This window comes from Ixodes scapularis, unplaced genomic scaffold, assembly GCF_016920785.2.
Source record: "Ixodes scapularis isolate PalLabHiFi unplaced genomic scaffold, ASM1692078v2 PGA_scaffold12__126_contigs__length_90152505, whole genome shotgun sequence".
NCBI lineage: Eukaryota > Metazoa > Arthropoda > Arachnida > Ixodida > Ixodidae > Ixodes > Ixodes scapularis.
In genome coordinates this window covers 17181703-17253035 of record NW_024609838.1, presented here as the reverse complement: position 1 = coordinate 17253035, position 71333 = coordinate 17181703, and the positions used below count along the sequence as shown (strand labels likewise).

Sequence of the window (71333 nt, the reverse complement as noted above, 5' to 3'; positions counted from 1 at the left end):
AATCTAATTGTGTATGAATTGCGGCGCGTCACAACTATTGAATCAGTCGTAACAAATGGAAATAAACCAACCATAATTATCTGATATAAAAGGCGATTTTGATTTGAGACTATAGGTTTCACTTGCAGCATTCAAATAGGCATTCAAATAACTAAAAACCGTGTTATTTCTCTCACTTTTCTAACGTTTTATTCAAAGGCTTTCTTTTTCTTCTATGTTCGGACGAAAAAGATTTTGTTTGTTCAACCACATATTTTTTTTTTTATTTCGGAAAAAGAGAGCAAAACAAACCCACTTCTTCAGAGAGGTCTTCAGAGCCTGTTGTAATCTTTGACTCCAGTTCTGATCAAAACCACACACTTATCTAAATGTTAAATCCCCGTCTGCTCTCAAAAAAAAAAACAATTAAAAAAGAGAAGAAAACAGCCATTTCTTTTGCACTTTCAACGACACATTTAAAAATTTAGCGTGGAGCCCGTCATCAACCAAACTTACAAAAATTAGCCTCAGACTACCTCAGACTACCAGACTACCTAATTCGACGACAAACTCACACCACGTGAAAGTTCCTCGAGCAGGGAGGTTCGCCATCCACCATCAACTAGGCAACGATCCCACGAAGCGAGGTCTTTTCTCATAAAAGCCAGGACTCCAGGGCCTTCCATCAAGCTCGGGCATAGTAGCAGCGGCATACTCAGTCGGCCGAGGAAGCGCACGGCAGACCCCCTTGAAGTCATTCAGGAGCAAGCGCGCATCTTTCACCATTATGGCTGCAGCACTAAAACGTTTTCACTCTTTAGAAAACTTTCCTAGCCGCCCCACCAAAGCAAACAAACAAGAAAGAAATGGAAGAGGATCCGTTTGAATTAACCTCGGGTCGCGAGACATTAAACTGTGTGCGGAAGAGTCTCAGACCCACCAGATGCACGACCTGCTGAGGAAAAAGAGAGCAGGTCTTCGCGAACGGACACAGTGAATACGAAGAGTAACTGTGCGAGAGGACGTCAGGGCACCGGGCTCTCATTGGAAGGATTAGTGGGTAGTTCTAAAGGCGTTCTAACGCGAGACACTGTACACACATACATACATATATTATTATTCCTTGCCCCAGAACGGTTCAAGTCTTGATGTGGGGCACATACGTCCGCACAATGTGAACAACCTATATATAGGAAAACAACAGAACTATGAGGTGAAAATCAATGCTTCTAGCTCACGTTTAAAGGCCCAGAGTCTATAAAAGCATACACAGAAGTATTTGATGATATGGCATTAAAAGACAGTTAAATACGTGAGATCGGAAAAAGTTTCTCCTGGGCGCCAGGACAAAAAAGACTGGCGTGTTTGCTGGGACGTAGTGACACGTGAAAGTCAAGACAACACAGCAAGCTGCTGTCTATTTGACCATGAATTATTCTGTGTAACAGTACTAAGTCGCGCCCCACTCTTTTACTTGATAGAATTTGTAAGCCGAGAGTCTCAACTATGTAGGCGTACTCATAAAAACATCTCCGTTTAAAACTAACGATCATAAACGATTCGAGTGGCCTCTTCTGAATTTTTTCAACTTGAAATGCATCGGTTGCTCTGATAGAATTCCACACAACACTCGCGCACTCAAGCCGGGAACGAATTAGACTGCAAAACAATCTAATTAAACACAATGAATAAAGAAGTCTTTGGTCAAACGAGAAATCAAGCCCAGCAATCTTACAGCTGATGCGACAATTTAAGAGACATGGTAGGAAAAAGAAAGATGGTCATCAAAATAAACGCCAAAGTCGAGAACCATAGACACGTGCAAAATGGTAGTGGAACCAAGAACATAGGTATTTAAAATCGACTCCCTCTTTCTGCACATTGATAGCACTTTGGTTTCATCAGGATTGATATGGATTAACACAAAACTTTCCGAGCACCACATAAACATGTGTGACACATTTTATTACAAAAGTGCACAGTCATTGAGTGACCGAATGAAAGAGTTGATAAAAATTCGCTTTTCTGAGCATATGATACCGTAATTCCTTGAAACACCAACCGGGATGTTCGGAAGGGCTCTTGCAGGTTTGGGTATAAAGACATCAATACCATTTTGCAATAGATGTAAAACTTTCAGTCGCGGTATCAACACAGTACGAGGAGCAGACGACGCTCTTGTCCGCTCTTATTGTAGAAAGAAAGTGTGAGAGTAGTAGTAGTAGTAGTAGTAATAGTAGTAGTAAGCGTTAGGTGAAGTAGGGGGAAAGTGAGAGGCAATCGTGCACGAGCGCTGGGCGTATTTGTCACTGACCACGTCATTGACTCAGTGGGAAAGACGGAGGCAGCTAGCCTTTGCGTCTGCCCACTATTCCGTCCAATCAGAGCTCGGCGATCTGACGCGCCCTCCTCTCCCCTCGTTTCCCTCCGCATACTACAACGCGTTGTTTGCAAACAAGTGCGAGTTTGCAACACACAACAGTTGTGGGCGGTGCGCGCGCGCAGAAGCCAGACTCGTGAAAAGTAAAAGCGTCTCTGCGCACGCGCAGTGACGACAACAGCGCCACCATAGCGGCGTGACGTCAGAACCGCTTGTTGGTTCTACACACTGCAGCGTCAAGCAAACGTCAGCACGTGAAAGATGGCGCCGACGTACAACGGTACTTCTGTATATAAAAGGCAGGTGGAGGATCGAGAGGGCTGCCTGTGGCTCTTCCTTTGAGCCATTGTTCCTCTTGAGATCGCCATGGAATCTCGAGCGTAGGTAACGCTGTCGTTGAGCGTGTACCGAACGTTTATGTTTTGTTTCGTTTTGGTTTGTTTCTTGCGCTCTGACTTGGTGTCCCTGTTTTTTTCTGTCTCGCTCTTGTGTTGCCGTTCTTGTTGTTGTTGTTGTCGGTCCGGCGAGAACAACGCAGCGGCAGGTGTAATGAGACCGGAAACAAGAGACTTCCCTCTTTACAAATAAATAAATAAAAGTCACGAGGGCTAAAAGAACCGTTGGAATTTCCGGTTCCGCCTTTCGAATCGTGGGGTGTTCTCCGCGTTCACTTCCGCCATCCATCCTGTCGTAACTTAAAAGCACACATCCGAAACGACTCGTCTGTATTTGTTCAAGAAAACACACACACACACACACACACACACACACACACACACACACACACACACACACGCACACACACACGTGCCAGCGCGTCAAGCTAGACAAGTGACAGCAGCAGTTAACCTTTTACAATGCTAGAGTCACAGACAATTTAAGGAAACGTAGGGCGTCGTCAGTTACTGAGCACCTTGTAATCGCTCCACAGCCAATCAGATTGTAGCAATGCCCGATAAGAACACTGAAGAACCAGTCGCGATGCAAGGGGCATGAGCAGAATAAGCCGAACCCTGCATTTTTTTGTCTGCCAGTGCGACTATAACTTGGGAGGTTTGACCTTCCAGAAATATACGCGTATCATTGACCATTACAAGACGTTACAACAGTTCCACAAACGAAAGTAACGGGTATCATCTAGACTAAACTATTCAATACAATGGCAAAGACGAGCTTTATTTATCTTTTTTATACTGGGTGTTCTTTTTCTCTTTAATCTTAACAGATTTGTTTAAAAAGAGCCGTAAAAGCTACACGTATCCGGTTTGTGCAGGTAAGTTATGCGGCCAGGGTGACATAGTATAGGGGGGCTAATCGTAACGATCAATCGGATAATTAGGTCAAATTTGTTAATTAACTTTTTAATTAGTTAAAATAGACATGTGGTTCCAAATAAAAACTTGCTCAGCGTCATCGGAGGCCACCAAATCAGTAATTTTTAGAAAACCATTGAGCGCGTGAGAAGCTCTGTAGCGGGCTAAATTTACCCCTCGAGCAGCAGGCACATGACTGGCCCGCGCGATTCTTCCGTCTCTTATTGTTATAGCCCCAGCCTTGTACCTGTTGCAGGAGTGGTACAATTTAGAGTGCCTTCATGTGCTTTTTGCTTAGGCGGATGACATCTGACCATTTGGTTCCGAGCGCTTATTTTATGTTTTGTTCCAAAGCGCGTAAAAGAGCGTGTCCCTGCACGCACTCGTGGCGCTGACTGTGCTACGACGACATTTTGTTTTCGACGATTTCTTTGTATTTTTCCCGTGAGCACCCGCTGTCGGCATTGAACGCTACAAGAGATGGCATCACCTTGGACAGAAGGTCGTTGAGGCACCCTAGTACCCTTAGCGCACTACTATACGGTTTCCACGCGCTCAAAGTATTTCTAAAAATTATCCATTTAGTGGGTTTCGGTGACTTTCAGCAAGTTTCTAATTGAAACGATATGTCCATTTCACTAATTAAAAAGTTAATTAACAAGTTTTACTCAATTAGCTAATTGATCGTTACGATTAGCCCCTATTCTATGTCCCCCTGGCCGTATAACAAACCTGAACAAACCTCATAAGTGTAACTTTCCCGGCATTTCTAAAACAAATCTGTTTCGCTTAAAAAAAAAAAGATACACCCTGTATATATAATATAAGCAGCACCTTGAGTGCGTGTTCAGCTTGCCAAGTTGGAGCATAACGAATATAGAACGTGTACCATCATAAAAACAGCAAAAAAAAAAACAAAAAAACGCAGCTTATGCGTTTAATGTTTAAACATTCTTGAGATATCGACTTCGAAACCATCTGGAAAATGAGCCGCTAAAGGTTTTCAGTTGCGCAAACGACACACGCATACAAAAGGAAGGTATCTGGCGAATGCTTATCTACCGACTCGTTATTTATCCGGGGGGGTGGGGGGGGGGGGGGGATATTGCAATCCTTTCGCAGAAAGAACGCCAAGCTGGCCAAGCATCCAGCGTGCCTCAACTACCGAGAGATTCTCCCCACGGGGACGTCTGAAAAGCCACGTCCACACACACCGCGGAATCGCCGAGAATCGCAATCATCCGTGGCTTTTTTAACGACATATAAAAGTAGTGCACCCAGATGTCAGAGTGCCTCGTTCGCAAGCGTCTGCGTCTCTGCACCCGTTTTCCTCTTTGCCACGTGAAAACGCTGCAGCGCATGCGCAACTTGCGACCCATCTGCTAAGAGGAGAACGCCATTAAATTGCGTTGATTCCTCTCCTAAATCTAGGCTTTCTACATTAAAAAAAAGGTTGTTTCCTGAAGGGCGGGGGCCCGGCTATAGCGAAAAGAATTTTCTCAATGTCGAACATCTCTGGAGGTGTCCATTAATTGGTAAAGCCGACATTATACGGAAATTTTTTTATCTGTATTTTTGCAATAAGAAACAGCGAGTAATAACTTTTTTTTCGAACTCAATAAAAAATAAATTAATATATAAAGAGCGCGAATTAAAAAAAAATAACAAAAAAAACTCATTAAACTTGGATGGCGGAAGCTCCTCTTTAAAAAAAATACCCATCGCGGATTTTCTTCTCTGTTATGAAACTTTCGTTTTTCCGATCATCGTTCGCGGGATTATACGGGTGAAAATAAAAGGATCCGGTGGAAAGAGTACAAAAGTGCCAAATCCACAAATTGATTATGGTTTGCCCGCTTTCTTCGATTAATAAGAAAACCTTCATTTGTAAAACTGAAGCGCATCATATGCAGAAATAATAATAAAAAAAATCCGTTCTCGGCAGCAACTAGATTATCTCTTTCGCGTGCGCAGATGTACCCCCCCCCCCCCCCCCCCCCCCCCCCCCCAGCAAAAAAAAGACTTCGAGGAACTTAATTTAATTCAAGAATCTGTAGTCGCCGATAATTTAAGAAACGCAAAACGTGGCTAGTGCTTACGCTCCTTGTCTTGCGATTTAATTCTTCCTCCTAGCGCAATCTCATTAATTAAGGAGCAATGATAAGATGGTCGATAGTTGCCATGCTCTTCGTTTCAGAAACTGTTAGTGCCTCACTGCAAGAAAAAAAACAAAAAAAAAAACCCTTAAATTTAGTCAATTTAATTCAGGTATCTGGGACGAACAGAAAATGGCAATCTTTATAAAATATACGGGTCAGCGGTGAATGCGATTTAACATGACGGTAGACGAAAGATTTTATCGCGTCCTCCTCCTCCCCCCTTTGGAGATCAAGATAGTGTATGTGTTGCATCGACATTGTTTATGTGTAACGCCTAACGTGCGGGCTGATATGTAGGCCGAGTGTAATGCTTAGAGATCTGGAAGAACCGCACGCGTATATGTACAAAAGTGTCCAATTGATTTAGTCTTGGAAACATCCCGTCACCTTCTTTAGCGCAACGCCGCGAAGACCTGCGTGAAGCATTCACATAACTTGCTGCAGGGTGGTGCAAAACCAAAAGCAAAGACTTTGTAGGGTTCCAAAAAAATTCATTTAGATAATCATCCACTATACCAAAAATGTCTGTAGCAAAAGGCTGTCTCTAAACTAAAATAATTAAAAAAAAAAAACGCAACGTGAGGAAAGTGATGTATTTTGGCATTAGAAAGTCTTCGTCTAAAAACAAAATAATCTCTCAAAACGTGTTTCCAGATGCGTAAATCTAGTTCAGTTTGTGACGTCAATACAAGCTTTCCTGCAACGGGGGGAAAAAACACTATATCGCAATAAAAAACAGGCGTTTTTGAAAAAAAAAAAGAAAAGACGTGTTTTTTGGTTCGAGTAAATGAATGCGCACGCTACACGTGTTTGCATGCAGGAGGCAACAGTCGGGGTGCCATGCTTTCGATTGTCTATAGACCGACACGCTGTTTACAAACAAGCCCACGTTTGCCCACACCATGTGTGGGCACTGCGCGTGCGCAGAAACCAAATTTGGAAGGAGTGAAGCGTCCGCGCATGCGCAGTGCCGTCGACAGCGCCACCGCAGCTGCGTGACGTCAGGGCCGCGTGTTGGTCTATAGAAGAGTGTCTGCTCGGTTCCATGGGTGCCGCCATGTTCGTCTATGCTGACGCCATGACACAGCAATATTCCGCTTTCTTAGAACCCTTCGCACATATCGTAGTGAAAGAACGTCAGATATGCATGGTCACAAAGCTCCAAGAACAATACCGACGCCAGGAGTGCTGTAAAAAGCAAAACTTTTGTTTCATGAGCAGCCCCTCTCTTCACAAGAGCCTGCGTTAGAGATTATTCTTTCCCATTTTTATCGGTGGGTGCTAGGATTTCGGACACTGGTCTATAGAACGCGAAAGTTTGAGTACACATTGTTCCCTGTATCAGTGATGTGATCGGTCTGAGTCATTTTGGAGCAGCTCTTGGAGTAAGCCAAAAGTAACTTTCGGAGCAGCAGAAGGACTTACTTTCTGGAACATGAGCGCACATTTCATTTTCATTCGTACCACTGCAAATATTATGTGAAGAATATTGTATCGGCCTGTCCAACTAAAAGGACATGTCTTCTTTGCCTTTTCACTTACGTGAGAAGCATCAGTTGCACAGCAGGAGCGATTCCCTCAAATACAAAACTAGAGTTTAGTTGCATCGAGAAGAAGCAGACACGGTACCAAAATGATGACTGATGAGGGGCAGTACGAACTGCTGTGAATGGTTATTTTAGGTAATGAATCCCACTTAAATAATATTACGATACAACAATTTTGTAATAAACTGCAATCTATAATTCACATAAAAAAGAAAGCACTTGTTTTTTTCTTTTTGTTTTGTGAGCGTCAGTTGCATTTTATATACAGAACTTTCTAACAAAAATGAACCTGTGAACGATCAGTATGCCTTCTTAGAAACAATCCCGCTAATGTTCCTCCCAAGCTTCTATCCACCTCTCCTATCCATTTAGCTATAATTTGTAACACATATATAAAAGGAATAACTTAACAAAACGAGTAGGCATAAAAATAAACATACGAAAGAGTGCGGATAAATATCCTTGCAAATTTGAAATACAGAAGTAACCTCGCTAAATTTCGATTTGGAAAGAGACAGCGCCAGGCAATCGCAGTCTATCATGCAAGCCTGTTTCGCGTCTCGCTCTGGACAATCCCCGCCCCTGCTCGTTTCGATCTGGATGAGCACCGCACCGGCGTGCGGTCGTGTATCACTACTGCGTGATGAGCGTTAAAGACCCCAGGCTAGCGGTTGTACTGCACTGGCTAAGTTGCTCATCTACAGCGAGTGACTCGTCGGAACTTCGAAATGGCTGACCAACTACGCGCTGTAGAAATACCCACACAACCCCAACTGTTTTCTTCGCTCTGGACAAGGGTTTTCCCCTTAGCACGCGGGTACGCTGCAGCGAAGCAAGACATTCAAAATCGCGATGCCAACTTTGTGGTTGTCCCTTTTCTGCAATACACTAGTGCGCGTTGAGAAGCGCACTCAACGAAACCAACCCCTCCCCCGAAAAGATCACTAACACGAGCATCATTGCGAAACTTCCGAGTGCTGTGTCAGTCCCTGATGCGAAATGCAATCGAATAGTGCGTTAATGATTTGAGACGATAATCAAGGTTTCTGAAAACTCGCATAAGTATACCATGACAATCCGGCCGGATAGCGAGGCCTACTACCATATGTTCAGTGTTATTAAAGTGAAATTACGTTTTTGCACTTTTGGCGCAGTGTTGGCGCAAATAGTTCACATTTTGGTAAAAGGAAGCAGGTTGTAGGCAAGGTGAGCATTTTGGCACAGTTTGGCGCGAATGACGCAGCAATCATATCACCGCTGCATTAAGAAAGATAAATCAGAAAGACAAATGTTCTTCGTGAGCCGACGCCTCCACCTTAGCCTAACTGTACATGTTGGTGCGCGAGTTTAAGAAAACTGCGCAAAGACTTGCACAGTATTTTTCCAATCAATTACACCTCGCTTTATACACTGTTTTACCAAAACTACCGTCATAAATCATCACGTAGAAACACACTTCCTATTTCTTATGTTGTTGCTCTTGTTGGTTGTGTTTTCAAGGTTATCCAACAGTTGTAAGATAAACCTATATACACATCCGCCACCTTTTTATACACCAGTGACAACAGTATAAGGTTTCCGCAGCTTACGAGACATATATAATTACAAAGTGATAAGCGAATACTTCGAATTTTTATGGGACCACTGCTAAATATCATGTCCCATATTTTTCTTACCATTGTAAAGATAATTATATGAATATATCCAATAAAATATAAGAAAATATCAGAACATATTAGAGCTCATATATTCCTTATATAATATTGATATGGTTAACTCAATCAACATTAACATTTTATTTCCACTAGGATACTTTTTTGTTTTAAATCCCCCTTTTTTCTTGGTGAGTGTTTTACTTTTCGTTACTTATTGCAACTTTCCCCAATCCACCCCTCGTGATATTCCCTATCCCACGGCGTTTGATTTACCAATAGATAAATACCAATATAACTGCTCAATTTATCTCTTCGAATAGCAACACGGTATGAAAAAAGGCTCGAACGACTGGCACTCTATTTTGTTATATCCGAGAGAAAGAAAATATATATATATATATATCGCGGGCTTAACATTACAAAACTTCTTCGGAGTAGAGGAAAGAAAACTACTTAAAAATAAAACAAACAACTCTAATTCAATCCGCGAGAACGAAGACAAAAACGGGCGCACTCCGCGTATTACAGGAAAGTAAATCTACCGGAGTTAGTTTCTATGCTTTTTCTTTTTTTTTTTTGTGAGTTAAGGAAGAGTAGGGTACCACACCTGGAGCTCCATCACTCACGTGACCTGAAGCGCCAACTCCCCTATTGCGGCGCCCCACAGAAGAAAAAAAACAACGAAACAAAACAGAAACAAAAAAACGCATTCCTGGGCCACTTCCAATCGGGCCCGCAAGTCTTCACAGCCCCGGGGCGGAATAAAACCAGTTCCCGGTGACTCTCAAAAACCGCGGTGGATCCTCCATTCCTTCACCCCTAAGCTGACAGTGCTATGAAAGCTACGCGCCCGCCGGACCAATCAGCGACCTCCCTTTCCATCACCCGACCCCGCAAATCTCTTATATCACGTGATTACGGTGGCGCTGCCGTCGGCACTGCACATGCGCAGACGATTCTCTTCGTGATCGAACGCGGGCTTGTTTGTAAAGGGAGCGTTGCTGGGGGTCACGTGACAAACTAAAAAGAGTATGATTGGTCCAACGAACACGTAGCTTCCACCGTACTCTCAGCTTAGGGGCGAGCGGAATGTAATGTGTTAACCTACAGCCACAAAAAAAAAAAAAAAAAAAAGTAACCGGGCGACCCATCTTGGCTCTAGTGGCAGACGCCGGGAGTCAAGCTCGCCTCGTGTTGTAATCACCACCGCGTCGTTTACTATATCATCGCAATTTCCCGGATTATATAACATCGATATTCTTTAATGTAACGTTCTTAAATATGGGATTCGAAGCTCTTCCGAGAAACCGGGCGATCGCCTCGCAAGCCTAGATTCCCGGCTAACCACACCGGTCGCAGCGCGCGTCTGCGCGCGCGTTACACTGGGATTTTATGGTAACGGTTTCGAGGGAACTCGAATACATCCCGGCGTTTATTCTTAAGGGTGTCAGAGAAGGGAACCGCTCGGGCCGCGAAGTCGGTCACTCGATTGGGCAGCGTGCTGTTTATTGGTGTCACGTGTTGTTGTTGATTCGGTGCATATAGACGCTTCACAGACGCGCGAGATTAGAGCCGCCATTGCTGACCTTCTCTCGTCTCACCCTGATACCGAGCCACTGAAATGGGCCTTGACGAGCCTCCACAAAGGCCAAGGCTGGGGAGAAGGACGCACTAGAATAAAACGTTGCAATAATCTATAGTTTGCAATGGTAATGATGATGTTCACTAATCGCAATAAGAGGAAACTAAAACTGAAGGTCGGTTATGGCGGCGCCCATAAGTAGCTGCTGAAAAGCGCATATATATCTAGCGGGTTTGTGGCACTGGGTACGCTAACTGGATTCGTTCCCTAGATGATGCCGGAGATTCTTTTCCGATTTTCAATATAAAATATTGTTTAAAAAAACGCCTATATTTATGATTTTTTTTAAATTTTATGAAGTACGGCGAGAGCAGTTATATGCGTTGTAAAAATGATATGGCGGACAAACGGATATGGGAAATTGGTGAATATACGGATATAGCGAACATGCGGTTATAACGAAGCGTAGTTGAGGTACGCTTTTAATACTGGTACAGGTATTTGAGAGACTTATATGCTAAATATACTAATATTTTAGGAATATTATTTCGTGATGAGAGCTATTACAGTATAGATGGGTTCTAACGTATAAAATCTGAAAATGAAGTCTAAGCGTTTCTCTCGGGCGTAATTAATAGTCTGTTTCCCTCAAGTGGCTTTTTTCTTTTTCTTTTTGAAGACACGGATTTATGACGGCGATACTTAATAAACTGAAGGAATATTTCTACATAATTCTGCATGAAGTGTATTAACTAAATCTTATTCATTGCATAAGTTGATAGGTAACAACGCTTTAGAAATTCATATTCATTTAGCCTTACATTGTACAACCCGCATTACTGAACGCGCATGTTACCACCTTGACGAGTCAGTCGAGTTGTTACAAAAATAGAAAATGCCTTTATATTGATGGAGCAAAATGCAATCTCAGAAATAATTTTGAACATTAACGAGCAATACATTGTTTTTATAAAAAGCACAAATGTACGAGCACGCCACCGCCTACCAAACTCGAACAACTTTTTACGGTGCGCAGACAGCTGGCAAAATTCAAACAAAAGCGAAAACAATATAAATCAAAATGCAGACGTTAGGTGCAAACAACACCGGGCGATAGAAATGTGAAAACACGCGGGAACAATTAACTTGTCAAGTGTTAAGAGTCGCTACTATAATATGCTACCCTCCATGAATCAAAGCAGAGCAAACTCTGGTTTTTGCGTAATCGTAGCCCATCATGTTGAGGCATACACACGGTGCATGCAGTGACCACACGTATTCCTGTCGTCGACGTGTAAACGATCGGTCATTAGGTCGGAGTGATTCGACTTCGAAATGAGACGCACGTGACGAATATGCAGTCATTGACCCAGTTCCGTTGCATAACAAATGATAACGAGTCAACGACTAGGCACGACGTTAAAAAATCGTCCACTCGGAGTAAAAAAAAAAATAAAAAGAAAGAACTTACGTCGCTTTGGGGCGTTGTTCACACGTTCATCACACTGAAAGCAGGTTATTTTCTTCCCTTTTTTTTTTTGTCTGTTTTCTAACAACGTTCGCAGGCTTCTGTAATTTGTGTGTGTGTGTGTTTTACGATATTTCTTTTTTATGTATAGAATTGTGGATGCATTCGAGTGATGAGGAAAAGTTGACGGAAAGTTTCGAATTCTCCCCTTCTCGTTGTTACTCTCATAGACGCGGGCGATGGCACGTGTCACGTGGTAGACATCTCGTCATCGTTTTTTTTTTTTTTTAAGTTACTGTTTCATAAAGTATTTTTAACGCGGGAAATTCCCGTGGTACACTAAATACAGAAGAAAAAAACGCGAATTACTCAGGGAATTTTGTGTGCCGAAGGCATAGATAATTTCTTGTTTTCGTTACACAAAGGGTGTGGAATGTTCGGGAACTTACGTTTTTCCTGACACGTTCGCGTTCTAATAATAATAAAAAAAGGTTCCGAGATCAGTTAGAATTTTCTTACCAGTTTTTTGTTACTGTTTTGTTACCCAACAAGTTTTAAACGAGGCAATTAAAAGAAATATATATAAAAAAATTAACCTGTGGTCTTAAAAACATCATTAAATATATATAATAGGTAATGATATCACCCCTTTGAAACAAGTTAAACAAGTTTAAAGACTGCGTAGTAAAAGGAATTCATAATAATGCGCCTGACATTGCACGGGAATTCCAACATAAAGTCGCGGCTAAAAAGGGCATCTTGGCAGTCGTGTGCATAGCAATGTTCGGTTACAATTTATGATGCTTGCCAGGTAGAATCGCCGGGCTTATCGTGGTATACGTGCACGAGTTTCATTTTTGACGCCACCGCTGTAAACTCATTAGACAACATTTTAAGCTAACATCTTCCCTGAAAGCGATGCCTGATATTAAGCGCAAACTTCTAGTTCATCACAGTTAAACATACAATTTTACGAGCCTAATCATTATTATTCAAATCAAGTTTACTTCAAAGTTCAATCAGCGTATCGGTTCACTCTTTTGCGAGCGTGTATTTTTTATAATAATTCCCCCTCCCTCCTCTTTTTATTGCAAATCATAACTGGAAAACATACGAGATTATGTATACAGACACTCAAAACGTGATTTGATAGATTTGATTTGAAATTGAGGGGAATCGGTAATTAGAAAACTTTGCACGTGTCGTAAAACCGACTGCATAAACACGGCCGCTCGATCCCCTGAGAGGGGATTTAGGGGCCGTGACGTGATATAAATCTGGAGATGTTTGCGCATTCTGGGGGTGCGCAAACATCTCTGGGGGGGGGGGGGGGGGGGGGGGGGTACATTCATTTTCTTGTTATTTTTAATATTGGGTTTCCCTTAAAAATATATTTCATAGTTTGTTTGTAATCTTCAGTCCAGCGGTTGCTAAACACGAGGTGTCTTTTATTTGCAGCCCAAACCCAAAGTTCGCATAGCCTGAAGTTATAAATAACCGAATACGTACCACGAGAATTTAGCATCACTGTTATTCAAATAAAAAAAAAATTACGAGTCAGTTTTGACTTATTTTTAATCACGTCTAGCTTTCGTTGTAAATAACGTTCTGTTCCCAAGACTTCGACGTGGCGGGCACCTCAAAAATGCGACCGCGTTTCCTCATGACTGAATGCCACCCTTTTTAGGTCCTTAAGGGTCTTTTATTTTTTTGCTTCGCGATGACTGTATATTTTTTTTTCACTTCCTTCATCGGAACTTTAAAACTTCATTAAAAAAAACCAAGTCACCCCCGACCTCTTTCTGCTAATCTAACATAACCTCTGCTACTTTTTTTTTTCTTCTTTCCAGCCATACTCAAAAAACCTCACGCCCACTTCAGGATTACGAGGCATCTGGCCTAGATAGGAAGGCGTATTTTTTTTACGTGCGAGCTTCTCCTCTCAATAAATACGAGGCTATAATAGCCCCTTACTCCAAACAGTGGCCCCTTCTGAACCACCCAGCACCCTGGCTGACGCGCTAGAGAAAATACCACCGCTTGACAAATGTTTGCCCACGATCTCCGCAGCTATATGACGCCCCTCAACCGCTTCTTCCGTATGCGCCGTCACACGAGCCTGAGGCACATACAGAATAGCGGCGCGCCGCAATATTTTGTCTTACTCGAGATGAAAAAAAAAAAGGTTGAGGGTTTCTGAGGCATACACTCGCTCCCGAGTATTTATTCTGGTGAAAACCCGTGAAGTCTGACTGAACAAAAAAAAGAAGATGATACCCTCGCGATCATATAAAAAAAAAAAAAAAATAGGGGGCTGAGGGAATATGGAAAAGAAAACCAAGCTGAAGTCAAAAGCACAAGGTGTGCGAGGCTCCAAGGAAAAAAAAAATTAACTATTTCTTAGAATACACATTACACGTTAATGGAGCCCGGAACAGGTGTACGCGCAACGGTTATACAAAGATGCGTTTGTGAAGTTTGGGTATCTTTTATGGATTCAGACTGACCGGCAAAACGTTTTTTTGAGATGGGCTGAGAATCTTCCTCGCCCCTACCTTCACTCACCTTTCCCCCGCTGGTCACGTGACAGCGTTGACCCCTTTAGCGCTGACTTTCCGGGAAGGGTTTAATGACTGAAAAGCATTGTCGCCTCTAACGTCTACAGTTGTGGTATGAGCTCCACGAGAAAGGGTAAGTAGGGAAGGATTATTTCTGGATCATTCTCCTTGTCGGGCTCGTTGGCGGTAAAACGTGACGAAAACTACGGGAGTATTAAAACTGGCTGGAACAGCAAGAAGCACTGCAGCTAATAGACCGTTTTCAATGCTCAATAAAGAAACACTGGAAGCCACATTGTATTGTGGTAAAAGAAATTTGGATAACACAAAGGGAGATGAGGAAAAAGGGGGAGTAAATTTTTCATCCTAGGTGGCGCAAGCTACCGCCTTTTATAAAGTGTACAGTTATTACCCGACTGTCCATCCATCCATGTACATCGCTTCTGGCTGGAAGCGTGTGATTGTATCCGAGTTCACGCCGAGCGCCGACGCAGCGCTCGTATCCAATGTATGCTCGAAGTGGGCGCCCAAAATATCGCGACCTCAAGCAGCTACTGCAGGGCGTGCACTTTTGAAAAAGGTCTGTTGCCACTTTTGTCTCGTGCACGTCACACGCAGGACTCAATGACGTCATAAAAATATATCGCAAACTGGAGAGAAGTTAACTGGTCACTTGCCGACAACTTCTCTTTTTTTTATATTTTTTTAATTTTTTGTAATTCTTTTTTACTCACAACCTATTCCAAAAAAAACAAACGACGAAGAGAAACAAAATAACTGAACATATAAAAAGAACGTAATTATCAGAAGAAGAAAAAAAGGCCTAAATCGACCGTGTCCCGCGTCTTCGCCCTCGGAAGACAGCTGCAAGACGTGGAGTGGTACAAGTAACTCGGCGAGACGGAACTAACCACATCGCCGCACGAAGCTGCCTTGACCTTGCTGTACGGCCTTTTGGCGTCCCTCCTTGCATCTCCTCCTCGTATTCGAGAGAAAAGGTGTGGAGAAACCTTGACCAGAACACACACACACCGAGTCTTCGACAAGAACCACGCCTCTCGCGATCCGCAGAGGGACCATACATCACGGTACGTTGGCAGGCGACGAAACGAAAAATAACCAGACACCTCTGTGCGCAGGCACGCTACCTTCGCAACGCTGTGTTTGTGGATCGAGTTCTGTCAACGTGAAAGTTCGTTTGTTTGTACTTCGTTTCGATGATCGAAACTTCGAAAGCAAACGAACCCGAAAGACCATTAGTCTTCGCCAGCTCGTCTTCTCCTCGTTTCGAGGTCTTGCCTATACCAGGACACGTCATGAAGCGCTATGGTTCATCGCGTTTGGAACAATCAGTCTTCAGTGCAGCTTTTTCGGCACAGCTTGGTGAAGAACGGCAGCTACGGCTCGTGTGAGCCAATCAGAACGAAAGGACTTAAGCACGTAACAATTCTTCGCAAGAGTACGGCACTTTGGCGGAACGTTACGTCGTGCTTTAATATGATGTACTGAGCGGCTGGTCGGGGCCGTTGCTTTCGCCGTTTGCCAGGTTAAGCTATGGTACAGCTGACGATAGGCTAAGAACAAGAGCTAGAGCTACTAAGGGAGAGGCACCTTGTGTTGTGTTCTTGTCGCACAAAGTCGTCCTCGTGTGAGAGTGAAGAGTGTTTGCGATATATTTTCCCGATAAAGGGAAACGACACGTCGCAAAAGTCACTAAAAAAACCATGGTCTTCCCTTAGAAGAAAATATAAAATAAAACTACGTAGTTCTTAGCTAGCTCATCCTAAGCTACTCAATCCAGGGTAATAGCTGGTCCTACATGCGTGACACCGACGGCAGGAAACCGACACGGCACTGACAAAACACAACAAGTTCACCTACGAGACAAAAGGAGTTTTTATTGACGAGTCGGCTAATTTTCCGCAGTACCGCTTATCGCTCACAAGCTTTTGTAACTGACTGCTTGACGCAGAACTGCTAACAATGCGCGTATTTGACGCTACTGCAAACAATATTCTTTCGTCCGTGGCTCTGCTGGGAACGAAGATCGGGCCTGCGACCCAGCAACCATTCCCATTGCGTTTTTTTGAGGAATAGCCCAGCCTTACGAGGACACATATGCATTCCAGGACATGCAAACCGACAGACACCCATCTATCCGGCAAGGCAAACTGGGCAAAAGGTAGCCACCCACTTTCCTCTCACCCTTTGCATGTACCCTCTCTCTTCGTCACTCGTTCAATCGCTCTCTCTCTCTCTCTCTCTCTTTCTCTTTTTGGTTTCCCTTCTCTTGCCGCTTATCATTTAGGCGCCCAGATTTTCGTTATGTTTTGATCGGCGCGCGCTTACTTCGGCAATCCGGTATCACGCATAAGAAGGACAACTCAGGTCAGTGATTTAGGAACAAATTTCTAGGTTAAGCACTCTCTTCTTGTTTCTGCTTGTTTTTTGTTTGTATATCTTTTAGTTGTTTGTTCTGTTTATGTTATCCCCTTTTTTGATTTGACTGCCGAGCTTGCCCGTAATGTCGTGAGCACGCGGCGACTCATTTATTTTCTTTTACATTTTTTGGTGTTTTCTTTTTTTTTTTTTTTTTTTACGTGCGGAGGTATACGGGGTGTACGCCCCGTCAGGACATTCTTCCAGCTCCAAACAAACGTTCCGGGAAGTAAAAAAAAAACGAGCGACGGAGGAATGACTTCTGAATGTCTGTCATTACGAGCGATTGCAGAAAGAGGTGCCGCAAGGCGGCGAAAAACAAAGGTAATCACTCTATCGCTGCCATAAAGCAGGTGCAAAAATACGAATTAAGGTGCGCAATTGCCAAAAGCGGCTACGCGCTCTAAGATCAAGAAACATTCAGAGTTTTGAAATCAACTTTGTAGAAATAAATACTGCGCTCGTAATTGATACGATGTAGAAACACGTTTTAATGAGGACGCTGACATTAGCGTGGAAAAACCGTGATTAAGTAAGGTTGAAATTTGTTTTACGGCGATAGGTCTCGCAGCGCGTCCCGCGTGTGTTTCGCGTACGTCGTGGCCAGCTAAGTTTAGCGGTAAATATTTCTTCGCTAAATTTAGTGGGGAATCGGTGTTGTACCTGGAATGTCACAGTGTCAAATGACGTCGTTTCATGACGTTACATTGTTTGACTAAATTTAGTGGAAACATTTCTATACAAGATTTAGTGGGAACTTTTTCCCCCTACATTTAGCGGTGATTTAGCGATAATTTGATGTCGCGTAATGCCGTGGTACCATGTGACGTTACCCCTTTCACGTAACACTGCGGCGTCTTTTTTTTTTTTTTAATGTATCGCACATTTAGGTTTGCACCACGTTTTTCTATTCACTCGCATATTTACATGGCTGTGTTAGAAATGGTGAATTTGTCGACATTGAGGTGTCTGTTTTCACGGGAAGCTGACTGTGCGCTTTACTGGTGAAAGTGTAGTCAACACAAAGCCGTCCGCAACAAAAATCACCCTCTCTTTAAAATGCACCATTGCTTCGATTGAGTCAACACACGCTTTTTTTCTAAATTATTATTATTCTGTGGTTAAAAAAGAACATTTGTTTCTTGCTATTATGGACGTGACATATAAAGCTCTAACTTATATGGGCTATTATTAATAGCCAATAAACTTCAACATTCGTATGTCACGAGCTTCAATTTATACACTGCTTGTTTAGCAGGCACACTAAGACTAAAACAGAATAACATTTTCGATGTGTATATCTTAAACAAGCTATCCCTCTATGTGCCTCATGTTTTAAACGAGTACACGTATTGTTTTTCGAGATTTTAATGCTGGGATTAAGACCCAACAGCACTTTGTTTTTTTCAACTGCAAATCGATAATTAGATGAGTTGGTATTTCTATTTTGTTTAGTGACCGCAACTTTATCTTAACTAAACAAGTATTACGTGCCAAAGATATTCAATGAGTTACCCGAAGACATCCTTAAAACAAAACCTCCTTAAAAATCGTAAAGATGTCCACGAAAATATAGATAATCAAAAGAAGAAGAAAGAAAGAAAAAAAACATACTAGGGAATAACTTATTTCAAGGAACTTCACGAAATTGTGTTTCTTAGCCGGATCAAAAACAGTGCCGATACAAACCGATATGGTTTTACAAACTCTTTAGTATGCGCAGGTCCAGGTGTACTACTTTCCCTGCTTTAGTTGTTGCGAATAGTGGCAACAACATAATATATTACTAATATATATATATTTTTTTTTTGTTCAACATCTAAGATGTGTTTTCGTTATATTACTTCTTTTTTTCCCTGCATCGCTAAACGCCGCATTTTACATACAAGCCCTCTTCACTCATGTGAGATTGAGTGAAAATGTAAAAAAGTAATATATTTTATTGTATTGCATTACTTGTTTATTCTCCTGGTTGTTCCTTCTCTCACACACTCTCTCTTTTCCTCTGGCACCCTAATTCAAAAACGTTCTGAAACTGTAGTGTTTTCACACTTGAAGAAGGGAAGTCTCTTCCCGAAATTACGAGTCTCCGTTATTATTTCAATCTCTCGACGTGTACAATTTTTATTAAGATTTAACTGCGACAAGTTACTCCTCTGCGGGTACTTTTCCAGTGTGTCCAGCAAGATGACTCAAAATTAAAGAAGCCTGAAGAAGGAAACCCTTCCACACCCTCATTACCGCCAGCCACTGTTCCTCCGCGATAAGCAAATAGTCCGCTCCCAAGGCTCATATCGCGCTGACTTCGCATACCAATTGCCACGTCTTTGGCTACTGCCTTTCCCGGTTGGCACGCGGAGCGATCCAATGCCGTGGTTGGTACGTGGTGGTGTTTATTTTGACGCCGTCTTAACTTATATTCGACCATAGTACACCTCCTACAAGTACAATCAGTTTGTAGATGCTGAGACCAGAGCCACTAAGCAAGCTATAGGCTTATCAGGGTGTCGGCAATACATTCCCTGATCATCTTGTGAGTGGCGCCATCTTGGTGCCTAGCCGCGAAGCGAACGCAAATATTGATCATTACTATTCAAAAATTCGACTAGCTGAGCTTTAGATAGGGCGTCAGGATGCTCAGGAGATGTTGTTTTGCACTGACGCGTAGTGTTTCAACCTTCCTGGAGGGCGATAAACCGTTTCAAGCTCCACGATGGCTAAGTGTCGTTACTTTGATGCGTAGCTTATTTAATGGCAAAAGTTGACACCAAAAGTCTACATCGCATAAATAAACAAAATTCTTTTGATTTTTTTTTACTAGTCTTGCACGGAGTACATCTACCATATACACTCTAAAGAAAAAGGGTGTAGGCGTTACACCCCATGTCACATATACGACACCCCAAAACTTCAGTTCGACGTACAGCGCGCTGACGTCAAACTGACTGCCCCAACTTTTGCGAGAGGGTTGATGACGGTGCGATATGACATATTAAGCAGCTAAAGTACGTACCAGAGTCTACTGAAGAAAAAAAAACACACAGGTTTCGCAGTTGAGCCTAGAAAACCCCGATAACTTTTTTTGCAGTCAGTCACACTTAAATTAACTACTTTAATGAGTTGTACAACTCGGCTATCAAGCCGCTCGTGAAATTTGGTAGCGTCGGTACAACGTCAGTGCGCTGTACATCCAACGGAAGTTTTGGGGTGTCGTATATGTGACAAGGGGTGTAACGTCTACACCCCCCTTTTTTTAGAGTGTATTTTTATTGAGTTCTACCGTTACGTCCACTCCTTCGTTACACCTATCCTTGGCCAATGACCCTCAAACGCTAGCCAGAACCCAGCAGGCTGAAAAATAACATAAAAGCCCTCAACAATAAAGCGTTCTGCAGGAAGACGGATCACCGCGAGGCGACTTCCATTTCAAATCCCTTCCCATAAAGAGCGTTCGAAGCAGGAACCGTGGCCGCTCGGGCATGGTACGTACACCCAAAAGTGTCTGTCCACATTTTAGGCGCTCTGTCGACGCGGATGTTTAACCACGCGTCGACATGCTCCCGAGAGCCGCCCAAAACGCCAACGCCCGCTCAGAATGCCGAGAGCCGGTGAGGAAGCTCTGGTGTATCAACGAGGAAATGTACTCCTATTCCTCAACCGACACACCGTTTTTCTTTTTGTGGTGCTGCCAAGATTTTGAAGCGCTGAGGCGGCTAGGCATTTTTAATATAGTTTTATTGGCGAAAATAAGCACTTTCCCTATGTAAAAGAAAACAAAATTCATATACGATTTGTCCATTAAGCCGCTTATAAGTTCTCATGTTATCGTATGGTTCTCATATGTTTATTAAACACATCCACACGGGTTTATTGTTTTCATTAGGGTTCCTAAATAACCAATGACGAGGTGGATGTCATGTCTAATCAGTTACCATAAATTAGATTCGGGAGTGGAATGCTGAATTTTTATCTCGGTCGAGAGGATAGTTGTTGCCGTTGTATCGTTCTGTGGTAAAGGCGGGTCAAAAAAAAAAAAAAAGTACAAAGGCGGAAAGGGAGAACGTCTTGTACACTTCATGTTATTTTTTCACGTAAATGTCATACTAGTAAAAAGTTTAGTTTAGAGTTTGTTTTTTGTGTAGGAATCAAAGAAAATCCTTTCCCCCGCTTGCTTTTAAAAGGTCCTTTCTAGAATACCTGATAGCACACAAACACACACACACACGCACACAAACGTTTCTAAACTTTTTTGGAACCCTCCCCTGCAGTCGAGCATGTCGTTGGTTTCAACGACCTTGCATTTCTCGGAAACAACGCTTTCTGACTAGATCCAGTCTTCGGAACTTCAATCGTCTGACAGAAAGGCACCAGACATCCCAATCCTATCCGGTTACAAGGTATCTGGAAAGAGGGCCGTTTTCGGAACATGGCGGCTATCAAAGTCCCCAATCTGAAACGGACCGTGTTCAAGAGCGAGCACCTCAGGCCGTCCGCCGGCGCCAGTGTCTGTGAAAACGGTCGATGCCGTGGTTCCTTCTCCCGTGCACACCCAAAGTTGTCGCTGTAATTGCTTGTCGTCGTCCGATTGGGGACACTTGTGGGCATACGAACACAGCCGTTTCACGCCGTTCATAGCGAGTTATTGGTCTTTTTATTTTTTTCCTCTCTTACGATCCACTTCGTGTATGGCCCTGACGGTTTTCCTCTTTATGCTTGGCGGCTGTAATTACGCCGTTTATTCGTGGTGCTGGGTTAACGGTGACTAAAGAACATGGAATGTTTGGTGCGGTTTTCTTATAATGAGTTTTTCAGCTCGCGTAGCGTGTATTTTCTTTTTGTCGCCGATTGCTTATTATTATTTCTTTTGTTGTGGTGTATAGATGTCTCGGTTGTTAGTCGCCCCAATTCACGCGAAATTGTACACCACGAGACATGATTAGCACGAACACGATATCGCCGTTTTGTCACACAAGGTAATGCCAAACAACCGATTGTACGGTAGACAGTTGGAGCTGAACGAAGGCGCATTTCGCCACAGAACCAGATTTTATGACGGCACTTTAACTGCAAGAAAACCCCACAAATCTGAATAAAAGTTGACGATCGCGTGTCGGCTCCAATTGTGTCGTAATAAAGTCGCGTTTTTTTGTTGTTGTCTTTATTTTTTATTTTGCTATGGCAACTGTTTCTCTGGGAGGCATATATGTGCCAAATATTTTACCTACGCGTAATGGTTTCGTGTTAATGTGCCTCTCGCACTTGTCTGTCTGTCACACGTAAATCAAGGAAACTTATTGCAGGTTCTGAGAAATACCATACAGCAAAAACACTCTGTGAGCCTTGAAGCCTGTCAAAAAAAAATCTACCATAGTACCAATTCGCACCCCAATTAAATGTCCACTTGATTGGAGGAAAGCAGACATGACTGAAATAGGTTGAGCTCTTTTACTCGGGCAACGCCCTTACAAAAATATGTATGGACACTTCTTGGACGTTCTATAGAGCAGCGTCCATAGGCAGAACAAAAGGCGTCTATAGGCAGACCACGACCTCTGTTGCCTCCGTGAAGTCGTCCTATGGCTGCCCTATAGAATATTGGCCAACGGACGTTCTATGGACGTCCTATTCTATGGATGATGTGTGGTCATCCTATACGCTCTCTATGGTAAGGCGCCATATAGAGTCCATAGGGACTCTATAGGGTGTCTACACAGCGTCTTTACGGTGTCTATAGGGTGCCTGCAGAAAACCCATACAAAGACTACAAGGAGTCGCCAGGGAGTCCACAGGGAAGCCATACAAGGTCTACACAGGGTCCTCATGGGGTCTGCAGAGAAGCCATACGAGGTCTACAGGGAGTCCCTACAGGGTCCGTAGAGAAGCCACTCAGTTTGCAGGGGGTCGGCTACGGGGTCCGCACCGACCAGCGGTTCTAGAGCAAGTCAGTTGGGAAACGCTAAAGAGCTTGCTCTGAAAAAGCGGCACCCGATCTGTACTCGAAAACCGAACTAATTGCGATCGCAACGCCACCATTCCACCCGCAGCGGCCACCCGGATAACTGCACGACCGCGTCTGCTGATTTGGGACTATCGATATTCGACAGCATGTAACTGTTCTGCTTTGGCTTTAATCGGCCACTTTGGCGTCGAAACATATACGGTAGAAGAGGGGTTTCAGGGATGCCAACCCTCATCTCCCAGGCGGACGCGCCGCGAATTGCAACCGAAGTTAGGACGCACCCAAGTCAAAACGCGCTACCTGAATTCGCCGGTGAGGCATGGCTGTAAAAAGAAATATTAATTGTGCCACAAAACCCTGTAAGCTAAAAGTGTAAGCAAACATCACGCCCTTGTCATTTTGTACTATCTCCAATAAAAGTTTCTACAAAAAGAGCTTTTTCCCATTTGTTTTTACGCAAAAACGTGCTCTGTAAAAATAATTTTAAAGAGTGTAGGGTCCTTAGGGGTCTGCAAAGAAGCCATACAAGGTCTATAGGGAGTACGTACGGGGTTCACAGGGAAGCCATACAGGGTCCACAGGAAAGACATACAGGGTCTACAGGGGCTCCTTATGGAGTCTGCAGAGAAGCCATACAGGGTCTGGATGGAGTCCCTAAGGGGTCCATAGAGAAGCCACTTTAACCGATGGTGGTACCGCGATGTGAGAATCGCACTCCCTAGCTCCTGGATGATTGGCCTCATAATAAAATGGATTGCCTACACTCTCCTGACGTGAAAAAAAAAACAAAAAAACAAAGTAAGGTTTTGATACTGCGCGTATACAGCATAACTAGAATTACTTGCGCGTCGCGCGCAGACCCAGCCTAGTATACCGCTTTTTAACGACGATCATCCAGATGACCGCAATTTCGATAGGCACCAGTGCGCCCCCTATGGGTTTCGAAAGTTGCGAATATCTACGGGGGCCGCAGGGACCCACATATATCTACCTCCCACTGAGAAAGTAAAAACATTATTCCGGCACATACTAAACACTTCCATCTCTACAATGAATATACCCTGAGGTTGGATACGCCTCCAGACATCAATGTAACATATTGATACCCGGAACTTAATTAACAACTCTTTAACTCGGACACCTCGCTACACCTAAAGAAAACGTCTACCCGGCATCACTTTATTAATGCACCAATATATAGATCACACCATAGAGAGGCAATAGGATGTCCATAGACTCACCGGGACCATAGAACGGAAATAGGAAGGTATGAAAAACTTTGTCTTTCGCGAAGATCTCTATAGCGTTGTTGTGTCCATTCTGTGGCAAACCAGTGGTACATAGACGGTCTAAGAACTGTCTACAGGAATCCATAGGATGGACAAAGGGGTAATAGAACGGCAAAAGTATGGACATAGGACGTCCATACATATTTTTGTAGGGGCGGCTTCCGCCGCCTAATCAATCTACTCTGTATACCTTCTATATACTTCTATACACATGCTATACTTCGTTTCAGCTTCGGTCCAGACGCAGCCGATGCTACAAGCGCGAGCATGTGGCCCAGAACAGTGCTTGCGCTGCACGAGCGCGCGTGCTTGGCAGGGACGCTGAAAGCCCGGAGCTCGCGCTTGTAGCTTTGGCTGCGTCTGGACCGAAGCTGAAACGAAGTATAAAAGCGAAAATCACTGGGCCTTTTTTGTGTATGATTGGTTTGGCGATGATAGGACACGTAGGGAAACAGGAAGGAACACCATGACGTCGCGTTTTTGACGCCGTTTGATTGATCCCTTCGGCTTCTGGTGTCGGCTTTGTCCGGACCTAAACTGAAATGAAGTATAACCGTCCTCGGTTTCTCCATCCCCTAGCCAGATGGTGAATTCCCTCGTAGTGGAAGTACGCCCCTCACCCGGCTATTTTTCCCCCCTCTGAACGGCGAAATAAGAAACAAACGAGCCCCGGCATTTAAAGGGATTGTCTGGTAAATTTGTGTCTTTCAGAAAACAATAAAGTTATACTGTCATTGCTTTTAGGAATGTCATCGGCGGAATATCCGAATTTTTAATCCTCCGCCGCACTAGTAATTCAATTAGAGCCCAACTGGTCAGATTGCAGCCGCAAAACACACGACGTTTTCGTTCGTCGGCGACGGCGGAAGCTCTGACGTAACATCAGACAAAGAGAGCCACCTAAGCTTTTGACTGCTGTCTCAGTCAAATAACTTCGTTTTAAGATAGATTTACGGCGTTGGGAGTAACTCAATTCTTCGACGATGATATTTTGTACTCACCTTCGGCCATGTTGATCAAAACCGGAAATAAGTCAACGCCTGCGAGTTTGACGTTACCGTGCCTGATGTGACGTCACGACACGACCAGCCATGCATACATGCAAAATTTTGTGTGAAGTTTCGTATTGATGGTCATAATTGATTTAACGAATATTGGGGCGTCTTGTAATGAAGTATATAACGCATATCACTATATTTAGGTATTCGCTACGTGACAAGCACAAACAACTTTGCAATTTCCGTATACCACCGGACAATCCCTTTAACAACCGATGAAACAGACGAAACATAAAATGTAAATATAAAAAAAAAAACTGCTGACGCGCGAACAAAAAAAAACACAAAAAGACACGAGGTTTTACGTTGGTTCAAACTTTCTGACTCTTGGATCAGAATATAGGCAGACGTCACTACAAAACTAGGTTCTTATCTACGGAAATGCGAGAACAAACTTACAGCCGCACAACCGATGATGTTCTCCCTAAGTTTTGGAAAGAGCCGTGCGAAGACTCTGAAAAGGCTATTGTTACTCGAGAACGCAAGAACAACAAAAACAAAAAAAACAACCTAGAAAGCTTTTACGCTGTTCCTCATTAATAAGCACTTATGCCAGCTTCACACGTTCCTCTCATTACTGCCATTATAAACACAAGCGCGGCACCTTCGCTGTTCCGAAACCCCTCACGCCTTAAATGCGTGGCTCGTGGCTGCGCGAGTCACGAAGTTCCACGATCGCGCGCGCCAATCCAAGCCGATCCAAATCAATGGCAATCAGCAACCTTTTTATTACTGATTACAAACCTCTTGCCCGTGTACGAACCTGCGTGCGGTTCATTTAACTCTCCGAAAAATCAACCTCGCAGCAAGCTCCCAAATTAATCTCTCGAGATAGTCCACCCCATTGGCCGAGCGGTTTCCTCCTGATGGCGTTATAGGAACACCCATTTCGGTTATTGGTTCTTTTCTTTATATTTTGCTTTTGTATTTGGTGCACCCTGTACTACCATGGTTGAGATGAATGGTGGCCGAGCTGTCCCACGCCCCCTTGTCGAATGTTCCAGAAAAGATCGATGCCGCACCTGATAAAGACGCGTCTTCGTCTTCTTCATCTTCTCCGCGGGGTCCGCTTCGTAGATTACGCTATAAAAAAGCCTCCGGGCACGCGCACAAGATACCGCGGGAGGCGTGGTCGGTTTCATCCGCGGCTGTCCCCCCCGTTTTCAAACGAAGTGACCTAGATGGTGCGGTGAAATGCACAGCTTGCCGTCATACATCGTCCTCTTGACCGGCCTTACCACGAGGGATATAGCGTATCTGGATCAACAGAGTCTTTGACTTTGCCCACCGCCGACGCCGCCGCACCTGCTGGCATCGAAGTGCGTGCCTCCGCGCTTTTTGATGTTGACGGAGTGAACGGTCCACGCGATGTTTAACTGGTCTTCTGTTAGTCGAACCGATTTGAGTGGTCAAGTGGCGCGGCCATTTTTTTTTCTGATTTTGTTTTATTTGTTCCGATTCTGTTACTATCTTGGGATATAATAAAGGGATAGTTTGTTTCGGTTCTTCGGGCTTTAGACAATCGATGGAAAATATAGCTTTCGTTTGTTGTTTGTATTTTTTTTTTCTTTTTGGCTTTGTGATAATGGGTATTCGTGGCTATGGCTATAAGGGTATTCGTGGTTAACGGATTGGCCCGAACAGCTCAGCGAATCTATAAGAACGATGTAGGCTGCACCTCGACCCAACTCGCTCGGAATCGAACAATTGGCTAAGGCGGGGTCTAAATTGAGAGTGTCTCGGAACCCAATTCTGCCTCTTTTAGAGGCGCTCGTTTTGTTTAGGAGCGCCACAAACCGGTAATGTGTAGCGAGCTGGCAGCGGCGAAGTGCTTCGGGTAATTTCTTGTACACAAAACACCGATCACTATACTTCCGGGATACTATAAGGAACGCCAATTTGAGGCAGAGCGGATATAGATTATCGAAGGCGTGCCGAAGCGCACTCCCGCAAATATAAAAAAGGTGTAATAAAAAAGGTAGGTTAACTTATTTCTTACGTATTCGTTTATGAGGCTCGTATACAATCAACGAGAGCTTAAGTATACACAACGCGTGTCGAGTGTTCTGCATCCCATTCTCGCTCCACATTCAATGGGCAAACGGCAAATTCCGCTGGTAGATTTGGAACGGTCAGGGAGCACTTTTTTCTTGCTATCTTTACGCGCGTGTCAGCGCGAGCTATACACTCCGTGTAATGCGACCGGCGCGCCGCCGCGCGGCCGTTACCGAAGGTAGGCAGTGAGAGCCCCAGCGAAACGAAACCACGCCGCGTACATTGGTACGCATTGAAGTCAGAGCGGCGTGGTGGCGATGGGTTGACAGCATGAACTGCTGCGTCGTTAAGTGCTCCAATAGTTATGCGTCGTATCCCGTGGGGACGAAGTTTCACAGTTTTTCACCTCGCCGATGTTTTGTGGGACAGCGACAACGATGGACCCGTGCCGTACGACGCGAAAAATTTGGTCGCCCGATCATGTCTGCCACTGTGTCGGTACGGCTGACATATTCTGCACTGCCGCTTTGCGCTCTGCGTTTGTTTTCGTACCAGTAACGCCTCCATATGTTCGAGCCGATGGGACAAACTCAAAAGCCCTCCCACACTCGCAGGTATGCTGTGCCAATTTCGTTTGGAGGAATGCCCTCCAAAGGTTCGTCCCCGTCGTACGTGTCGATGATATTTCCGGACCAGTATGGCACGCAGTCTGTACTTCATGAAGAAAGATTCGGACGGTACAAAAAGTGACAAATATGAATCTAAGGAAAACTACAATAAAACTTGGAAACACTCGACAATCGATGTTTGAGTACGGAAGTTTATGTGGTCTGCTTTCTTTTTTGATCAGCCTCCTTCTGGATGTGGAAACGCTGACACACCAAGTCTTCTAGACAACAATCTTTTTTCTGTATCGTATTTTTCAAGTATCGTCGACTAGTCCTTCCCAACTGTAAAGTGTGCACCTCCCATGATGAGTGGTATTCTCTTGACAGCCTTTGACGGTCAAAACCAGACCTCATTTAGTTACGCCACCCAAAAATGTTTCCACCTGGTTAAACTATGCCACCTCTTTTAGGTATAGTAAGTGTTTTTTCAAGTTACGGTTGTCAAAGTACCTGTGTGCCGAAAATCAGCACCTCGCACAACCAGATTACTACACAACAGCTGACCGCAAATGCCTTTGACGGCCAAACCGTGTTTGGTTTTTGGTTTCTTGGTTTGGTTTTTTCGGCTTTGAAACCACCTTTCGTAACGTTGTTTCAATTGGAAGTACAGTGCACTAGTCCCTTCCTACCTGTAAAGTCACCATCTCCCACTACGAGTGGTATTCCCTTGAGAGCCCTTTCACGGTCAGAACCGTTTCCCATTCAGTTACGCCGCCCAAACCAAATTTCCACTTGGTTTCCCTATGCCACCTATTTTTGGTATTATAACTGTTGTGTCAAGTTACGGCCATGTCCAAGAACCTGTGCGTCTAAGTCTGCACTTCGCACAGCCCGGTTATAACACAAAATTTTGGGTCTAATATTGGATATTCCTGACAGCTTTATTCCTTTATTCGTTCGAATTATAACTTTCACAGCTGCTGTTTTAATAATAAAACGTGGCCCACTCAGTGCACAAACTTAGTGAACATCTCACTCGTCTAAAAAAATCATCGTCCCATCAGTCCTACCTTTACAGCGACGAGCGGAACAAATTTCCCACTGAGAGCAATTATGGTGGCGGCCGTCTTGCCTTTCGAAAAATTGCTCAAACCCTTTTTTCGACCGCAACTAAAGAAATTACCCCTAATAACGACTCAAACTCTATATAAGAAGCGGAGAACAGATAAATGCCCTTCTTAAATCTGCCCCAGCACTCATGCAACGTCACCCTCAACTTATCGGCTCAAAAAGCAAAAGTTCCGTCCGTGCGCGCTTCCGCCGCCACAGCTTCGCGGCCGAAAAGGCGCCGCAGGCTGCTGAGCGCGCCTCACTGTCGAACGCCAGCTCCTCCGCTAGCGGCGCTGCGCGCGTTTTTCAAAGCGCCCCCTATAGTTCCCGCACGGAGCGTATAGCACATTCGCTGCTCTAAACGCGCGTTTGCATGGAGCGCGGTTTCGAATCGCTTCAAATCTACCAGCGGAATTTGCCATTATAGATTTCGGCATTAAGCGCCGCAGCTACACTGCTCGTGTATACATCATGCAAAAGAAAGAAAAAAACAATGCCACGCCCCCTTGCTTTTTCTTTGAGTTGTCAGTGATGACAGTATAAGGTAATAAGAGTGCCCCTTAGCGCTTACTGTCTCCAGGTAACGCGCACCGCTCTCACCACCGAAAACCAAGCCCGAAAGCGAACTCGAAATCTCGAAACCATAACGTTCGCAAAATATTAATATTAAAAACGAAACGTAAAGCACAACCCCATTCAACCGCTCTAACGGGCAACTCTTTCGTTATTAATAATCACCGAGGCTCATCTTCTCCGTCGCAAGCAGTATAATCTCGGCAACATCCATCATCATCTTTTCTGCACCCAGCTTCTCAGGAGCACGGTCCACCTCCAACGGCATTTTTGTTATTAATAAACGTTCTCCCCTTCTGCTGTCGGCAGACCGACATCCTCCTCCTCCTCGTTCTCCTCCTATTTCTTATTGCTTTAAGGCCAGCCGGCACAGTTGCGTATCTATGTCACGGGCCCGAGACATCCATCGCCCGACCAACGCCGCCGACTCGCCGCGATGTTAAGAGTTATTATTGGCCGCGTACATACACGACCTCCGTCGGTTCAAATCCCCGCCATAATTTGAAAGGTTGCCCAGTAGAACCCTCTTCCCTTTTACGCCATAGCCTCCTCTCTTTCTCCTTCTACACTGCGTTTCGTGATCTTTCTTCGTCTGTCGTGTCCAGTCCCCCGCAAAATAAGAAAGAAAGAAGGTTCGGGCCTTCCTGGTTAGGTACACTGGAGGAGGTACAATCCTCGAGGCATCTGGTAATTGTACCTCTCAACCTCAAGTTCAGAGTTCATCCAGGCGGTGCAACCGAGCAGGCCATCAAACTGTAGTAATGTAGTCATGCCTCGTTAATACGAACCCCGTTAATACGAATACCCCGCTATATCGACCCGATTTTCGGAGAGGAACTGAGTGAAGAACGTGCGGTTTTGTCTCGTTATTGTAAACAATTCACATTAAGAAGGATTTTTTTTGTGTGTGTGTGAAACAGAGGTGTCCTTATTAACGAGACACGGCTGCACAATAAATTAAAAAGAATCGATACGATACTCCCGCCTTTCCGTATAACTGGCTCTATATATGGTCGGTTTATTTTTATTTATTTATTTGTCAGTTATAGTCATTGCTATCCAAAACAAACCAAGCGTAACGACGAAGGGAGTCTCTTCCTCGACGACGCGGTGTCCTGGTATACGATCTTCAAACGATCCGCAGAGATGCCTTGATTCGCGTACGAGTCTAGGATTGTGAATAGACGCATTAAACGAATAGGAAACCCAGTCGTCTTCATACAGTGCCCCTACAACTTCTTTGTGCCTATATAGTTAAAGATACTTTCGTGTGTTTTTTTTTTTCGTTTTTATTTTGTTTATTGATGTTGCTACACAAGCGTGTACACTGCACCGGCCAGCACGCCAGGAAAAGGGTGGTATTCGGTGCCGTGGTACAATATGGCTGGCAAGCGAACTTCGTGTGCGTGTTTGTGTATTCGCGCGAACGCGCGGGTGTGTGTGTGTGTGTGTACGTGTGTCTGGCACGTAGGCTTGTCGGTACACTTACATTTTCTTGCCTTTTTTTATTTCCTTTCTTGTGAACGTTGTTGGGCAAATGGCGGGTGCATTACGCCGGCGTTATTTATAGAAGCGCGTTTTTATTTTTGATTCTTTTCCTTGTTTGAGGAAGAAAAATGCCCACGTGCGCGCTTGCCGCTTCTGAAATGATGTGGACACGGGTGCCAGCGGCGGAGTCGGCAGCTTTCTCGAGAGAAGGTATATATATTTTTAATGTGGTTGTTGTTTTTGTTGTTTGGCCTGAATGACGAGGGTGGCTCTTTTCGGCACGAAAGTGATAGTTCGATTAAAATAGACGGGGACCGTATATGGGTTGTATGACTCCATGCGCCGGATCGCAGACTGAAACCGTATATCTCTTTGTGCAAGAACATTGCACGGTCAGTGCTCTGATCGGGGGGTAGCGATAAAAAAAAAGAAATCGGCTTCTTTACATTTAGCTCGGTGCTTTTATGTAGGGGTTAAAACGTACGCTCAATAAAGTCATGTTTTTTGCGCGAGCGACTAAAGCATCCTGTGTCAGGTTTCGATAAAATGTATGACCTTCCACGATATTTCTGAATGTGCATTTTTTTTTTAAGCGTGGAACTCTTTTTAATCTTACCCACAATCCATAATTTTTCTTCGTCCGTCCATTGTCCGTGCAAGTTTAGCGGGGAAATAAGACGTCACGTGACGTTACCTGACGTAACGTGACTTATACGCCTTTAGTAAATTAACGGCACGTGACCTATATACGTCGACTCTGTTTCCCCGTCAAATTCAGCGGGAAAATTCACGTCTTGTGGCCAAAACAGAAATTCAGTGGGGAGCTACGTGTTTTGGGGGATGACACGACGCCCGCGACGGAAGGTTTTCGGTCGTCCCCCTGAGGGAGTCTCTTCCCGTAGATGCGATATGGAACGGACGTGTTCGTACTCCTTCTTTGCTCGCTCCAGTGGTGCGCACGTTTCTCCAAAACAGAAACGAAAGCTCGCTCTTCGTTCCTTCTGAATCTGGGAACGAGCTCCCTTTACAAGTTTCAAAGTTTTGAAATAAATGCGTATCCGCTATGTTTCCGAGATTGAAGCGCGTCGTTACATTAACGTCATCACAATAAATATTTTGCTTTATAATCCGTAGATACAAATAAAGCGAGCGAGCAAAAATATCGACACGGAACTACGTGTCGAGGTCCGAGGACCACATTCGTTCCAGTTCTTTGCTTTCCACAATACTTCGGACACTTCCCAATCCCTTAAAGTCAAAAGCTGATATAGTTCATTATAAAAAAAACAAAACAAAAACAGAAAAACTTCAATGCCTACTGAATTGGGGTACAAATGGAGATAAATAGGAAAAAAAAAAGAAAGGAACACCGTTCCTCCTGCCGTTTCTTCGAAAACGTAACGAGTTTTTGTTTCATTTCCACCGATGCAAGATGGAACGGAGGCGTTCGTTCCCCTCTAAAAGTAACCCGTTCCAGAAACGTCGTTTGCTCGGAATCCGTTCGGTACAACACTGGCTCGCTTTGAACTGCGCTCTCGGGAAGGCGTTGACAGTGTGAACCAGTAGATATCTGTCTTTGTCGGCACGGGGCGCTAGGAACTGTGTGTCTGGGTGTTCTGATAAACGCCTTTGGACCCGGTCCTATTGTGGTTCGTACTTCCCGTCTTTAGAGAAGCGATCATCTGTGCGTCTGACGATCAGACCCCCCCATGGCGGTCTTCTCGAAAAGCAGCTGAGTGGTGTGAGAGTAGGCTTGGTGCCCCCTGATAGGAGACTGCCCCTGAAGCCTTAGTTTACTACCACGAGTGACCATCCCACAGTGTGAACTGGCCTTGAGGATTTTGCATGCTGATAGAACCAGCCAACAAATGTCTAAAGCGTCCACTTCATTCTGAAAAAAAATTATAATCAGAGCTGCCATCGTAATTGGTATAGACTATAGATTTTCTTCGGTGCACATGATCTTCTTGGAGGGAAATATAAGTTTAGTCTTAATTGACTTATTATCTATATTTCCCGATTTAATACCATAAAACTTGGGGGATTACAGTTGATAGTTTAGTGTAAGATTCAACACGAAGGCTATGAGATACGAAACTCGCGCTAAATATCCCTCTAGAACAAAAAAACAAACAAAACAAAACAGGTGCAGTTCGAATATTTTGATAGATTTTAAACCAGGTAATCAGATCATCTCGTCTAGTTCTAGGAAATTGTTTGCAAGTCAGATCGCTTCTAAAAAAATAACATTAATAAATGAGACACATACTAAACACCACATTTCACTTGCACAATTATAAAAAGTATAATTTCTAAAACAAAAAATATTACAGTTTATTACAATGGTGCTCACCTTTCGTCAAACATTCATAAAATGGTCTACTGCACGACATTTGCCACCCAGTGTGCACTGATGTTTTCTACATTTGCAATTCCACAATAATCATTTCAATTCAATATAAATATACAAAAATTCATTACAAATATATTTAATCATAAAAAGAACTTTCCGAGGAGATTACAAAAGAATGTTAACGGGTAAATCACACACAAGGTGTAATACAAACGCCCAAATGCGTAAATGTGGGACCAAAACTGATAAGTTCATCTATTTGCACGACTGTTTCACTGCTAAAGCGAAAAAGAAACACATAAAACGCTTAATCTGACAAATTTTGATATCTGTTTTTTTAACTTAAAATACCCCTTGTGGTGTTCAACACTATTCTACTTTTCCGTCGTTTTTAGCGCTTTTTCATCTGCCCTAGTCTGTGGAGATAACAGCTGTGATATATGTGCTACTTATAATATGCACAAATCACATTATTAGTCACAAAAATAAAGAGTCCTCCAGCAGGAATTTTACTCGTATGAGACTCGCCCAGTACCGGGCAGTCTCCGATAATTGTTTTTGTTAAGCGCGCTTGTAGTGGAACTCTACAACGCTCCAAATCAAAGCTTCCGGAAACACTGATATTATCCCCTCACAACAAAATTATAGGACGAGCTCAATTGTACGAAACAGGTTCAGCCGTCGCCACCGGATTCAACTGCCGATATCAGTGCGCCGTTAATTCCCAGGGTAGAAGCAGGTTTTCAAGTGGTTCTCTTGCTCAATCGGCACAGTGGAGAGAGGTTTTTTCTTTTTTTTCTCAGGCGTTTCAGGAAATTCTTTGGAAGGGAAAGTGCAGAAAAAGCCCGTAAACCAAAGGGGGTGTAGCTCAGATGGGAGAGCGCTCGCTTAGCATGCGAGAGGTACTGGGATCGATACCCAGCACCTCCACTTCTTTTGCCGTCCTCCGTACGGTCCATTCCTATGGAGAAAATATCTTTTCTCCAGACCTCACGTGGCAAAATGTGGAGAAATTGTTCTGAATTCTCCACAAACCAAGGGGGTGTAGCTCAGATGGGAGAGCGCTCGCTTAGCATGCGAGAGGTACTGGGATCGATACCCAGCACCTCCACTTCTTTTGCCGTCCTCCATACGGTCCAATCCTATGGAGAAAATATCTTTTCTCCAGACCTCACGTGGCAAAATGTGGAGAAATTGTTCTGAATTCTCCACAAACCAAGGGGGTGTAGCTCAGATGGGAGAGCGCTCGCTTAGCATGCGAGAGGTACTGGGATCGATACCCAGCACCTCCACTTCTTTTGCCGTCCTCCATATGGTCCAATCCTATGGAGGAAATATCTTTTCTCCAGACCTCACGAGGCAAAATGTGGAGAAATTGTTCTGAATTCTCCACAAACCAAGGGGGTGTAGCTCAGATGGGAGAGCGCTCGCTTAGCATGCGAGAGGTACTGGGATCGATACCCAGCACCTCCACTTCTTTTGCCGTCCTCCATAAGGTCCAATCCCATGGAGGAAATATCTTTTCTCCAGACCTCACGAGGCAAAATGTGGAGAAATTGTTCTGAATTCTCCACAAACCAAGGGGGTGTAGCTCAGATGGGAGAGCGCTCGCTTAGCATGCGAGAGGTACTGGGATCGATACCCAGCACCTCCACTTCTTTTGCCGTCCTCCATATGGTCCATTCCTATCGAGGAAATATCTTTTCTTCAGACCTCACAAGGCAAAATTTGGAGAAATTGTTCTGAATTCTCCACAAACCAAGGGGGTGTAGCTCAGATGGGAGAGCGCTCGCTTAGCATGCGAGAGGTACTGGGATCGATACCCAGCACCTCCACTTCTTTTGCCGTCCTCCATACGGTCCAATCCTATGGAGGAAATATCTTTTCTCCAGACCTCACGAGGCAAAATGTGGAGAAATTGTTCTGAATTCTCCACAAACCAAGGGGGTGTAGCTCAGATGGGAGAGCGCTCGCTTAGCATGCGAGAGGTACTGGGATCGATACCCAGCACCTCCACTTCTTTTGCCGTCCTCCATACGGTCCAATCCTATGGAGGAAATATCTTTTCTCCAGACCTCACGAGGCAAAATGTGGAGAAATTGTTCTGAATTCTCCACAAACCAAGGGGGTGTAGCTCAGATGGGAGAGCGCTCGCTTAGCATGCGAGAGGTACTGGGATCGATACCCAGCACCTCCACTTCTTTTGCCGTCCTCCATACGGTCCAATCCTATGGAGGAAATATCTTTTCTCCAGACCTCACGAGGCAAAATGTGGAGAAATTGTTCTGAATTCTCCACAAACCAAGGGGGTGTAGCTCAGATGGGAGAGCGCTCGCTTAGCATGCGAGAGGTACTGGGATCGATACCCAGCACCTCCACTTCTTTTGGCGTCCTCCATACGGTCCAATCCTATGGAGGAAATATCTTTTCTCCAGACCTCACGAGGCAAAATGTGGAGAAATTGTTCTGAATTCTCCACAAACCAAGGGGGTGTAGCTCAGATGGGAGAGCGCTCGCTTAGCATGCGAGAGGTACTGGGATCGATACCCAGCACCTCCACTTCTTTTGCCGTCCTCCATATGGTCCATTCCTATGGAGGAAATATCTTTTCTTCAGACCTCACGAGGCAAAATGTGGAGAAATTGTTCTGAATTCTCCACAAACCAAGGGGGTGTAGCTCAGATGGGAGAGCGCTCGCTTAGCATGCGAGAGGTACTGGGATCGATACCCAGCACCTCCACTTCTTTTGCCGTCCTCCGTACGGTCCATTCCTATGGAGGAAATATCTTTTCTCCAGACCTCACGAGGCAAAATGTGGAGAAATTGTTCTGAATTCTCCACAAACCAAGGGGGTGTAGCTCAGATGGGAGAGCGCTCGCTTAGCATGCGAGAGGTACTGGGATCGATACCCAGCACCTCCACTTCTTTTGCCGTCCTCCATATGGTCCATTCCTATGGAGGAAATATCTTTTCTTCAAACCTCACGAGGCAAAATGTGGAGAAATTGCTCTGAATTCTCCACAAACCAAGGGGGTGTAGCTCAGATGGGAGAGCGCTCGCTTAGCATGCGAGAGGTACTGGGATCGATACCCAGCACCTCCACTTCTTTTGCCGTCCTCCATATGGTCCATTCCTATGGAGGAAATATCTTTTCTTCAGACCTCACGAGGCAAAATGTGGAGAAATTGTTCTGAATTCTCCACAAACCAAGGGGGTGTAGCTCAGATGGGAGAGCGCTCGCTTAGCATGCGAGAGGTACTGGGATCGATACCCAGCACCTCCATTTCTTTTTACTCTTTTTACGTGATGAACTTTTATTGATGACGTGAATTTTTCATACCCCGTATTACAAAAGTTAGAGAAATTGCTTGAAGTTTTCTTGATACCATAAGATTGTAGGTCAGATGAAAGAGCACTCGTCGAGCATGCACTCGGATTGATACCTATCACCTCCACTTGTTTTTGTTTTTGTTCTTCTCCACATAAAAACTTCTGGGGACTCAAGAAGGTGAATTCTTTGCAAACCTTTATTTATTTATTTATTTATTTATTTACACTAAAACCCTTCTTGGCATTACATAGGGGGAGGGGGAGGCAATTCTAGATGAAGATAGTGCGCTTAGTGACAAAAAGATGATGATGTTGGCACAATATATAATAACAGAAAAAAATGCATACAGAAAACTAGGTAAGTACAAACGACAAATATTCTTATACATTGGTTAGGGCGTTGGTAAGCATCTGGGTTGAGGTGATCGACACAATATCGCAGGGTAAGCTTTTCCAATCGGAGACAGTGAGGAGGAGAGGGGAGTTTTTGAATATGTTGGGGCGTACTAAAACTGGGGCGTACTTTGAAGGGGTAATCTACGCGGGATGAGACATGATGAGGAAGCTGGATGCATGAATCTCTGAAAGCAGATGAACCATGATATAGCTTGTGGAAGAAGGACATGCGGGCAATATGTCTTCGGCAATGAAGTGGCGAAATATTGAGGGAATGTTTTATGTTAGTCACACTTGAAAACCGGGAGTAATCCTCAGCTATGAACCTGGCGGCTTTATTTTGAACTGCCTCAATATTATTGGTTATATACATCTGATGGGGGTACCAAATGATAGACGCGTCCTCCAACTGTGATCTCACGAGAGAGGTATACCGTGTAGGGTTCGGAGTTTTCGGTTTAAACCGATAAAAACCGATAAAAGTACGCCGAATCCATTTTCCGAAATTTGGTTTTAACCAAAAAATGTCAGTTTTCAGGTTTGGCGTTTTCAGTTTAGACCGATAAAAGTACGCCAAATCTATTTTTTAAAATTCTGTTTTAACTGAAAATTATCAGTTTGTTATGGCCGCGTCGAGATGGGCGGGGGAGGGGGGGAGGGGAGAGGTGTTGCAAGGTTCGACATTGTGTGACCGCTTCTTGATTGCCCTCTTCCAAGGCTCAACATGCAACAAGAGAGGTCTTGGGTTGTCTTTCGCGGGACATCTGTGTCCTTTCTGTGATCGGGCTGAGCGTGGCAAGTTCCTGGTCCTAAAAAAAAAAAAGGTTCGGGTGTCGGCTAGTATAAGGTTTTTGCTTCATGCAAGATCTGCAGCCAGAGTACACAAACTATGTTGTGCTTCAAAACGTCGCACCGTGTCTCTTTTGGTGGTCGCATTTCGTTGATCGGCCGATTTTGGCTCAGGCAGTGCTTCATGTCCTCAGCCTGCCAGTGTCCAGGGCCAACGTTGAGAGGGCATTCTCGAAGCGCAGGGTCATTAACAGAAAATAATAAGCGTGGATCAACGAGGAGAGCCTGGGAAAGTGTATGTGTGTTTACTATTATAAGATCATGTAATCCTGATGCACAGGAGATAAAGTTCCATGTTTTTGGGCACTGACTTGTTTGTACTTCTGTGTATCTTTTTTAGTGTCACACATTTTCCAAATAAAGTGTCGATGTTTTTTTCAATGTATCTCTGCCGTTATTCTTTGAGTGATTACAAATATCAGAGCTACAAATATCATCTGATCTGGTGTCCCAGAGTGGTTCTTTAATATTCACCGAAAAACACCGGCAAACGTTTGTGGGCATAAATATACACCGAAAAAAGCCGAAAATTGAATTTTAAAATAAACACCGAAAAAGTACGCCGAATTTTGAAAAAAATAAAAAAATAAAACGCGGAACCCTAGGTATACGCAAGAAGTTTAGTTGCTTTATTGACCTGGTACAATGAACGTTTAAGAAATTTTAGAGTTTTAGACGCTTTGCTCATGGTAAGATCAGTATGAAGGTTCCATGATAGGTTAGCTGAAAGGTGGACGCCGAGATATTTGATTGATGGGACATTTTCAACCTGGTTCTCTCCAATTGCGTACGCGTGGCGATCAACATTTAATTTTGTGGTGACAGTTACACACTTTGTTTTTGTAATGTTGAGTTGCCTCAACCAAGCAATGGACCTTTGGCTGATTATTTCAAGGTCGCCTTGGTGTATGCACACATCTAGAGGAGTAGATATGGGGTGATAAATGACACAGTCATCCGCGAAAAGGCGTATAGTCGACTGAATGTTAGCGGGAAGGTCATTTATATAGAGAAGGAACAATACCGGATCATGAACTGAACCTTGTGGGACGCCAGACTTTACCGGTGTGGGAGAGGAGACATGTTTATTAATCACGACAGATTGTGACCGATTTGATAAAAAGCTCGCTATCTATTCAATAATTAGTTCCTTTATATTAATATTACCCAATTTATATATCAATCTGTTTTGGGGGACCTGGTCGGGAGCTTCGCGAAATCAATAAACACAGCATCAATGGGACGTGAGGAATGAACAGAAATATGAAGGTCATGAAATAATTCGAACAGATGGGTCTCAGAAGAATGCTCGCGTTAGAAGCCATGCTGGTTCGGAAAGATAAGGTTGTTACTGGATAGATGAGTCATAATCTGGGATGAAAGTGTATGTTCCATGAGTTTGCATGCCACGCAAGTTAGCGAAATAGGAAATAGGCGTGTAGTTGTTGAAAGAATTCTTATCACCGGACTTAAAAATGGGGATGACGTGGGCAAGTTTCCAGTCGTCAGGTATTTTTGCCAAAGAAGAGGGATTGTTGAAACAGCCTACCCGGTAGAACCCCAGATAGGTTTGGTTGATTTGAAGAGTTAAATTTGGTTGATATTCCATCAGGGCCCGGGCTGGAGTTAGCGTTCAAACGATCAATGGCACGCTTGACCCCGTGACTGGTTATAATAATGTCCTGCATAAAACATTCAGCATGAAATGGCAAAGCGACTGGCTGAAGGAAGTCATCCTCCTGAGGGAAAACGCTGCTAAACAAGGTGTTAAACCCAGTGGCCAATTAGCGTGGGCTTAAAAAAGACCTGTCATCATAAGAAACGCTTGGAAACACTGGTGAAGGTTTAATGATTAATTACTTTCCAAATTTTGTTTTTTTTTTTGTATCAGTTCTAACCATGTTAGAGACATCCTCGTCATAAAATATTTGTTTGGCGGTTTTTATTTCTTTTTTACATATCACTTAATAAACATGATAAACGGTCCAGGCACGTTCCGAGTCTGAGTGAAGGGCATGCCTGTACAGTCGTTTCTTTTTTCTTTTTAATAGATATTTTAATAGTTGTTGTAAACCAGGACTTGTGCAAGCTTGGAGCGATTTTTAAGTGGGAACACATACGAATTGAACCTCCAATAGTTTTTTTCTGGAAGAGGGCCCAATTTTCATTCACCAGACCGTTCGTTCTCTGCAATATTCATAGACAGATCGTTCTCTGCAGCATTCACAGACATATTATCTGCAAAAAGATACAAAGACATCTTTTCGTTATAGCCTTCTGTATGAGATGGACGCTTTAAAGTGATTTAATGTGCTTTGCCTAAATACATTACTTTCAGTCTTAAATATTGCCCCTCAGATATCTACAAAATGATCACCTAAAATGTTTTGCGTATATCGCTTAAGTAAGCAAGCCATCCGTTTCCTATGACGTTCCATGCAAATGGGAAACAGTTGACTTATCCTGTTTTCGTCTTGAAACACACGCCAGATTTGAAAATTGAACTGTTAACATTCTTGCTTTTGTTTAAAATTCTTGTTATGCGGAGCGCAAGTTCGTCTGCTTCTTTTTCAGGGGTCGTGGTGATGTCAAAACGGCGAGCTCTCATTGGCTCTGAATGAAGGATAGTGGGTAGACCTCAAGGCAGCTTGCTTTGAGGTCTATTCTTTATTCAGAGCTAATTAGAGCTCAGCGTTTGGACGACAACCGAACCCCTGCAAAAGAAGCAGACGAACTCGGGCTACGTATATACCTCGTTAAAAAAAAAAACGTGCTACCAGAAAAAGTTTTAAGATGTTTAACTTGCAGGTTTCAAGAAAAGAAAATCGTAAATTAAAAGAAGGTTGGTCATTTTAAGCTTTTTTTTTTCTTATTTTTCTTTACTTAGTTTGTGCCGGCTTTGTTCTACATCAAAAAGAACGTCTCTTACTACCTAGGATACTCGAAGTAGAAAGATCTTAGTCATATTGTTGATTCTCCCCTCTTGAATTGTACTTATGTGTTTGTTTAGAGTTAGTCAGCCCTAACGGGCGTTTGGCGTCTCCGGCAGTCGATGAGAAATTTCGCCAGTGTCGTCCCTGGAAACGATGCGAAAAACTCTCACAGCACCAATCTCTTCCATCCCGCACCAAAGCCACTTCGGTTCAAGGTCCTCTTACGACCTGTCCTACCCCAACCACAACGGCCGACCCTCCCACACAAGTAGCACGCGCTTCATCTCTAATTTTATTATGATCATTATTATTCTTTTATTATTTTAGAAAGGACACCCACCAAAAACGCCGGCGTTTTCCTGTCGAACTGGGTTAACGAAGAGCGCGCGAAAAAGTCATTACCTGCCTCCACGCCCGTGAAGTCGCACTGCCCCGATGTATCGCCATCTTCGATCTCTAACGAACCCGAAATGGTTGGTCGTTAGAGCGTGCCGTGCCCTGGGGCTGCGGCGTCGACAAGATTATGCCGAAATCAGGCAGGGGTAGGGAGTAAAGGGGGGAGGGGAGGTCCCGAGGCCTGGATTCGCCTGGAAGCTAATTAGAGCGTCTGCAGAGCTGTAGAAACGAGGTTACGAACGAGGCGCGCACGCGCTCCCGTCTAAGAGTTACGCAGAAGAACTATTGCTCTCATTCAAGTAATCGTTCCAAGGACTCTGTCGTCGTCGTCCTCCGAGTCGTGGCCGTGTCCTTCCTCGAGGCTGTTTTGGTGGAAGGGATGGTTCGAGTGTCGCCGGGAGCCCGCGTCGCTGGTAACGGATGCCTTAATTTGGGGGCTTCTTGCGTTTGTTGAACTTTTTTTTTTTCTAGTTTTCTCGTCACTTGGTACGTGGTGGACGTGCAAACTTTGGGTCGAAGGGTGCGTGCGACGCAATGATGATTGAGAATTCCTTCGGATTGGTGAAGGTGCTGTGCCTGCTTGTCCTGGATTCGTGATCTTGCGTCCAGTTTCTCTTTAATCGGCTCCTGGTGTAAGTGCGAACTTGAGATCGAAGGGTGTGTGTGACGCAATGGTGATTGAAAAACCCTTCAGGAAGGCGAAGGTCTTTTTGCGCCTACTCCCGGCTTTCTGAAGGATGCAAGTTTTGTGGGTCGTAACTGCTGTGATATACAGGGACCCAAGCGAATCTAGTTCTTCCCTGTGCAAGTTTATTTCGGGATTGTTGGTGGGGTACGACTCGTGACCAGGTGGTGAGATAGGGGCCTGTAGGGTGCTGTACTACGGGCGGAGCGGTTACCTAGCACAACAATATTATTATACTACTATAATATTTTAAGTCTGAGGCACATTTTTGTCTTCAAGTTAGTACACAAAGGCAAACGTGGAAACATAACTAAAAGCAAAAATAACAAAAAATACTGCGTAAGCAAGAAATAAAAAAGTGTCTTCGGTGTCGAAACTCACACTCGAATTAAAGAGCCATCTATACAAAAATTAATTAGTACAGGTAGGCTCAAATTTATTGTAATCAAGTTGCAGTGGGTCATCTGTTTTATGACTCGGATGAATAAAGCACCGAGTGAACACGGGTAAACATTTTCTGGAACGCGCAAATACAAAATGTCACAAAACACAATTTACAGGTTTCCTTTTCTTTTTGTAGCAAAAATAAACTGCATTGAAGAACGCTCATTCTCCGCCCAAAAGGTAGCGCTAGAGTTCACAACCAGATGCCGAAGTTTCAGCCCGAACGGACACCTTATACAAAAGTTATAAGTGATTTTCTGAAAATTTCAATGGGAAAATGAATTCCATTTTTGCCCGTTTTCGGTTTCTGTTGCCATAGAGCCCCATGTATTCGAAAAATCCGTCGGCCGCCATTTTCCCATTGAAATTTAAAAAAAAATACAACTTTTAAATAAAATGTCCGTTAAGGCTGCAACTTTGGCATCTGGTTTTGACTTCTAGCGCTACCTTTGGACGGAGAATGAACGTTCGGCGATGCCTAGTTTATTTTTGCGGTAGAAAAAAACTGTCATTTTTTATTTTGTTGCGAAGCTGTACAGTTATTTAACTTGCGATCATTAATGTTCGACCAAAGTTCGTGAGATCCCCACTCAAAATACGCGGGCCCATTTAACCGTCTTCCCAACTGTCGCGGAAGCAGGCATTGAAGCTGTGAGGGCTTGGTCGTGAAATCTCATTCCTTTACAGCGTACGATGAATCCCGATCCCCGTCTGTTTCTTGCACCTACGTGGCTCGAATGTGTGGTAACTTCAAGCTCCCCTCTACAATAAAATACAATACAATATGTTTTAGAGCGCAGCTCTTAGGGGCCCGTTCCCGGCTTGAGCGGCGTCGGCGTCGCCGTCGGCGTCGCCGTTGGCGTCGCCGTCGGCGTCGGCGTAACCAAGGTCATCCCAAGGTCACGTGGCCCCCCAAGGTCATCCCAAGGTCACCCCAAGGTCACGTGACCCCCAAGGTCACGTGACACCCAAAGTCACGTGACCCCCGTGAACTCACGTGACCCCCCGAAGTCACGTGACCTGGGGGTGTCACGTGACTTCGGGGGGGCATCCGGATCGTCATCGTCATAATCACAGATGACGTCATCAGTGACGTCACTGATGACGTCACCGACATCCGTATCGTCATCGTCATCATCGCTGATGACGTCATCGGAGTCCGCATCGTCATTGTCTCTGATGACGTCATCAGTGACGTCACTGATGACATCATCGGCATCGTCACGTGACCCCCCAAGGTTACGTGACCCCCCCAAGTCACTTCACCCCCTAGTACCCTTCCCTCCTCCTCCTCAAGAGCTGCGCTCTAATTCGGTGTTACAGGGAGTTGTAGACGGCTTTCACTTTTAGAGCGCAGCTCTTAGGGGCCCGTTTCCGGCTTGAGCGGCGTCGCCGTCGGCGTCGGCGTCGGCGTCGCCGTCGCCGTCGCCGTCGGCGTCGGCGTAACCGCGCGGTGCATCATGGGAAATGTCCCATAATGCACCGCGCGAGCCCCCCACCAAGGTCACGTGACCTCGTGGGGGGTCACGTGACCCCCCGAAGTCACGTGGCCCCCTCCTCGAAGTCACGTGACCCCCGCCGATGTCGCGTGACCCCCCGATGACGTCATCGTCACTGATGACGTCACCGGCATCCACATCGTCATCGTCATCATCACTGATGACGTCACCGGCATCCGCATCGTCATCGTCATCATCACTGATGACGTCACCGGCATCCACATCGTCATCGTCATCATCACTGATGACGTCACCGCCATCCACATCGTAATCGTCATCATCACTGATGACGTCACCGGCATCCGCATCGTCATCGTTATCGTCACTGATGACGTCACCGGCACCCACATCGTCATCGTCATCATCACTGATGACGTCACCGGCATCCACATCGTCATCGTCATCATCACTGATGACGTCACCGGCATCCACATCGTCATCGTCATCATCACTGATGACGTCACCGACATCCGCATTGTCATCGTCATCATCACTGATGACGTCATCAGTGACGTCACTGATGTCGTCACCGGCATCCGCATCGTCATCGTCATCATCACTGATGACGTCATCAGCGACGTCACTGATGACGTCACCGACATTCGCATCGTCATCGTCATCATCACTGGTGAAGTCATCAGTGACGTCACTAATGACGTCATCAATACCCGCATCGTCATCGTCACTGATGACGTCATCAGTGACGTCAGTGATGACATCATCGGCATTGGGGGTCACGTGACCCCCAAGGTAACGTGACCCCCCCCCCTGGTTAGTTTAACCCCCCCCCCCCAGTGCCCTTCCCTCCTCCTCCTCAAGAGCTGCGCTCTAATTCGGCGTTACAGGGAGTTGTAAGCGGCTTTCACTTTTTTTTTTTAGAGCGCAGCTCTTAGGGGCCCGTTCCCGGCTTGAGCGGCGTCGGCGTCGGCGTAACCAAGGTCATTTCAAGGTCACTTGACCCCCAAGGTCATCCCAAGGTCACGTGACCCCAAGGTCACCCCAAGGTCACGTGACCCCTCCCCAAGGGTCATCAGGGGTCACGTGACTCCCCAAGGTCACCCCAAGGTCACGTGACCCCTTCCCCAGGGTCACGTGACCCCCAAGGTCACGTGACACCCAAAGTCACGTGGCGCCCCAAGTCACGTGACCCCCGGGGTCACGTGACCCCCGATGACGTCATCAGTGACGTCACTGATAACGTCACCGGCATCCGCATCGTCATCGTCATTATAACTGATGACGTCACCGGCATCCGCATCGTCATTGTCATCATCACTGATGACGTCATCAGTGACGTCACTGATGACGTCACCGGCATCCACATCGTCATCGTCATCATCATTTATGACGTCACCGGCATCCGCATCGTCATCGTCACCATCGCTGATGATGTCATCAGTGACGTCACTGATGACGTCACCGGCATCCGCATCGTCATCATCGCTGATGACGTCATCAGTGACGTCACTGATGACGTCACCGGCATCCGCATCGTCATCATCGCTGATGACGTCGTCAGTGACGTCGCTGATGACGTCACCGGCATCCGCATCGTCATCATCGCTGATGACGTCATCAGTGACGTCACTGATTACGTCACCGGCATCCGCATCGTCATCGTCATCATCACTGGTGACGTCACCGGCATCCGCATCGTCATTGTCATCATCACTGATGACGTCATCGGTATCCGCATCGTCATCGTTACTGATGACGTCATCGTCACGTGACCCCCCTAGGTCACGTGACCCCCACCCAAGGTCACTTGACCCCCCCAGTACCCTTTCCTCCTCCTCCTCAAGAGCTGCGCTCTAATTCGGCGTTACAGGGAGTTGTAAACGGCTTTCACTTTTTTTTTCAAAGGAAGGTATTGCAGATGATATATTCTGGCCCATGAAAGCAGTATTGCTTACGTATATATATATGGGTTCATTTCAGCCATATTATCAAAAACACAATTGACAGCCTTCTACAAGAACGTCAAAGCCCGCTTTTTTTTATAACACAAGAAGCGTGAGCCAATCCTAAGACATAATGTATTATAGTTATGAAACAATGTACTACACCGGGTGTTATTTTTCATTCGAAACAATTTTTTTTTATGCGTCTTTTTTGCTACGTAATGCCGTTTTCGCTATATGTATCTTGAGCTCCGCGAATACTCGAAACGCGAACAACCATCACAGCTTGGTGAGTAATTAACTAATCTCATTAGTTAATTGTTTACTTAGTACAAATAAACTTATGGTTCTAATTAGAAACTTAGAGAGCGTTATCGAAAACCACTAGATCAACTCCCTTTTTGAACGACTTGAAGCTCGTGGGAAACTCGGGGGCGCGCCAAAGTTACCGCTCGTGAAGCAGGCGCAAGGCTAGCAGTGGCGGAACGCTATGATAATCTAATCATCTGCGTTTCGCCAATGCTGGCTTTGCGCCAGTAACTTTGGTGCGCCCCCGAGCTTCCCGCGAGCTTCAAGTAGTTCTAAAAAACGTTGATTGTGTGGTTTTCGATGACGCTCAGTAAGTTTCCAATTGAAACCATCTGTCTGTTTTTACTAATTAAAAAGTAATTAACGAATTTTAATTAAGCACTCACCAGGCAGTGACGCTTGTTTTCCCCTCCAATGTCCGCCGAGCTCGAAAAACATATATGGAAGACGGCATTAACGCAGCAGTGATACGCTTTTTTTTTTATCTGTTTTGAATAAAAAAATATCATCCGGTATCGCTAAAGATCTTAAAAAAGCACGTGTAATTATTTTTCACGAACAAGGCGAATATTATATCTTGTTTCAGCCCAAGTCAAAGCGCAATCAAAAGCTAGAAAGTGTACAGAGACGCAAAGACCAAAAGCGCAAGGTCACAGCACATTTCACTGTGCATGAGTGGTTGAGCCGATTCATAGCATATGCGCCCAAAATATCTACCAACACCGTTATATTGTGCTTCTAGTGCTGCTTGATTGGAAACTCGTAGCGTTGGCTATGCCCTGAGTTATGGTAAAATAAAGTGCCGACAAGTTCATGTACTATGGCACTGAGGTATTGCGCTCTCACTCATCAACCTCCGCCACAGACGAGCGTTCTCCTTATCATAAAATATTAAAAACAAAAAAAATATTTATTTATTTTTGTACAGGTCATTAATGGACTTTTCACCTAATTCCGAGTCATGCCGGTACCAATTTTACTTGTTTATTGATGTCCACAACGTCCAGAATCAACGTTGAGCAGAGCTAATTGTAGATCCTAATACAACACAAACTATATCCCAAACACAGCGTAATAAAAATGAGATGGTAATTTGTGGCAGATTCCGTCAAACATGCAGATCTTCGACTTATAAGAAAAATGTGGAGGTGCTGGGTATCGATCCCAGTACCTCTCGCATGCTAAGCGAGCGCTCTACCATCTGAGCTACACCCCCACTGATGCTAGCGTAAATACATGGTACTTTTGAACTAGTTATTTTCATTATGTGAAAGAGCAAAACATGGAGGTGCTGGGTATCGATCCCAGTGCCTCTCGCATGCTAAGCGAGCGCTCTACCATCTGAGCTACACCCCTTTGCTTCCACGCAAAGTCTCGACTACTTTTCACCAAGTCTTAAATTTTCAATAACAAGGTTCGGTCGCATCTGCCATCTACCATGAGGAGACTGAAGAAAAAAAAGTAATTTAATTAACGCCACCAATAAGTTACTTGAAAGTTAGAGATGCAAGAACACACCAAGGTTAACAGTATATCGAAACGAAATGGTAATCGTGTACTGTGACGAGAAGTCTGATATTTTTAAACACATAAAATACAAATCTCTCGCGGTTTTTTATTGTTTTTTTTTTCCGAAAAACATGATAATTCGTGACACATTCCGTCAAACACGCAGATCTTCGACTAATATTAAAAAAAAAGTGGAGGTGCTGGGTATCGATTTCAGTACCTCTCGCATGCTAAGCGAGCGCTCTACCATCTGAGCTACACCCCCTTGCTTCCACGCAAAGTCTCGACTACTTTTCACCAAGTCTTAAACTTTCAATAACAAGGTTCGGTCGCATCTGCCATCTACCATGAGGAGACTGAAGAAAAAAAAGTAATTTAATTAACGCCACCAATAAGCTACTTGAAAGTTAGAGATGCAAGAACACACCAAGGTTAACAGTATATCGAAACGGAATGGTAATCGTGTACAGTGACGAGAAGTCTGATATTTTTAAACACATAAAATACAAATCTCTCGCGGTTTTTTATTGTTTTTTTTTTCCGAAAAACATGATAATTCGTGACACATTCCGTCAAACACGCAGATCTTCGACTAATATTAAGAAAAAGTGGAGGTGCTGGGTATCGATCCCAGTACCTCTCGCATGCTAAGCGAGCGCTCTCCCATCTGAGCTACACCCCCTTGGTTTGTGGAGAATTCAGAACAATTCCTCCACATTTTGCCTTGTGAGGTCTGGAGAAAAGATAGTTCCTCCATAGGAATGGACCGTATGGAGGACGGCAAAAGAAGTGGAGGTGCTGGGCATCGATCCCAGTACCTCTCGCATGCTAAGCGAGCGCTCTCCCATCTGAGCTACACCCCCTTGGTTTGTGGAGAATTCAGAACAATTCCTCCACATTTTGCCTTGTGAGGTCTGGAGAAAAGATAGTTCCTCCATAGGAATGGACCGTATGGAGGACGGCAAAAGAAGTGGAGGTGCTGGGCATCGATCCCAGTACCTCTCGCATGCTAAGCGAGCGCTCTACCATCTGAGCTACACCCCCTTGGTTTGTGGAGAATTTCACTCGATTTCTCCACATATTGTCTGGGGGTCTGAGAAAAGTAATTTAATCATTTGGAGCTCATAATGTGAAAAAGGTAAAATAAATGGAGGTGCTGGGTATCGATCCCAGTACCTCTCGCATGCTAAGCGAGCGCTCTACCATCTGAGCTACACCCCCTTGACTTTACGCCAAGTCTCTACTACTTTTCAGAAAGTCATTTAAACCTTCTGAAAAGGCGAACCTTTTCAGCGAACCATTCGAACCTTCAACGGTGGGCTTAGGGTGCCTTTGCAAATCACCGTGAGGAGACTGATTAAAGTAATTCAATTAACGACATGAATGCAAGATAAACAGATCTTCATCGTGTGCCGAGACTTATTATCAGTCGTGTACTGCGACGAAGAATCCGATAATTTTACCCACGTATAATATAGATCTGTCACGTGTTTTTCCACTTTCTCGAAGTCCGGCGCTGGAATGGGTAAACTCGCTTACCTTGAAAAGAAATTACATCTCCTTGAATTCACCTACGGGAAATCCCCGAAGAAGTGTTCATTTTTTAGAATCTGTTTAACGATCCCATTCAAGGGTATTAGCAATTGTGCCACCGCTGACGCACGAAAAAGGAACAAAATTTCATTTACAATATGTTAAAAAAAAATTGGTTTGGCAGCGTGACAGGTTGAAACACGGGCTCTGCAGTCATCAGTTTCTTCCGCAACCTTGTGCATGAGCCTATACTTCGTTTCACCTTAACTCAAGACGCAGTCGACGCTACGAGCTGATGGCACCAACCAGATAGCGTCAAAAGCAGACCATCATAATGCTCGCCATGTTTCTGTACGTGCTCTATCATCTCCGAAGCAATCATAAACAGAAAAGGCCCAGTGACTTGCGCTTTTGACCCCGCTGGATTTGTGCCATTACCACGTAGCGTCAGCTGAGGTCAGACTTTAGTGAAGCGGAGTATAGACCAACTCGACTCACTGATGTCACTCCACTGCGGTGGCGCTGCTGTCGGTACTGCGCATGCGCAGTGCCCACACCTGGTGTGGGCAAAGCTTGCTTGTTTGGAAACACAGCGTTGGTGTATATTGACTACCTGCTACACCAACGGCGTGCATTCGATACCTTTTCCTTTGTTTCACAATTCCACCAACAGGCAGCGACAGTTTTCGCTACACAGTTCTTAGCTCCCTGCTTCTCTCCTTCGCGTCTTTTCCGCTAAGTGATGACGTCACTGTCTCCCCTGGAGTTACGAACACCTTACGGTTTAGTTTATCTCTGTACAGAGCCTGGAATTTCAAACTAGCCTGGCTTACCGCGTTAAATGCGACTAACAGTTCACTCGATGAGCCCCGAGAATCACTAAGGCTAGCGTACGTGAGCTTAGAAAATCAGATACCTTAACTTGAAGGCTCATAAAAGCAAATAAAACAAACTATAAAAAATTAAATGAAAATTAATAAAATATTTTTGTTCCTTTATTTAGAGGAACATTATGCACCGATTTTTCCAAAAAATATTTAGCGAAACTTTCTGGTGCTTTCACGCGCAATATATAAATAGCGACCAGGCGAAGTAAACGTTAATTCATCAATTAAAAACACTCTCAAAACTCTTGGACTTACATTCATATTAAAAATGTCGCAAAAAAAAGACGGGACAGAAAACGGAAGCACACAGGCGCTTGCCATGTGTGCTTCTTCGTCTTTTTGTGCCGTTTTTGTTTTGCGCTATTTTTAATATGAATGTCAATTATCAGCTTGCCCAGCAGACCAAGCTATTGAATTTTTGTCCCTGACTTTTCTTATGTAAACACTGCAGCGTTGAGAAGTTGAACGTTCTTTGTCGTCTTTACCCCGTTCCTTCTACGTTGGTCCTTCAAGTTTCTCCACCCAGTCTCGGGTGGAGAAATGTTAACCTACAATATACTTCATATTTGTCAAGTCTAGGACACAAGAGTGTTTGAGAGCACGCTTGATTCGAAACTTTCGTCTTATCCACGATATACCGCAGCTGCAAAAACAAAACGTCCCTATCTAGACATCAAAAGTTTACATTCCCACAGCGGACATTTCACGGAGGCCTCGATGCATGTCTGTTGTTCAGCCCCGCGCAGCCGTTAACCCAATAAATCTCCAGATCCGCGGTCCCCCTTCGAGTATTCAATTCCGCAACGCCAAAGTCATTCAGACAACGTCGGTGAACGCCACCATTGACCCATTTGGACGGATCATCAATGGCCAAGACATTCCTTCGATCAAACTGCCTGCCTCCATCGGTATACGACGAACCGGTATGTATCGCGCATATACGTTTTCCTCATTTCCTCACCGTGTCGACGGCGTATGAGCGCACGCGACACGACAGTACCCAAAATCGGACGGATCGCATAAAGGTCGGTATACAAAAAACAAAACAAAAAAACACGGCCCGTGTAATCCTATACTGTTCCTATCCCAACCGATTTCACACTACAAGAAGAATTTACCAAAATAAAAAGGCATCAATGAAAAAGCCTTAAATACATTTGAATACTGGCCGTCAAAGAGCAAAAAAATGCCAGTATAAAACAAAACAAAAAAGTTACGCCCCGCCCCTTCCCCCTTTTCTAGCTGAAGAAAAACAACAAAATAAGAAATTAGTTTCGTAAACTTGAAAACAAAAAGTCTTAGCCGATTTCACACTAACAAAATTCAAATATTAATAGGAAGACAAATCATGAGTCATTCCACTCTGTGTAAGTAGATGAGCAGCGAAGCTGTTTTGCACACGACACAGACCCTCCCCGAGGAGCCGGCGGAAAGTAGACACGCGCGACGGGACCGCCACCCCGGGAGAGCGGAAGGAAAGGAAACTAGGCACGCAAGCACTTGGAACGACGACAAAGAGAGGGCGGTGCGAGCGTAGACATGGCCGACGCGGGTCGCACAGCGGCAAATCTTTGAGAAACCTCTATTATCTACCTGAAAGTCTACTGATCTTGAAAATGGTGCCTATTGATAACCACACTAGACGTTCCCACGATGAAGCCGAATGATTTTATGGAAACCGGGCGGGGCGTGAGGAGCCTGGCGCGTGATGGTCAGGCGCACCACTGCCCCAACGTCGTCGTTTTCTTCGTCAGGATATGTTCATTCTGACCACCAGAGACAAAACGGGGTCAGAATAAAAACAATGAATTTAACGTTACCGCCCCCCCTACCACCGGAAAAAAAAGCAATGTGCTTTGTACATCGAAACAAATAGTCTCACGCAACCCTACACTACAAAAATTCAAATTGAAAACAAACAAACATCGATTATAGTTTTGAATAAATTTTAATCTCGGCCACCAAAAGGCAAAGATAAGAACAAGAGATCTAACGTAAGCCGCCAGGAAGAAACAACACGCATTGTAGTATACACTCGATAACAAATTGAGTGAGGAAAGTCTGCGCACCATACAGCTATAGAGGACCTCCGCAGGAAAAGCACGACCAACAAACGGTTGGTCGGCGGGCGGGTGGGAGACAACGGACAACTAATAGCGCGGGTGGGACTTAGAAGTCAGGACGGCATGCCGCGACCTCTTCACAACCAGGAAAAAATTTAAGAAAAAAACGCAAATCGCTTCTTTTGAAGGCATCCAGCCGTGCGGAATCAAATTCGCAATCCCCAAAGTAGCAACAAACATGTCGTCATTCTTCCTTTCCAAATGTGGGCGCTGCTGCTGCTGTTTGTTGTTCGCAGTGTGCCTATATTTTAGAGTGCTTTAAACAGCTCAATCAGAGTCATGTGGTTTCAGCGTCGATAGCCTGGAAGCTTCTCCGCCTTCCCCCGTTCTTTCGCCCCCACTATCCACCTCACCACTTGGAAACGCAGCCATGTGTACATGGACCCAATCTGTGCAGGAGACGTCCTCCGTTAAACAGCAAACGATCATTATTGTTTGAGTTGCTTTATCTCGTAAATCCGGGCTCTCTGGTTCTTCGCGTTGCTCTGTCTTGTAGCTGCTGGAGTGTTTGTCGTTTTCTTTTTGTCTTTTTTTTTTTACTGTGACCCCTTTGTTCTAAGAGTGGCCGATTTTTTAATTTCGTTCGGAGGGTCCGCAAACAATGGAAGCCTGGTTCCCACGACGGGCAGACTGTCTCGCTGTAACGTGCTGTAACGCAATTATTTTCAGGCACAGTGTGCGAGGGCGTTGTCGTTTTGAGGAAAACTTTTTTGTTTTTGTTTTTTGAACGCACGACGAAAATCAAACAGACGAAGCTAGTATAGAACCCGCTGGAGCAGTGCACCTTCTATTTATAACGTAGGAAAAAAATATAAAGATTTTTCATATTGACCTATGACAGCCTCATGGTATGCATACTTGGTCCCAAGAGAACGAAAAACTGCGGGGAGTCTCAGGTAGTATACTTCCAAGAGGTTATTAATAGTTATATGCTTAAATAGAGTTTAAGGCGGTCCGTTTTATAAATAGGTACCATATTCATCTAATTTCAGTATTGCCGGGTCTATTATTTCAAGGTGTGCAGTGCGGAAACCGAAATGTTACTAGAAACTATGACCGCCAAGAGCATTCATTACCATACCCTTCGCCCATTGTAACCTGGTGAAGCTTGGCACGCTTTTGTAGGCGTTAAAGATCATTAAAACGTTATGAATTTAATGAGTTTATTGCGAACTGTCTCTGTCAAATCATTTCAGAACGTAGTATATTTCAAATATATGTATGCTTTTGACGAATACACCAGCTGTTGCCTCAGTAGAATGTTAGTAAATCGTTTTGCTGCTAATTTATTAAGAAATACAGAACAATACAGAAATACAGAGTGAACGCTGAATCGGTGTTTACTTCATTATCATTATATCTTCCTCCATTCATCCAACATCTCCATTCATCGAAGACGTTCGGTTAGCCCAGTAACAACCGGTCATGACCCGATCAGCTGTATTTTAGGGGGCAGGGCGGTCCCCTAATTTAGTCTGGTTGCATTCTCCTCAGCCTTGATTTGGGTTGGCTCTGCGCCTGTGTTAATTGTTTTCTCCATCCCACGGGTCATACTACCGAAAATAAACGCCCAGAGCAACTAAATATTTTCGTGAAGCCTGTATCCTTTTAGGTGCATGCGTTGTCCTGTATATTTAGTTGTCTTATGCGAGCATTGCATTTAGGCGACGTTTGATCGGATTGCTACTAGTTGGAAAATAAGTAGGAAGTACACTCACCTGACTGCCTGGGTTTTTTCGATGAACCGTTCAATCAGTTCAACGCTTGTTTTATAAGTTACGACAAATAACCAGTAATGCAGGTACCGCCAGTACCACATCACTGAGAAGGGTGGAGTATATTCACGGCATTGAGAGAAATGAGCCACTCTTCAGTACAAAGTTGCAGCAAATTTCGCGATATTTTTTTTATGAATTTATAAAAACTTAGTTTGGAACTGCGGGCTTTGATATCCGTCCGTGAAATTCAAAGACTTCGGACTTAAAATCAAAACTTCCGAACTCTCTGAACTTGCACCTCGAAAAACTTCGAAATGTCCGAATTTTTCGACCTTGATTTCTAAATAAATTCGAAATGCTCAAATTTTTCGAACAATCTGTCAAAAATATTTGAAATCTTCCAACTCGAACTTTCAAAAACATTGACATTTTATAACTATTCGAATTCGAACAGCAGGGGCTATAAAATATCGAACTTTTCGAATAAGACCTTAGCGAGGTTCGAAATTCGGGTGGTTCGCGGCATCCCTAGTTATAGCTATACAGTATTGTGTAGTCTCGCACAACTGACAATTATAGCAAGTTCATCCGTGAAACTTACAACTACGTACCTCCGAGTCCTGCACCACGGAAATCCAAGATATTTTAACAACAAAAGAACTGAGTAACTTTGTATGCTACGTAATCCGACAACAATAGCTGCATACCTCCTGAGCTAAAAATGAGGTGAAAAGCAGCCACACTTCAAAAGCTTCATTGGTCCCCGTGGATTGAAAATGTTTTATTAGGGCGCTAGTGTGGCAACCGTGGGCATGCCTTAGCGATTGGCTTGGCTAGCTTGGCTATCAGACGATGTACCCACACTAGGAGCAAGATGGCGGCGCCCATTGGCAACCCATAGGCCGTACTTTCAGACGCCTTTATAGCCACTTGCATAAACAACGGGCAGAAACGCTTTGCCTAGGGGGCCTATTATTAGCCCCACTTTCTCCGCTCTGATTCGTATCTATTGGGGGAGAGGGCAGCCTTCATTCAAAAAAAAGCTTAGCTTCCCGGGAATTTGGTTTCGAAATAGGCCTTACGGCCGAGCGAATAATTTTGTCGTAGCCCAACCCGCGTTGTCAGCGCATTTTGTTTGCGCGGTTTGTTCCGCCTCAGACCCACCGACATATTTTCGGCATTGTGTAGCGGGACCCCGTTTTGTTTTTTTAGCTTCGCGCTTACATAGTAACAAAAGAGCTTCCATGACAGAAAAGAATATATTTATTTTGTTTGAGTTGTTTTGAAAACGAAAACCTTTGGGTAATGTACAAATGCACAAGCGCAAGTTCGTGTTTAGTACGTGTGTTTATTGTGGCGTAAAATGTAAGGGTAAAAATGTGCTAGAAGATGGAAAATTGGAAGTTATTTTGTATTGACGCTCACTTTTTGTTTATTTTGTTGTAAGTCCAGATGCATCTTTCTTACGGTACAAATTCTTGTACGAAAAGCGAACGCGTTTGGGAGATGTACAAAAGGCAAACGCAAGTAGTAGGTATTGTGGCGTAATTTCGGGGGGGGGGGGGGGGGGGGGGGAGGGGGGGTCAGGATGTGCTGGAAGATGACCACGATGAAAGATACGCGTTTCTGGTGCTCAACGATTATTTTGTAAAAACTTCAGTGCTCAACTGGCTTGTCTCTTACGAAAACAGGTCTCAACATTCTTTTTTTTTTTAATTTTTCTAGACTTCTCACTGACTTTCCGGGATCCTACTGAATTCCTCTATAAACGCACTTTGTTTTGATTATTGTCAAAAATCTTTCAAAAAAAATAATGAATATCGTTTTTAGCCTTATTTATACAAAAATTAAAAAGAAGTGGTAATAACGTTTTTCTGTAGCTTTTTTTCTAAAAGAAATTCAAAAGGAAAAAATAATGAATATTTTTGTAGACTTATTTATAAAAAAATTAAAAAGAAGTTGTAATGACATTGTTTGTAGGTTATTTTCTAAACAAAAATCAAAAGGAAAACTTATTGACATTATTTTATATATTACTTTATGAAAAGAGAAAAAGTATTATTTTTATTATTTTATTTAAAATATTGAGGACTTTTTTTGTAAATTGGGAGAAAGATTAAAAAAGAGTAACATCTCACATTTTTCTTTTTGAAAATATTGAAAGGGAAACGACATTTTCTACAGATTTTCCGCTGTTGACATATATGTAAGAGTTCTAAAAGTGATAGTAACTTGCTTTGCACTTCTTTTTCTTTTATTTTAAGATACTTTTTTTAATCAGAAGACAAAGGCAAATGACCTTTTTCCATTTCCTTTCCTGTTTCTATTTAATAAAACATTCTGATAACACGTCAGACGTAACAAAAATAAAATTAAAGTTACGTCCCACGTAACATAAAAGTTTGCTGTGCCTAGCGTTACGTCCGGACGCACCGCTGAAACAGGTTAACCTAACGCTCTCTTGTTCGTCCTTAAATACTGAAAAGCGATAACCTTTCCTCTAGGAGCTCTTTTCGTACATGTTGTTTTAGCGACTTCGCCGAATTATTATTAGTTGTATCAATGCTTTTTAGTAAGAGATAGAGTCCACGAACCTCGAAACACTGTTTTCCCTTGACAGACTCCCGAGAAAGAGATCAGACACTTGGAAGCTTAATAAGTGCTGAGGTGGTCACCGGCCAAATGATCAGGGACTCAAACCGAAAAATATAACGTTTCGGTTACGGTTACGGTTACCGCTTCCTGTTGATAACGGTTTCGTTTCGGTTTTTTACGGTTTTAATTTTTACGGTTTCGGTTACCGGTTACACGTTCATAAAAACCGGTTTATTTCGGTTTTTCCAATAATTTGTCTAATTGAAATGCTAGACAGACATTTTAGAAAAAACTGTTTAAAGCAGTCTCAGATATCCAATAACGTGGAATACAAGGAACCTAGAAACGTCTTAATACTTCTAATTGGTCAGAAGTTGCACACGTTCCTAGCTCCAACTCGTGTTCACTACATCTATTTACATTATTTAGTTTGATGCCCGAGCATACATGTTACTTCTAGTACTCGGGGATCATCGCGTTCTATATAATAAAAATTAAAATAAACACCGCTACTCTGTTGTTTGGCACCATTTATAAACAATTACCCTAATAAAGTTCCCACTTGATGCTGGAAGAACCATTCGCACTTTCTCGTCGCTACAGTTGATTTCAACCTCATACATGCAGGCGAGTCTTCGCTTCACTGAAGGAAGGAACAGAACTACAGCCATCCACTAGTAAAATACTGCTAAGTGGAATGAAGTAATAAAATTGAGAGCTGGGCTGGGCGGGCCGTGAGGCAAGAAGCCTTCGTGCAGCGAATGGAAAGTCCGCCGTAGTCGGGCGGCCCGTGAAAACTACTTGCCTCACTAAACACTGCCCAGTCGACTTCAGGTGCCTGCTGGGTCGAGTGGACTGGCGGTGTAGGTCTCGTCGCTTTTGACTTGTAGGCAGTGCTACCCAGGTCCGACTGAGAGTCTTCGACGACGCTTTGTTTGTCTGTAGTGTGTTCCTTTGTGTTGGTGTGGTTTTCCTCCTTGCCATCCTACGTGTCGAATGAGCCGTCATCGGCGTGGGGCTCAATGACTGTCGGTCCTGCTGAGCCACTCCAGGATTCGCTCGGTGGCGGTGGTTGTCGAGTCGGGATCCATTGGGTCGTTTTTTTCGATCCAAGATCAAGCTCGGGCACGGTCGGCCGAGACGCCAGCCTCGCAAAGAGCATGGGCGAGAATGTCCTCGACAGGAAAAACGCACAGGAGCGTCGAGGAGACGACTGTGCCGTCGATGACGGCACTGGTGGGTTTCGAAGACTCAGCGTAGCTGCCGGACTCACGATTAGGGGGCCTCTTCGACTTGGTGTCTGGGCGGTAGCTGGTGTGCGCGGGAGCACGAGGCGTGTGGCGTCCGCGTCGAGGCTGGTTGGGTAGCTGGTCGGGGAGCTCTCTGAAAACCTCAGACTCGAATCCTCTACGTCTGGGATAGGACTGCCGTCCTACAGTTCCCTCTCGCGACGACGTGGAAGAGTTCCAGTCTATCGAAAATGAGGTGCTGGTGTTCGGGGAGCATGTCATCCCAGTAGAACCGATGGCGGGGGAGATGCCTGATCTCATGGACATCTCTCGTGGAGAAACTTATGGTGTCCTGGGCGAGGTCGCTCAGAATGTCGTAGGCATGACGGACCCTCGCTCCGGCATGGGTGGTGGGGGCTCTATCAGAGGTAGTTGGATTGCGCTGGTGGCTCTGGTAGAAATGATTCTCGTAGAAGCCATATCTCCGGCGGTGGCAGGGGGAGGCCTCCGGCGATGCTGGAAGCGATCTCTCGGCGCGTCTGTGGATGTTCGAGCTCACCGTGCCGACGTTCGAATAGCTCGCGTTCACAGTTTTGCGAGAGAGACTGTTGAGACTGCTGGCCGTGTGGGGCGAGATTGGCCAGGCCATCGACGATTGGAAGCAGGGCAGCTCCCAAGGTTCAGGCGAAGGAGGCAGAAATTGCATCCCATGTCTGTTGGACGAGGGTGGCGCGTTGGCGCGTTTGACGAGGAGGCATCCTTCTCCTTGGCTTTTTCTTTTGTAATGTTAAGAAGCTGAGAGGCGTGGCAGTGCCGGCGACGGTAAAGCCCCTCTATCCTGGGAAAAGTGGCGCCGTTCATTGTTGTTAAATGCTCGAGGCACGTGCGACGCGCTACTTCTGGGAAATTCGTGCCGTCTGAAACAGCTAAGTGTTGCGCTGTGCCGCCATGATCTTCCCAAGGGCTGCACGTTGCACGTGCCTTGTGCATCGACGAACATTGCGCTACTTTTGAAACATGAAGGGGCTTTAGGCGGCGGGTGCCACTCGGTTTGAAGAAGGGTCTCGGCGCGGGAAGGAAAAGAAAAAAAACTCGGACACCCTTCTGACGTTTCCTCGCTCCTTCCACCACTCTCAGCCCGAGCATATATATATATATATATATTGTATATATAATACAAAACGCCAATGTCAAACCCTTGACTTTTTTTTTTCTTTCTGTGTTGTTTCAAAATCGTCACTCGCGACACGTTTCACACTAAATAAACAACATAAACATTATTAATGAACAGCAGGGCCCATTAAAGCCCCTTCATGTTTCAAAAGTAGCGCAAAGTGCGTCGATGCACGAGGCACGTGCAACGTGCATCCCTTGGGAAGGTCATGGCGGCACAGCGCAGCACTGAGCTAGATTTCAGACGCCATGTTCTTTCCAGAAGTGGCGCGCTGAACGTGTCTCGCGCGTTTCCACAACAATGAAGGCGCCACTTTTCCCAGGATACAGGGGCTTTAGGGCCCGTTTGCTCGAAGCGCTAACCGCGGCTAAAGTTAGCCGCAGTACCTAGGAGAGGGATTCTGAGATCATGTGACAGGGATCAGTAGGGATGCCGGAAAACATGGCGGTGCCCCGCAAAGTGAGCGCCGCTCGCTTCGGAACTAATATGTCGTTGTAGCTGCAATATCGCGCGCGTTAGTCAGTAACTAATGGTGCAGGAGGCTTTCGCTTTGCCTTACCTCACTTAAATCGCAAAGCATGAGCAATGACCTCGCCGCATTGTTTAGATAGTATTTCGATTCTGGCCATTCTTAAGCCTAAATGAACACGATAATGGACCTTTTCCACATACCGACGGCACCAGGCGGTGGCTGCACGAACTAAGGGTCGAGGAAGTGACCTACCTGCGCTGCCAATCGATAATGGGAGCTACGCTACCAGTTTCTTCGCTCTCTGAGTAGTGGCGCCTGCCCCGCCTGCCCAACGCGACCTTAAAAAGGGGCATCCGTGGCGTCCACCCAAACGTCGTGTTTTCCTTTCCGTCGACGTTCTTTTTTTGTGTAACACAATTATATATATGCTGCAGTTACGTGCTCTACTCACTGATATACAGCCTCCTTCCGAATTTCCTCGATTTTTTTGTTCCGACTTCCGCCGCTTGGCATCGGGCGCTCGCGCGTGCGCAGAACGCTTCTCGGAAAAGGTCCATTGTCGGCATGCATGGAAACGTCTTTGGAAAGTGGATTGCCTTGACTCAATCGGCCTTGTATTGATAGCACACAAATTTCCCAAGCACCGAGGTGCATGCTACGAGTGTATTTGCAGGCATTGCGCGTGCTGGCGTATGCAGTAGTAATATACCCGTTGCTCTGGGCAGGGGGCGCGAGCGCGTCCGGAAGACTTACGCAAGACGCGACCAAGTTTTGCTGGCTGCATCATCCGTGTGGCGCTGTAACGTTCGATTTTGCACGTGCCACGTTCGAATACAAGCCTCTGTCAGCATCTGTAGATGTGCGGTAACAAAACGTCTAAAAAAAGTTAAAAAAAAAAGAACAGAATTATGCTGGTTGCGGCCGCAGCGTTCCATTAAACATTCCTTGCATATTTGCTTTCTTTCAGAGCTTCCGCGAGCACGTATATTTCACTTTACGTGATAGTGAAGCCGAAGCTACTCGGAAAAGCGCGTCATCCTGAACGATGCTCGCACTGCACGAGCGCGCGTGCTTGGCAGGGACGCGGAAAGCTCGCAGCTCGCTCTTGTAGCCTCTGCTACGCTGGAACTTAGAATGGAACTGAGTAGAAAAAGCTCTAGTGGGGAAGCGTATTGATGCACGTTCGAAACGCGAGCCAAATATTCTATTTTGCTCGCCTGCAGCGCTGCTCAAAACTTGCGAGTAGGGTGCCTACATGTCTGTCTGTCTCAGGGTGAAGACATCCATTGTTGCCTCGAATGTGCCAGCGCGTGGCACTCTCGCGCACTCGGTGCGTGACTTGGGCGGTAAAATGGCGTCTATGCATTAGCCAGAGCTACGCGCTCGAGCTGAGTGACACCGGATGGCGCGCACTTCAAAATGCATAAAGAAACGATTGGGCGGAAAAATGGCTGAGATGTCACCACTCAAGCAAAAGCGCGCGTGTGTATGAAGGAACTCTACTTGTGAGCTACGGGCCTATCGTTCTAAAGGAAAAAGTCTAAAACAAATTTTGCCTTGCACGCGCGTTCGTCCAAGTCTTATAATGATTATTTACTTCGAATCTTTTATAAGAGGAAGGACAGCGAGCGCGGACCATAGAATTACACTTCCAACGTTCTTCTCGATGCTTGGGTAATTTAGAAAAAGGTCTGTCGGGGCGGGACGCTGGTCTTCTTTTGTGTACTATTAATATCCGGTCGATTGAGTCAAGGCAATCCGCTTTCCAAAGACGTTGCCATGCCGACACTTATCGCGTTCATTTAGGCTTAGAAAGGCCAGAATCGAAAGACTATGCAACAAATGCCGCGAAGTCATTGCTCGTGCTTTGCGATTTGAGCGAGGTAAGGCAAAGCGAAAGCCTCCTGAACCATTCGTTGCTGACTAACGCGCCCGATAGTGCAGCTACAACGACATATTAGTTACAAAGCGAGCGACGCTCACGCACCGGGGCGCCGCCATGCTTCCCGGCATCCCAGCCCCCAGTCACGTGATTTCAAACTCCCTCTCCTAGGTACTGCTGCTAACTTTAGCCGCGGTTAGCGCTTCGAGCAAACGGGCCCAGGTTTTCTTTTCCGCCAGCTCTGCATGATGGCCAATTTACCTCGTTTCTTTATACTGGCTACTGCATGTCAGGAACATCGCTGGTTTTCATAGAACCGAGTTGGATGGACATCTGAGAATTCGAACTTATTAGTTAATACACTAAAAGCGACACGTACTGAATACATGTAGCGATGTAGGAGTGTGGCAGATTTAGAAATATGGAATTTTTTTAATTATAAGCTCGACCACTAATTCAATCTGAGTATTCTTAATCCTAAAGTCAGATTGAATGGAAATATGTAACCAGATGCACCACTCGCTGACAGTAACTCTGTCAAATGGCCACAACAATTTAAGATCTCTCCTCCAGGTCATACTTCAGAAAAACTAATAGTTTATTTTTCGGTTAATATTGGTTAAAACCGGTTACCGGTGAATAATTTACGGTTCCGGTTACGGTTACGGTTTTTATAAATATCAAATAACGGTTTCGTTCCGGTTACGGTTACAGAAAAAATTTCGTTCCTAAACGGTTTTCGGTTTCAGTTACGGTTACGGTTTGAGTCCCTGCAAATGATTGCCTTCAATATGTAGGCTATATAAGGCTCTGGAGCAGTTGATGGGGCTGTGATTCTGGTGTTGAGTGCTTCATGGTGTTTGTGTTTGTGCTCGTTTCTAATCTGTATGTACTTTTTACTAACGAAATCCAATATATATATTTAAAAAAAAATTCGAGTGTTTTTTTACGTTGATCTGCAGTTCTGTCAAAAAGAATTAAACAAAATTGATGTTAAAAGGAATTCTAAAATAATTAAGTGGCACATTCTAACTGAGTTAAGTAAGTTGTCAATTATAAACTCTAAAAAGCCTAAAAAAGTTTTAAAAAATTTCAGTACGACTCCAGAAACGTTTCAGCAGAAATTCAAAAGAATTTAACTACAAATTTTTGTAAGGGGTCGTGCGTCACCATCATCTTCATTCATTTTCTTTGAGGGCCCGTGGGGCATTAAACAAGTAGGTGGCAATAAAACAAAAAGTAGAACAGTAGACACAAATATAACAACGTAAGCTAGTAAGCTAAGTTAAATAGAAAGAAGGTAATGCATTCAACAAATTTAGTAGTGTCATTTATAGGAACGATGTTGTGAGGTAGTGAGTTCCAATCCTCGATAGCCAGTGGTAGAGTGGAAGTCTGGTGAGAAACAGTTGATGATCGAAATGAACATAATTTTTATGAGTGATCTAAACGAATGATAGGACAGTGGGGAAGTTATGGTAATGATTCTCTGAGGTGGGTGATGCAAAATTCGAGTAAGAAGAGAGAGGAGTGACACTCGGCGGCGAAGTAGAAGTAAATGAAAGTTAGCCGATTGATGTAATCCCGCTATGCTGATATATGTTGAGTAGTTATTATAAATAACACGAAGGGCTCTGTTTTGAACGAATTCTAGATGATTTGTGAGGTATGATTGCCATTGAGACCTCATAGATGAGGCATATTCTGACTTCTATCTTATAAGCGTAGGATACTCTAGTCGTTTTACGGAGGGTATAGCAAGTTTGCGGTTAAGGCGCAAATATCCGAGAGTACGGTTAGAATCAGCATTAACAGAGGTTATGTGAGTAGTCCATGATAGGTCAGTGGCGAGATGAACACCCATGTATTTATAAGATGAGCAGGCTGTGTCTTGAGTGTTAGCAAGGTAATACGAAAAAGAAGTGGCAGATGAACTGCAGGAAAATGACAGGGATTTACATTCAATAAACTTTAGCCTGATTTGCCATTTTTCGCATCACTGAATTACAGACGCAAGGTCATCCTGGAGGATCAGATGATCACGGCTTGAAAGAATTGGTAGGTATATGACACAATCGTCAGCGAACAGGCGCACAGAAGCTATTTTATGGTGGAGATCACTAATATAAATAAAGATCAGAAGGGGGCCGGGTAAGGTTCACTGTGGCACACCTGATGTTACTGTAGAGGTGGGGATTTTACGAGGTTAAGTGAGGAACGTTGCGTACGAATAATTAGGTATTCATAAATCCACTTGACGACATAAAAGTGAATATTAATATCGTTACGCTCCGTTAAAAGACGTTGATGAGGAATTTTTTCGAGTGCTTTGGAGGAATCAATAAAAATGGCGTCAGTTTGAAGATTCGAATCGAAGCTTGAATACATGTCAGTAAGAATGGCGGTTAGATGGGTTTCACACGAGTAATATTGACAAAATCTGTGCTGGTGTTCAAAAATGATGTTGTGGGAGTCAAGAAAGTTCATTATAATTGAGTTACTTTTATGCTTCAGGAGTTTAGACGGAACACTGTTGAGAGAAATGAGACGGTAATCACTTATAAGTTGGCGATTTTCCAGTCACACGGACTATGGGAAGCGTGAGGACCATGATAATATGTCACAGAGTAAAACAAAAGAAATGTGTTTAGTGTTTATTAATCCCTTCGAGTTAATTTGGTCATCCTCAGAGCTTGAAGACACCTTCAAATCAAAGTTTATTTAACATCACCAAGTACAAAGTACTAAACAAATGACGCATGGAGCTCTGACAAAAAGCCGCAAGGGTGCGGCTTGACTGGGTCTGAGCCCCCTCTGCATATGCATAGTCCCATTGCAGTGTAAAAAACAAGCAAAACAGATTCGGCAACAGCACTGGTAATAATACACAATAACAAACGAGTAACGCAACATCAGCATCACTTACTAAACATTAAACAATTAATGCACACGAAGAGATACAAGGCAAAACAATAGATCTAGATATATAAACTGCATGGAACATGAAACACTTATTTTTCATTCTAATTATCAAGTGAATTCAATAAAAATGGTAATGTGTAAAATAAAGATTGATTTCCGTAATTCGTACGTGCATGAGGAATGATCCATGTTTCATTGTGACGTGTGTTATAAATGTTAGTGTTTCTTGTTAATCTAGATAATTGTTCTATGTTGTTGTTATTTAGTTTTTTGCCGGCATAGTACCTCTTAAGCAGTATATCATAATATAAAAAGTGAACTGGACGTACTTTAAGACTTTTAAAAAGTGGTTCGGTATGCGCATCGTAGGGAGAGCCAGTGATAACGCGCACGGCTTTTTTCTGTAGTAAAAAGAGTTTAGTAAGGTTTGACGTGGTTGTAATCCCCCAAACTAGGTGGCAGTAGTTGATGTGAGAAAGAAACAGGGAATTGTAAATAAGCAATTTTATATTAGTGGGTAGAGAAAACCGCAACTTTGTAAGAACACCTACAACGCGAGAGAGTTTATTAGCAATTATTTCAATATGTTTGTTCCAAACTAAATGTTCTTCAAATACAACTCCTAGGCTTTTAACCGAGGGCACAATATCCACAGTAGAAGTCCCTATCATAAGGGGGTTCTCAATATTTGCTTTCTGATTTTTAGGTCTGAAAAGTACAGCTTTTGTTTTGGACTTGTTAATAGCTAGTGAACTCAACAGCGTCCATTGGTTTAATTTATCGAGAACATTATTTGCATGATTTATTAATTGTTGATTACCTTTGATTACCTATTGTGTTCAATACGCCTGCGTGGTCAATTATGATAGGATTTATCTGAGGGTGAGCTAATTGGCATGAGTCGGGAACGATTAATAAGTATTTTTTTAGTAAAGACTGATGTGAAGAAATTGTTAAGATAAAAAATCGCTATTTTCGTCTGAAAGTAGAATGCAGTCGTCTCTTATGAACTGCAAAGGAAGTGAAAAAGCTGGGTTTACAACTTTTCAGAACTTTTTGGGTTTGTTTGTTAAGATGTTGGGGAAGTCGTGATTCTGAAATTTGGCTTTAGCATCAGTGATGGTGGTTTTGTGTGTCCTAGCACACATACGATAGGCATCCCACGAGACATCTCTTCTGCTCTAAAATTTTGTTTTGCAGTTGATCGTGGATTGTGAAAATACTATCATGAAGACTTACAAGCCTATACTGTGATAAATATCCTTCAATGGAACTTTGTGGGGCCCGAAGGAATAAACGAATAATGACGCAAAGAAATAAATTAGAAAACCAGAAAGACATTTAAAATATTATACTTCCCTAGCTTATCTAATAATTATACTTTCCTCAGGTTAGTCCCTGATCATCATCACAACACTGTCAGAGGAAATATGCTCGTAATAAACTTTAGAGCATTTTTTAGAACAACTCGTTTAATGAGGATCATGGCCGTTTAGACCGAGGTTTCAAACGTTCAGGGTCACTGACAATTTAAGATTATGGGGCGTGGTCATCTTTATTCATCTCATTGTCATGGTGCCACCAATAAAATTGCAGCGTCACCTTATAAAAACATTTAGGAGTCAATAGCAAGGTTACCAACGGCGACGTACACTGCCGTGACATCATGAGAACCAACAGTTAACCGATGCTAACAATGTGCAAAATCGCCCGTCAAATAAAATCTACCCCAAGAAATTAGCAACCAAAACAAACAAATCAAGTCATAATTATCTTTTCTCATGGCGATGTCGCTGGAACTTGCTGCAGAGAACGTATAAATAGCTTGCTCGGTGTCACACGAGTGGTCTAAAATAACGATAATCATATTCAGAGATGCAAAGCGCGACTAAGTTTATCCTGGAAGCTTGCTTTGTTTTCCCTTCCTGGTAATTTAATGAGTTGGGTCTACATTGCGTATCTTACCCAATATTTCTAACAACAAAACATGTTGTTCTCTCTGCGCTATGACAATCGACCAATTCTTATCTTTTCCTCCTTGTCCACGCCTTTAGAGTAATACTCCTCTAGCTGTTTTGCGATGTACATCGCGAGAAAACGGTTTATTGTGAAGATAAAAACGCGGAAAAACTTTAAACGGGAAGTATAGGAAGGACCAGACACATACAGCGAGAAACAGTAACACTGGCCATGGTACCTAATAGCTCTGTGCATTGTAACTTACTTAGCCCGCGTCCCGTAGCTTTCCCACGCACCAATTGTGTTCTTTTGTGTATCTTTTTTTTTCAAAGGTACAAGAGCAGAGGAGAACACTGCAGAATTGGAGCGTCGATGACTGCCACCGAACGCAGCGTTCGCTAAATGTAGTAATGTCACGAGTTACCGTGAAACAAGCCAAACCATGCAAAGCAGGTACAACATGTAAACTAACGCTTCTGAGACGCTTTAGACGCCCGCAAATATAGGTCTTTTGATGTATTACGCAACCATTCACTACAGTGGTTAAAGCAGGAAAGAAAAGTTTACAGTGAAAAAAAAACCAAAAAAAAAGCTTACTTCGTTTAGAAAAAAAAACTGGGACAATCTACGCCGCCACTTCGTAGACGATGCACGCGTAGAGAGAAAAGCTGCCGACAGATGGCGTACGCCACTTCGGAAGAGCGCCGGCCGATTGAGGTTCTTTTGTGAGATCATCTGTGATTTGCTAGCTCATCGTAAGTGACTCATCGTACTGGAGGTGACTGACGACTTGAATCTGTCACTGGCTTTTAGGATAAAAATGGCGTGCCCTCAGTGAAGCAAACCAGTATTGAACAGTTGTAGACGGACAATGTGTCGTTCCTGGCGCCGCAAGACGTGACAGGGCGCTGGTGTAATCATGTGCGATTAGCATGTAGCTGTCAACCATTGTGTCGAACCGAACCCGAACCGAAAACCAGAGCGAAACCGTCCTTTCTAACTGAACCAAAACAAAACTGTAACCGAAATAAATAAAAAAAAAAAGTATACTGGAACGGAACCGTAATTTCATGTGGCGGTTACCGGTTCATTGGAAACGATTCGGCGTAATAAATTCTGAGTCGCGCCTTCTTGCGAATGCGGAGCGAAGAAAAATTAAATATTCGCGATAATGGCGTCAGCGACTCAATTTTGATTAAAGAAACGGCAGCGATGACATGGAAACAGCTCCATAATAATGAAACAAATAAGTATATTCACGACACGAATTGGCGTCGGCGTGAAAGCGTATACTTTGTTTCACCTTACGATAGATCGCAAAGGACGCTTCGAGCCACCAGTGCGAATGCATAGCTCGGAAGGTGTCACGTGTTCTTCCGGTTGGGTGGAGCGATGCGGGGAGCGCGAAGTCACAAGACAAGCCACAAACTATGGATTGGCTCGTGTAGCTCGTAGCATCCATCGCGGTACATCGTAAGGTAAAACGCAGTATATCTGAAAATGCCGAGAGGCTAGACAGCTATTTTTGTGTGTGTGTGTCTGTGTTTTCTTTCCTTGTTACTAAACAATATGTATTTATTTATTTATTTCAATACCTTCAAAGCCACACGGCATTACAGAAGGGAGTGGGAGATAAACAAAAGTACAAAAAATAGAATTAACACATATTAGTTAACATAATAGATTAATATGGCAGACTTGAATGCAGGAGCGTCTGTGATTGTGGCGATGGAGGTGGGCATTCCTCAAGAAATGAGAAAACGAACACAAACAACAAAATATAAACAAAAGGTGGACGGCTGTCGGCGCGTTTGCCCCGCGTTGGCGATATCTGGAGGCGCCAAGAGGTGAAGCCGCGACGAGCGCGACACTGCGACACCGGTCGGCGGGGCGCCACTCGCCCAAAGCCCTGGACGCAGCTTGAGGAAACAATTTGTGTGTTTGCGGTTTTTAGAATCAGCAAGTCTCCCGTGGTGTCTTTATTACTTTTTTTTTTGTTTTAATCGTCTTTCGACAGGCCTTCGCTGTCTTTTTTCTCTTCAACTCACATGTTTGTGCGTACTGTGTGGATGGTTTGCCGTTTCGATCTGGATGAGCATCGTGCCGCGACGCGCGGTCGTGTGTCAGTACTGCGTGATGCCCATTAAAGACCCCAGGCTAGCAGTCGTCCTGCACTGGCTAAACTTTTGATCTACAGTAGGTAAAAAAACTAAAAATGTTGCCATACTCTGGCTGTCTAAACAACTAACGACTAATTTTATTTTTGTGGCGTGCGTGCTGGCTGATTGACTTCGCCTGTGAGTACTCCATTTTGGTACTGTTCCCGCGAGCCTATATAACCGCGTAATTTTTATACAACGGTGTTTGTACTAAAAATGCAAGATCACAAAACGAAATTAAGCATATATTTATTCCGCTGTCCTCGTATCCGCACCACGGATTCTGACGATGTAATATTTTCTTTTGCTTTATGTAGATGATGATGTGTGGAGCTTACCTTTCCTTTTTAACGACTCGAAGCTGTGGACTTTTTTTTATTAAGGACCGGTGTGAACTGGTTCGCGCTTGGTGAAACCGGTAACCGCGAACCGTTATATCAAAAGCATCACTGAACAAGAACCGAACCGAAACAAACTGCAAACCTATAAACCCAAACCCGAACCGAACCTGTATAATGACCGATTCGGCCTCCTGCTTTTAACCTAGCCTATCTTCTAGAGTTTGCGTGGAACAAAAATCAAGACTTGTATTGAATATGTTAAGAAGTCCCAAATATCGTACAGTAAACGTAATCGTTTACGTTCTAAGGCAGGTTTCATAACGCGCGGTTTCAGTCCCTTGTGCTGGGGCCGTACACAGAGTGCACGTTGTCATCGGTTTTCTGCTCTTACAGCAGTTCATAGAGATTTGGGGAAGGAATACGGCGGCGTCGCTTCTAACAGCGCACTAGGTGCTCTTGTGCAATCATTCGAAGCAGAGAGATCAAGATAGCTCCTTCTTGCGCCACACACGAACTAGACATTTTTAAGGCCTCGTCAGACAAACAACACGCTAACCATGTATCTGTCGTGGGTATAGGTCCGTTTGCGAATAAAATGGATGTTTCTAATTTTTTAGAGTTTGTTGCAAGACTCTTATGCTTGATCGCGCGATCGATGTGTGCAGTGACACCAAGTGCCTCCAAGCGTTTTGTGCGACCAACCTTTCGGCTAAATAGAATAAGTACTTTGAGGAACCTTTTGCATACTTTCGCAGTCGTCTCTGCGCTTAATAACGTCAGCAGCTTTATGCTGCTTTTTTTTTTCAGTAATACAATTTGGCTGTCGGTCGATGGCAATCTTCTTCTCGTTTACGAATTGGAGGAGTGGCCCAGTTCAGCCATTCTGCAGGAGTGGGAATGGGTCCCGGGTCTTCATTCCGAGAATTTGAAAGGAATGGAATTGTCCGAAACTCTAATTCCTCGGTATGGGATTAGAATGTAGGTGCCCATTTTGCCAGACTGCTATCAACCCGAATCGGTCGGCGCATCTTCTGCTCCCTTAACGCGGCATACGCCATCTGCCGGCAGCCCTTCTTTCTCTCTATGTTGGCATCATCTGCTTAGTGTCGGCGTAGATTGGCAAAAAAAATTGGTTTTTTTACTGTAAATTTTTACCATCTGCTTGCACCTCTCTAGTAAATTGCAACATGATACGTTAAAAAAAAAACTTTTTTTTTTTTTTTGCGGGCCGTTTACAGTGTTTTAGAAGCGTTAGATTACACGCTGCATATCAACCTGACTAAAAAACGGAGGGCGTGTCGAGCCCCAAGCAGCCAATAAGTATACGGCATGAGCGGATAACATCGCGGAAGAACGAATTGCAAAGTCAGAAGCCACGAGCAGAACAAGCCGCGTCCGGCATTTCTTAGGCCGTACGTGACAATGCACTTAAAGGCCGACGACCAGACTTGGGATTCTGCAAGGCAGAAGATCCTCCTCACTATGGGGGATGAGGAAACAGGCGACGGTAGACAGGGTGGAAAGGCGGAGAGGAAGAAGCGAGGGAAAAGTGGAAAGCGCGAACTGGTCGTCGGTGTTCAAACGCATCTTCAGCCTTGTCAATCGCCGAGGCTCCGTAGGTTGCAGTGATTGACTCTCTCCCAAGTTGTTTGCGCGAAAGCAGGCATAGCAGATTTCTTAGAGTGTACGAGTCGTATAACTCTCGCAGTTAGTGAAGGCACACATCAGAGCCGCGTAACCAACAGCAATTTGTTTATGCAATACGTCATTTTGAAAATCTTCACGGCCTTCACTCATCTCGTTAGAATGATCCATCGCCAGCGTTTTGGGTTCATTTAAACGCTGCTTTGAATAAAATAACAATATACTTTTTATGACGTGTCCATGTTTCAGAACTTAATAAAAGCATTACGTTAAATCCCACTATGTAGATATATTTTATTTTTGTATATGCACTGAGTTGTAACGCAGGAAGACAACCGATCCCAACGCCTAAGTAAAAGCATTACTTACTGGCGTGTCACGTTCCAAAAACGCCTAGAACCGGCTGACCCTGCAAAGATTATCAGAATAGAAACAAATCATTTCTTATTTTATTATTCTGCATCACTTTATGATTTGGGATCATTAATAAATCATCCGAACCGGCTTTCCTTGTACACTGATTTCACTGATCAAAGTATTGAATAGCAAGGTGAGGATAGCATCTAGCTCAATGGTGCCGTCTTCGTGTGATGCCGCTTGGAAAAGGTACCGCCTGCAAGTGGTACCACTTGCAAACGGTACTGCTTGCAAGTATAGTACCGCTTGCAAGAAGTACCATTTGCAAGTGGCTTGCATGTGGTACCTGTTCTATCGAACACATGCAGGTGGTACCACCTAAAAGTTTTGTCTGGATTTATACTGAAAAAAAAAAAAAAAATCCGCCTTCAGGCTTTTTTTTTTAAATTGTCTGATGTTGCCTAACAAATACGACTGCTTTTTTTTTTTTTTTTTTTTCTACAACCATGAAACAGAAACATGAAGGGGGAAGATCATTCTGTGTATTAGAATCGTGGTGTAGAATTTTCGTTCG

General features: G+C 44.2%; 20 non-coding genes across 20 annotated transcripts; 14 read left to right on the top strand and 6 right to left on the bottom strand.

Annotated features, from left to right (window-relative positions):
• Positions 1 to 34370: 34370 nt before the first annotated feature.
• On the top strand, positions 34371 to 34443 carry Trnaa-agc. The gene has a single exon. It is a non-coding gene; the product is annotated as a tRNA-Ala (tRNA).
• Positions 34444 to 34551: 108 nt separating this feature from the next.
• Trnaa-agc lies at positions 34552 to 34624 on the top strand. Its single transcript has one exon. It is a non-coding gene; the product is annotated as a tRNA-Ala (tRNA).
• Positions 34625 to 34732: 108 nt separating this feature from the next.
• Trnaa-agc lies at positions 34733 to 34805 on the top strand. The gene has a single exon. It is a non-coding gene; the product is annotated as a tRNA-Ala (tRNA).
• A 108-nt stretch (positions 34806 to 34913) lies between these two features.
• Trnaa-agc lies at positions 34914 to 34986 on the top strand. Its single transcript has one exon. It is a non-coding gene; the product is annotated as a tRNA-Ala (tRNA).
• Positions 34987 to 35094: 108 nt separating this feature from the next.
• Trnaa-agc lies at positions 35095 to 35167 on the top strand. The gene has a single exon. It is a non-coding gene; the product is annotated as a tRNA-Ala (tRNA).
• A 108-nt stretch (positions 35168 to 35275) lies between these two features.
• On the top strand, positions 35276 to 35348 carry Trnaa-agc. The gene has a single exon. It is a non-coding gene; the product is annotated as a tRNA-Ala (tRNA).
• Positions 35349 to 35456: 108 nt separating this feature from the next.
• Positions 35457 to 35529, top strand: Trnaa-agc. Its single transcript has one exon. It is a non-coding gene; the product is annotated as a tRNA-Ala (tRNA).
• A 108-nt stretch (positions 35530 to 35637) lies between these two features.
• On the top strand, positions 35638 to 35710 carry Trnaa-agc. Its single transcript has one exon. It is a non-coding gene; the product is annotated as a tRNA-Ala (tRNA).
• A 108-nt stretch (positions 35711 to 35818) lies between these two features.
• Trnaa-agc lies at positions 35819 to 35891 on the top strand. Its single transcript has one exon. It is a non-coding gene; the product is annotated as a tRNA-Ala (tRNA).
• Positions 35892 to 35999: 108 nt separating this feature from the next.
• On the top strand, positions 36000 to 36072 carry Trnaa-agc. The gene has a single exon. It is a non-coding gene; the product is annotated as a tRNA-Ala (tRNA).
• Positions 36073 to 36180: 108 nt separating this feature from the next.
• Trnaa-agc lies at positions 36181 to 36253 on the top strand. The gene has a single exon. It is a non-coding gene; the product is annotated as a tRNA-Ala (tRNA).
• A 108-nt stretch (positions 36254 to 36361) lies between these two features.
• On the top strand, positions 36362 to 36434 carry Trnaa-agc. Its single transcript has one exon. It is a non-coding gene; the product is annotated as a tRNA-Ala (tRNA).
• A 108-nt stretch (positions 36435 to 36542) lies between these two features.
• Positions 36543 to 36615, top strand: Trnaa-agc. Its single transcript has one exon. It is a non-coding gene; the product is annotated as a tRNA-Ala (tRNA).
• A 108-nt stretch (positions 36616 to 36723) lies between these two features.
• Positions 36724 to 36796, top strand: Trnaa-agc. The gene has a single exon. It is a non-coding gene; the product is annotated as a tRNA-Ala (tRNA).
• A 10602-nt stretch (positions 36797 to 47398) lies between these two features.
• Trnaa-agc lies at positions 47399 to 47471 on the bottom strand. The gene has a single exon. It is a non-coding gene; the product is annotated as a tRNA-Ala (tRNA).
• A 67-nt stretch (positions 47472 to 47538) lies between these two features.
• Positions 47539 to 47611, bottom strand: Trnaa-agc. The gene has a single exon. It is a non-coding gene; the product is annotated as a tRNA-Ala (tRNA).
• A 762-nt stretch (positions 47612 to 48373) lies between these two features.
• Positions 48374 to 48446, bottom strand: Trnaa-agc. The gene has a single exon. It is a non-coding gene; the product is annotated as a tRNA-Ala (tRNA).
• A 108-nt stretch (positions 48447 to 48554) lies between these two features.
• On the bottom strand, positions 48555 to 48627 carry Trnaa-agc. Its single transcript has one exon. It is a non-coding gene; the product is annotated as a tRNA-Ala (tRNA).
• Positions 48628 to 48735: 108 nt separating this feature from the next.
• Positions 48736 to 48808, bottom strand: Trnaa-agc. The gene has a single exon. It is a non-coding gene; the product is annotated as a tRNA-Ala (tRNA).
• A 104-nt stretch (positions 48809 to 48912) lies between these two features.
• On the bottom strand, positions 48913 to 48985 carry Trnaa-agc. The gene has a single exon. It is a non-coding gene; the product is annotated as a tRNA-Ala (tRNA).
• Positions 48986 to 71333: the final 22348 nt, after the last annotated feature.